The 72,089-nt window shown below is 38.9% G+C and overlaps 1 protein-coding gene and 3 pseudogenes across 1 annotated transcript; all 4 read left to right on the top strand.

Annotated features, from left to right (window-relative positions):
• The first annotated feature begins 3,812 nt into the window (after nt 1-3,812).
• LOC146405456 (olfactory receptor 7A10-like) lies at nt 3,813-4,783 on the top strand (annotated as a pseudogene).
• Nucleotides 4,784-15,024: 10,241 nt separating this feature from the next.
• On the top strand, nt 15,025-15,993 carry LOC110258797 (olfactory receptor 7A10-like). The gene has a single exon (XM_085011694.1). It carries the CDS (start codon nt 15,025-15,027, stop codon nt 15,991-15,993), a length of 969 nt encoding a protein of 322 aa, XP_084867820.1.
• Nucleotides 15,994-34,870: 18,877 nt separating this feature from the next.
• On the top strand, nt 34,871-35,702 carry LOC146405455 (olfactory receptor-like protein OLF4; annotated as a pseudogene).
• Nucleotides 35,703-52,566: 16,864 nt separating this feature from the next.
• LOC100514756 (olfactory receptor 7C2-like) lies at nt 52,567-53,522 on the top strand (annotated as a pseudogene).
• The last annotated feature ends 18,567 nt before the right edge of the window (nt 53,523-72,089 follow it).

Genomic DNA, 72,089 nt, shown 5'->3' with positions numbered 1-72,089 from the left:
GCACCCCTATAATAGGGATGTTAGTGCGTTTCATATTGTCCCAGAGTTCTCTGAGACTCTCTTCATTTGTTTTCAATCTTTTTTCTCCTTTCTGTTCTGCATCCGTAATTTCCACTAATCTGTCCTCCACCTCACTTATTTGTTTTTCTGCCTCCTGTATTCTGCTGTTAGCTGCTTCTAGTGAATTTTTTATTTATTTCAGATATTGTATTTTGCATCTCTTCTTGTTGAAGTTTTATATCTGGTATCTCTTTGGTCAGTGTTTCCTGTAAGTTATTCATATTTGCCTCCAGTTTATTTCCAATGTCTTGCATCACCTTCAGCATCAACAGTCTAAAGTCTTTTTCCTGGATGCTGAGAATCTCCTCATGGCCTAGCTGTTTTTCTGGGGTTTTTTCTTTCTCCCTCATCTGAGTTAAAGTTCTCTGTCTTTTCATTTTTATAGGTTTTTGGTGCAGTGACCTTCTTACAGATAATAGAGTTGTAGCCTCTCTTACTTCTGATGTCTGCCCCCCTGTGGCTGAAGTCAGTACAGGGGCTTGGTGTAGGCTTCCTGATGGGAGGGGCTGATGCCTGCCCCCTGGTAGGAGGAGCCGATTCCTATCCCTCTGGTGGGAGGGGCTTTGTCTCTGGATGGGATTACAGGTGGCTGTGTGCCTGAGGGGTCTTTAGGCAGCCTGTTTATTGATGGGTGGGGCTGTGATCCCACCTGCATTGTTGTTTGCCCTGGGGCTTCTCAGTGGCTGACTGAAGGGTGGGGCCAGATTTTCCCAAAATGGCCACCTCCAGAGAAAGTCACTGCTGCTGAATATTCCCAAGAGTTTTGCTTTCAATGTCCTTCCCTCACAACAAGCCACATTCACCCCTGTTTTCCCAGGATGTCCTCCAAGAACTGCGGTCTGGTTTGACCCAGATTCCCTTGGAGACTTTGCTTTGCCCTGGGATCCAGTGCACGTGATGGTCTGTGTGTGCCTTTTAAGAATGGGGTCTCCGTTTCCCCCAGTCCTGTGGAGCTCTTGCACACAAGCCCCACTGACCTTCAATGCCAGATTCTCTGGGGCTCTTTCTCCCCATGCCAGATCCCCACACGTGAGAGTTTGATGTGTGGCTCAGAACTCTCACTCCTGTAGGTGAGTCTCTGTGAACCAGTTAGTTTCCAGTCTGTGGAGCTTCCCACCCAGGAGGTACGGGGTTGTTTATATCATGAAATTGCCCCTCCTACCTCTTGATGTGGCCTCCTCTTTTTCTTCTGGAGTAGGGTATCTTTTTTAAGGTTTCCGGTCCATTTTGGTGAAGTGTGCTCAATCTTTAGTGGTGAATTTTGTTGTTTTTAGGAGAGAAGTTGAGCTCCAATACTTCTATTCTGCCATCTTAATCCTGTCCCTCTGTATGTCTATTTTTCTACAGTTATCAGTCTTTCAAATAATTCTTATAATTGACTATTTTTCAATTAACTTGTGAGGTACAATTTTGGGCATTAAAGTTTTTAACTTTATTTAGTTATACAGGTCTATTGCTTCTGTGTTGCTTGTAATATTTAAGGTGGTTTTGCCCACCCATTGATTTCATATATTTAGATGTTTCTGTTCATATAAAACATGTTGGTTATTCTTACACCAAAGCCATGACCTCTCTAATTTTTTGTAAGCTGTGAGAGAAAGTGAGAAACCTCATTTTTTGCAAGATAGATGGACATGTATGCCCACTTTTATCAACATTAAACCTTTCCAAATAAATTGAAGTAAAACTGCCATATATTAAAAGTTCATATACAGTAAAACGAAAGTATGAATTCTTTCAATAATAATAACTGAGTATGTCCTAGATTCCAGAGCATTCTAGGAATATTATATTGCAAATGATTTACATTTAGGTCATTGCCAACTTAATTAATCCATACTGACATCACAAATGTTTGCATTCATATTTCTTGACAATTAGTTTTCAGTGCTCCATTTAATTCTGTTTACCACATTTGTTATGAAACCATAGTATTTAACCTGGTTTCATTCTTCTTGTGAGTCTTTTTATTTCCTAACTTTTAATTTTTCTAAATTTATTTTTCTACAAGTTCACCTATGCTCACATTCTCAGTTAAAATACAATGATGAACAAAATGGTTGAAATCCTTGCATGTTTGGAGCTATCATTATAACTGAAGACACACAGCACAATGAAAAAATGTGTGTATGATACAATGTGAAGAAAGTTACCCAGTGAAAAGGTTGGAATTTTCATGGTGTTTATAGGTTTGATATGTGTGAACTTCGGAGGCCATTGTTGGTTGGACAAAGATCAGAACAAGGACTAGAGTGTGCCCAGAAGACATCAGAAAAATGATCAAAACCCAAAAATAACAGAGAAGATGCCACCTACAAAAGGGAGAAAGAGGCTTGCTTCCTCTGCTTTCAGACCTTGTGAAAACAATTAGTCAAATAAATGTGAAACAGGCACAGGAAAAAACAGGTTTTGCTGCCTGATCATAAAAATGGCCACCTTTAAATTCATATTCATCATAATTTATATACCCTTTTACAGAGTATTGGTTTATGCCCTTGGCTCATTTTTATTGAGCCATGCCATCCATAAATATTTCACACCATAAGATATTGCTAATTGATCTTTGGATAAATTTATTTATTCCTTTTTATTATTTCTCCTGGGTGTCAAGGAAATATAACAGCACCTGAAATGTCACAAGAACCAAAGAAGCTTTCTTTTGCTAATATCTCTCAGGGATCATTTGAGTTTATTAGATCTGTATTCCCTTTCATATCCATTCTCTCTGTCTCTGTCTCATTCTTCCTCTGTAGATAAATAGGTAGATAGATGATAGATAGATAGATAGATAGATAGATAGATAGATAGATAGATAGATATTGAGATACAATTTTGGAGAAATATAGATATTTGGATATACACACAGACATATTTGATTACTGAAAAAAAATTAGGTATCTAAAAAAAGGCATTAAAATGCCATACTGAAAGCTAGAATCCAGTTCATCAGTAACTAAAGATTAAAAAGTGGAATTTGGGTGCTATTTGTACATAATCTGATCTGTACAACTTGAGTTGTGTCAACCTCTAACTCATTCAGTGTCATTAAGGGTAAAAATACATGGAAGTAGCACAGACTGGGAAGCCAAGGTCTATAATATGTTTGATCTATACCTCTTGCTTGAGGTCTCTGTTTATTTTATTCTATTTTATTGACTTTTTGCCTTTTCTAGGGCTGCACCCATGGCATATGGAAGTTCCCAGGCTAGGGGTCTAACCAGAACTGTAGATGTCAGCATATGCCAGAGGCACAGGAATGTGGGATTCAAGCCATATCTGTGACCTACACCACAGCTCATGGCAATGCTGGATCCTTAACCCACTGAGCAAGGGCAGGGATCAAACCCGCAACCTCATGGTTCCAAGTCAGATCCATTACCACTACGCTATGGCAGGAACTCCCCTTGAGGTCTCTGTTTAAATGTCTCTTTATCTGCATGTCTTGTCTGAACACATATAATAATATACCAGTTCCACTTTACTCTTTCCATTACACTTGCTTGTATTTTCTTCATTGAACCCATCACCATATGACAACCTATATGTATGTTATCTGATAAATTTATACTCCATGATTGGATTTTAGATTTTGATTTCCAAAACAATATACTCATTGTCAAATCCAAGAATACAATATTGACATTGGTGTCCTAACAGCAAAAATAAAAGGTAGTATTTCATTAATGTGATTAATGTTGATTTGCATGAAAATTGGTCATGCTTTTTTTCCTTTCCTTCTACTCATGTACCTCATGACACTGAGAAATATAACAGGTGTTTCAGAGTTTCTTCTTCTGGGATTTTCAGAAAAACCAGAACAACAGCCCTTCATATTTGGGATTTTCCTCTCCATGTACCTGAACACTATGTTTGGAAACCTGCTCATCATCCTGGCTGTTAACTCAGACTCCCACCTCCACACCCCCATGTACTGTTTTCTCTCCAACCTGTCCTTTGTGGACATCTGTTTCACCTCCACCACCATCCCAAAGATGCTGGCGAATACACAGACAGAGAACAATGTCATAACCTATGCAGGCTGCATCACACAGTTGTATTTTTTCCTACTGCTTGTAGGGCTGGATGACTTCCTCCTGACTGTGATGGCCTATGACTGCTTTGTGGCCATCTGCCACCCCCTGCAATACAGGGTCATCATGAACCCCCAACTCTGTGGACTGCTAGTTCTGGCTAGCTGGATAATCAATAACCTACATTCCTTGTTACAAACCTTAATGGCATTGAGGCTTTCCTTCTATAACAAAGTGAAAATCCATCACTATTACTGTGAACTCAATCAGATGGTCAAACTTGCCTGTTCTGACGCTTTTTTTAATGACGTGGTGATGGGTTTTGCAGCTGCATTGCTGGGTGGTGGTCCCCTCGCTGGTAGCCTTTACTCCTACTCTAAGATAGTTTCCTCTATACGTAGAATCACATCTGCTCAGGGGAAGTATAAGGCATTTCTACCTGTGTTTCTCATCTCTCAGTTGTCTCCTTGTTTTATTGCACAAGCATAGGAGTGTACCTTAGCTCTGAAGACACCCGCAGTTCACACTCACGTGTATTTGCCTCGGTGATGTACACTGTGGTCACACCCATGACGAACCCCTTCATTTACAGTCTGAGGAACAAAAACATACACAGGGCTCTGAAAGCATTCTTTAGAACCATAGCTATAAAAGGTCCACTTGTCTTTGGCTGGAGAAGGACACATGGTTGAAGGGTTCAAAGCCGCAAAGCAAGAAATCCACAATTTTTGATCAGATTCTTGATCAGACTGTGGAAGTAGAACTCGCTCCTTCTACTTATTTCCTGGAATTTTCATTTCCTCAACTTCAGCTCCTCTGTACAATTTACATCACCCACATGATTAGCCTTGTGATCTCTCTCATACACAAGCATTTTTCCATTTCATGGTTTTCCCACACTCTCAAATTTATTCTCAACCTTCAATCTAAACATTATGAGAAATGCTATGTTTTCATAGGACTTGATGGATTTCGTAAGAACACTTTAATCTCAGATAAAATATATAGTATCAATTACTTCTAATTTTGTTTTACTACAGGATGGTCATGAGTTGTTGTGCCTCTCTGGAAAAAACCTACTCTAGGCACCCATGGCAATTTAAATATTCAGAACAAGGAAAATCTTAGGCCACAGATTTCATGTTGGTTACATCCTTCCTTTGTACATCACTGTCTTAACTGCTCTGTGTGATATTCAGGAATTTAATGTATGGTGTGATTAGCAATGTGTCACTGAATATGATTGTCCTCATTAGAATTCTATTCTCTTGTTCAGATCTGTGTCCACAATGCCTCTCATAATCACTGGCAAAGCTAGATTAAGAAACACATGTCACCATGTGCAGTCTGCAAAGTAACACAAATGCGAATAAACAGTTTGACATAATGTCTTTAGATTCACAGATGGACTAAATATAGTGTAGCAAATTTTTAAAATACACTTTGTATTACTGAGCAAAACATTTCTTTTTCATGCTGTCTCTCTATTTCTTAAATTATGTGACATCAGTGTTCATATGAGAGGGAGTTTATACTTTGAAGTGAAGGATTTAATGGCTTATTTTAGTTGTTTTTATTGGATTTCATCCTATTTCTGCTTGAAAATGCCCAGTGTTCCCTATTCATGACTACTTCCATTGCTCTTAATAAAAATATCTCCCTCTTTTCTACTGACACACAGGATAATGACAGGAACAGTAAATGTATGTTGTAAATACCATCCATGTCAAGTCCTCTTTCTGATCTGGAATCACCTCCATCATTATGTCCAAGGGTGAATCACTAGACTGGTTGAAATCCCGCCAAGTCACGGGCTTCAAAGTCACCAATTTTCCTCCACAAACATTCATTTTCTTCCAAGATCCACTGGTTACCTTGAAGGGAAACTCAATTGAAACTATATTTCAGTATAGTTTTCTGAAATAAACATGAAATTAGAAATGCTCATATAATTGTCTCAAATATTGAAGCAAATTCCAAAAATATAAAACAGTGGCTTTTTATAACTGTCTTCTCAGCTGTTCATTTTGTTCATTGTATTGGTAAGCTATTGCTGCATGACAATCCATCATGCAAGCAAAGGTTTTGGCATTGTGCCCTTATTAAAAAATGGAATTATGTGGTGGTAAATTGTTTAGCTATCTGCTGGGATCTTTGTGTGTCTTTACCTGCCTGCAATTCACCTGGGGAGTTGCTGTTGATCCTGGATGAGAATTCTAATATACTAGGGGGCTCAGCTACCTGCAGGCTGATGTATCATGCCCTTGGCTGGGATGGGCAGGCTCCGATCCATATGCCCTCTCGTCCTCTGGATTGCCCACATGGATTTGATCACATTTCTGGGGTAGTGTTCCAGGAGAGTTCAGCTGAATTGCACCAATTCCTCTGAAGGCACATCATTTTCACTTCATTCTATGTGCAAAGCAAATAAAAAAAAAATCCCATGACCAGCCCAGATATAAAAGTGGAAAAACTGACTCCATTTCCTCACAGAAGGTGTTTCACTGTCACGTTGCAAAAGACATGGATACAGAGAAAGGTGCAGAGTTGGAGACGTCTCTACAAACAGTCCAACAGGAGTATAATTCAATTTGGTAGAGTTTTGCTTTCACTTCCACTTTCCACAGATGAATAATTTTGAAAAAGGAATGAGACCAAAAGTATATGAGTTTGAGGGTTTTTTCACTTATTTTTTATTGCAATATCAGAGGTTTACAATATTATACAAGTTTTATGGCCCCTACCTTATGTGTATATTTCTGTATACAGTAAATTTCATCTCTATCAGTCACCATGTAGTTAATCCCCTTTACCAATTTCATCCTCCCCTCCTTTCCTTCCCTTTGGTAGCTAACTCAGTTCTCTATATCTACATGATTGATTTTCTTTGGCTTCCTTTGTTCATTTATTGTGTTTGTTTTTTATTCTATTCTATATATGATATGAGTAAATCACATGGTATTTGCATTTTCTAATTGATTCATTTCACTTAGCATAATACACCCACATCCATTTGGCTGCAAATGCAAGATTGCATCCTTTTAAACTAATTATTAAACTATAATTGATTTATGAGGTTATATTTATATTAGCTTCAAGGATACAGCATAGTGATTGGCATTTTTTGCATATAGTTGTTCCTTAATAGTTTTTATACTTTAATGGTTATAATTCCATGTCCTAGTCAATATATATTTGTTGCTTATTATTACTTATAGTGTTTTGATCTATTAATCATATATTGAATTAGACCCTCCACCCTACCCTCTCATCTTGGGTAACCAGGAGTTTTATTTCTTTTTTTTTTCTTTTTCTTTTTTTTTTTTTTGGCAGGGCCCAGGGCATATAGCTGTTACAAGGCCATGGATTGAGCCCACACATCAGCAGTGATCAGAGCCACAGTTGTGGTAACACCAGGTCCTTAACTGCTAGGCAAGCAAGGATACAAATACCCCTGTGTTAATTGCAGCACTACTCATAATAACCAGGACACAGAAACAATCCAAATGTCCATCAATAGATGAGTGAATTAAGAAGATGTGGTGCATTTATAGAATGGAATACTACTCAGCCATAAAAAAGAATGAAATAATGCTACTTGCTATAACATGGATTCAACTAGAAATTCTCATACTAAGTGAAGTAAGTCAGAAAAGGGAACAAAAGATGCCATATGATATCACTTACATCTGGAATCGAAAATACACCACAAATGAACATATCTACAAAACAGAAACAGACTCATAGACATGGACAGCATATTTATGGTTGCCCAGATGGAGGAGGGGAAAAGTGGGATGGATGGGAAGTATGGGGTTTGTAAATGCAAACTGTTACATTTAGACTGGAAAAGTAATGAAGTCATACTCTATATCACAGGGAACATTGTCCAGACTCTTGGGATGGACCATAGTGGAAGATAATATAAGAAGAATGTATATATATATACATATATGTGTGTGTGCGTGTGTGTGTGTGTGTGTGTGTGTGTGTGTGTGTGACTGGGTCACTGTTCCGTAAGCAGAAATTGACTCAACACTGTAAATTAACTATTACTTTAAAAAATTTAAAAAGAAAGAGAGGGACTGATACCATATGATGTCACTTACATGTGGAATCTAAAATATGGCATGGATATTTTTTAAAAATCCAAAGAGCAAATTGAATCAGAGAAGTGTGAACATCCAGAAACAAAGCAACGACAAGAAAAAATAAAATAATTTATCCATAAAACAAAGTCAGGGACTTTTAGTTCCTCCTCAAGTGCCATAGATAATTCCTGAACCATATCCTTGAGTCATTTTGCAGAGACTAAAACCTCTACTGCGTGGAAAATATTAACTGCATAGAGCACAACAAATACTGGTTGAGAACCACAGATCAGAAACTGAGAACTAAAATCATCCTCACAGAATTCCAATCAAGACTCCATTCCAAAATCAGTTTGTAATTTCAGCACAACATTGAAGTCTTCTGATCTTCATTCCTGAAAAGGATAATGGAGTTATAATTGCAGGACCTCAGAGATTGAACTTCTTTAAAAATTAAATCAGATAATCTCTGGAATGTGCTAAGGTAGGTTATGGTACTCAAAAATATCTAAATCTGTCTCATAACTTATAAACATTTTATAGTGAGAGGCAAAATGACAGCACTCAACTTCAGATATATGTATGAAGTACCTAATGTTTTCAACAAAAGTGGCAGGGAGCCAAAGAGTGCACTGCTCAATGTTTTATTACAAAGGAATAAAGTTGTCCTTCATGTAAGAGGAGAATAATAATTTTCTAAGGGTATCGAGGTCTGTGTACCCACCACAAGTTAATACTTTAGATCCAAGGGACCTGGGCAATACAGTTGCCCCAGACTCATATGTTGGAGAAAATTTAAATTCAGGGTTGGGATAAGATGCTTGTAATTTAGTCCTCTGGAGGCAAGAGAGTTAAAGAAGAAGGATTAGTAAAAGCTGAATTCATCTGGCTTATGATCGGTATCCTAGGAACAGAGATAAAGAAAAAAAAAATCCTTTCTGTCCAGACCAAGTCCATAGGGAAATCATGTGTTTATAGGACACTGTAACATGAGGGAAATGTACCTAATGAGGAGACACAGAAACCTAAAACTATTTCCTCTGCTGTAGTCCCTGAGCTTATACAACCTGATCATGGACAAGACAAGTTGTTGCCTTTGGAGTTCTAATTGTGAGTAAAAGACCAGTGCTTGACCTTCCTGCTGTCTTGTCTGGGGACAGAACTTCAGGCTCCATTATCAACAATCTAGGAAGAGATTCAGACTTCCACACTGAGACCTTCCTCTCAGAGTTCTGAAGCAGGTGAGTCCAAGAGCCCAAAAGACACTGCAGAAATAAATCAGGTAACATAAAATCCAACCATGTTTACATGAGGTCACCTGAGGACCAATTCAGCCTAACTCAGAGCCCAGAGACCACTCTGGTTGTTTGCTTCCGTGATTAAATAACAATATATTTTTGCAAGACTAAATAGAGAAGCAAGCATTGAACTCATTAAGGCAGTGTCCAGTGATGCGAATTAAATGGTAGGAATAGAAATCCAACTGGAAGAGGGATGAGAAGCATCCAGTGCTTCCAAAAAACTAGAACATGTGCCCAAGATCGTATTTAGCTTGAGTAGAGAAATAGCATATTAGCGAGGGAGGAATATAAAATACACTGAGGTCATTTCTTTCTAAGTTTTATGACTGAGCATATTTGACCATGTTTCAATATTGATGAAAAAGATGCACACCAAGGAATGCTTGCAGATAGAGCCTTGCAACAGCAGTTGCCAGAGATATAGACTTCACAGTATCTTTGGGGGGGGGGGAGAAAAAAAAGTAAGATGTAAAGAGGAGTGGTAATGAGCTTCCTTAGCAATTATTGCCTCACTTTTGAGGCCAAATATGTATGTGGATTTGTTGGCCATTTATTTTATCTCAAATTCCCTGCGTGAGTTTTCTGCTTTTGTACAAGAGGATTGGAGAACTTCTCTTCCTATTTTTGAGTAAATCTTTCCAACAAAGAATTGGAGTTCTTTTTCCTTAACTAGCCGTTTGATCATAGTTATTTTATGTAAGTATAGATGTTTTTGAGAGAAATTCTTGAGTATATGTAAGTTTTTGTAGTCACATCTACCAGTCATAGTATGTGCTGTCCATTGTTTTTCTATTTTTTCTTAATGAATTGAGATGACATTTTAATATTCTTCACTTGTAAATTCTTGTTTTAAACAAAAAGGATCTTGAAAATTCTTCAAATTTACTGATAACACATCACCTTTTGTAAGTTTCCAACAAGTTTTCAGTATCTCAGTTCTTCCTTCATGTTTTCTTTTTTTTTTTTTTTCTTGCTTCACCTTTTCTTCTTAGCTCTATATCCAAAAGTTACATCATATTGGGCCAGCACTTAGAAAGCACCTTTTTTGCCATTTGACACACCATCACCTGTGTCTTCCTTAAGCACACTGAAATCCACAAATCTTCATATAAGATGAAATTATAACTGAGAGCCTGCTTTCTCCCTATGTTTTAAAAGCCATTCTGGTATATTCTTGTATTTCCAAGTCATTGGCAATTTAATTTTATATTATTTATGTTTGTGGTGTCAATTTTGTATTTATGTCTCTATGTACCTTTCTTATAGATTTTCATTCCATTTTATTAGGTACAGTTTTTTCAATACCACTCTACTTAACCTAATTTCAATCTCACTGGGGTTTTTTAGTTTCTTAGATCTTAGTTAATTTTTTAATCTGCTTCTTTTTTAATTTTTTATTAAAGTATAGTTGATTTACAATGTCCCTTCAACTTCTGCTATAACGTGACCCAACCATACTTACACATAACAATATTTTTCTTCATACTATCTTCCATCATGTTATAACCCAAGAGACTCAACACTGTTCCCTGTGCTGTACAGTAGGACCCCATTACTAATCCATTCTAAATGTAATAGTTTGTGTCTACTAACCCCAAACTCCTTGTCCATTTTAGTTTCTTTTTAAACTTCTTGTTCTATATTATGTGTGCATACATACTCATACACTTTTGTACTAATGTATAAATAGGCTCTGGTGCACGTTGTAAATGCTCTTTAGGTTTTAGAGAAGGCATTGTTACTTTTTGTCCCATCTTCCTTCTTACTCAGTAATTCCCCATAGAATTGCCTCTGATCATTAATGTAATGAAGACTCATTATTGTTATGGTTGTATAAGGGTGTATGATGTACCTATGCCACTCTCACTTTAATGGTCTCCCATATCCTTTATCATTAAGTTGCTATTATTTTTTTTAAGTTGCTATTATTTTGATGCCACAAAAATGTACTAAGATGGTGAAGTTCAAACTGTGGTTCTAAACGTGAATGATTTTGTCCCCTGGGTTCATTGTTCAATGTACCCAGGGGGTTTGGGGCTGTCACACATGGAGGGCTCAGTGGCAGTCAGAGTGCTCTAAACTCCCTAAAATATACAGAACAGATTCCACCACAGCCAATAATCTGGCCCAGGATGTCCATCATCCCAACACTGAAGAACCCTGAGTTAAAGAATCTGTATTTTGAATCCTATAGCTGTCATCAGATTGTTCCCTAAAATGGTGTAACATCTCACATCTTTGCCAGAAAAAATCAGCATCTCCTTTGCTACTAGTTCCAAAGTTCTCGGCCCACATTTGACAGACCATTACGTTTTTCTTCCAAGGCCATAGTATGAGAGAGATTGCCTGTTGATTTTTAAAGTACATACTGAGTTAGAGCAAATATTTATATATTTGATCACCATTTAGATGTGCCTATAATGATTATATGCTCATATCATATATGCCCATTTTTCTACAGTTTTAAGCCTTTCAAATAATTCTTTAAAATTACTATTTTTAAATTAACCCGTGAGGCATATTTTTGGCCTATAAATTTTTTAATTTTACTTAGTTATTCACATCTATTGCTTCTGAGTTTCTTACTTTATTAAAGGTGGTTCTGTGCACCCAGTGATTTTATATATTTAGAGGTCAGTGTTTATCTAAAATGTGTTGGTTACTTTTACACTGAAGTAATATTCTTTCATTTTTATAAGATGTATAAGGGAGGTGATAGATAGACATTTATGACAGTTTATCACAACTCAACCTTTCCAAATAAATTGAAATATGACTTTCCCATATAGCAAATGTTTATATATAATAAGTCCCAAGTTCTAATTCTTTCAGTAACAATAACTAAGCAAGTCCTGCATGCCAGAGCATTCTAGGAACCTTATATAGCAAATGATTTACATTTCGGTCATTGCCAATTTAATTAATCTATATTGATGTCACAAATTTTTGCTATTACATTTCTTGACAGTTAGTCTTCAATGCTCCATTCAAGTCTGTCCACATTTGTTTTGAAACCATACTGCTTAATATGGTTTCATTCTTTTTGTGAGTGTTTTTATTCCTAACTTCATTTTTCTAAATTTATTTTTGTGCAAGTTCATATATATGCACATACTCAGTTAAAATACAAAGATGAACCAAACGATTGAAGTTCTTGAATGCTTGGAGCTAGCATTAAAACTGAAGGTTGGAGTTTCTGTCATTGTGCAGTGGAAACGAATCCGACCAGGCACCATGAGGTTGTGGGTTCGATCCCTGGCCTTGCTCAGTGGGTTAAGGATCCAGTGTTGCCGTGAGCTGTGGTATAGGTCGCAGACGTGGCTCGGAGCTGGCGTTGCCTTGAGCTGTGCTGGGAACCTCCATATGCTGCGGATACAGATTAGAAAAGACAGAAAGACAAAATCAATCAATCAATCAATCAATCAAGGGAGCCAATGTGCAAGGGAAATGGGCAGGCGGGAGAGTGAGGAGAGAGGCTGTCAGAGAGTGTTGCTGGACAAGGTTGCCTCCCTCCTGCTGCTAAACTTCAAATCACAAGGAGTCCTTCATCCAAGTTACAAATTTTCCAACACTTTATGAAATTTTCACAAGGGTGTCCTATAGGTTGAAATGAAACTCTTCTCTAGTACATTCTGTGGAATGAGTTCTGGCCTCTCTATATAAGACTCTGACTTCTCGCACTTCACAATGCAGAACACACACATAGTACACCCTGGCTTCCTATGCTGTGTTATTTCCATGTATTTTCACCCTCAACTACCCTAAATGAGTTAGAGGTTGATATAATTCAAGTTGTTCAGATCAGATTATATGTAAATGGCATCCAGAAATTCCAGTGTTTAATCTTCCCAGGTACCAATAAACTTGGTGCTTGATTTTAGTATGGTCATTTCAATCCTTGTATTAAAGATACATAAAAAATTTTTTTAGTGAACCGATATACCTGTATATATTCTCTCTCTCTCTCTCTCTCTCTATATATATATATATATATATATATATATATATACATACATGCATTGAGAGATAGAAAGAGAGAGACAGAGACAGTGACAGAGAAAGAGAGAGATAGAGATACAGAGAAAGCCAGAGAAGAGAGAGAGAGATAAGGGAGAGAGACAGAGAGAGAGACACACAGTGAGAGACAGAGACAGAGAAAATGGACATGGAAAGGAATAAAAATCTAATAAACTCAAGTGGCTTTGAGAGATAATAGCAAAGGAAAGCTTCTTTGGTTCTTGTGACATTTCAGGTGCTGTTATACCCCCTTGATGCCCAGGAGAAATAATTAAAAAATAAATATAACCAAAGTTAAATTAGCAATATCTTATGGTCTGAAATATTTACGGATTGTATGGCTCAAGAAAAATGAGCCAAGGACATAAACCCACACTTCACAAAAGGATGTGTATAAATCATGATGAATATGAATTGAACATTGGCCATTTTTATGATTAGGCAGCAAAACCTGTTTTTCTTGAGCTTATTTCACGTTCATATGACTAATTGGTTTTACAGGGTCTGAAAACAAAGGAGGCAAACTCCTTTTTCCCTTTTTATAGGTGGTATTTTTCTTATTTGTTATTTTTGGGTTTTGATCATTTTTCTGTTGTCTTCTGTGCACACTCCAGTCCTTGTTCTGAGCTTTGTCCAATCAATGGCCTCCGAAGTCTATACATATCAAACTTACACACACTGTGACAGTTTCAACTTTTCCACTGAGTAACTTTCTATTAGTTATCTGAGGACATTGTATCATACACATATTTCTTTCATTGTGCTGTGCCTTCAGTTTTTTTGTTTGTTTGTTTGTTTTCATCTTTTCTAGGGCCGCCCTCGTGGCATATGGAGGTTCCCAGGCTAGGGGTCTAATCGGAACTGTACTCTCAGACCCATGCCAGAGCCACAGCAATGCAGGATCCGAGCCTCATCTGTGACCTACACCACAGATCACTCAATGCCAGATCCTTAACCCACTGAGCAAGGCCAGGGATCAAAACTGCAGCCTCATGGTTTCTAGTCAGATTCATTAACCACTGAGCCATGACAGGAACTCCTTGGCTCCCTTGATTTAAATTTGAACATCTTAAACAAATACCTCTCTAGGGTTTTACCACTGGCCGTTTTTCCTGCCTGGCATACATATCTCCTAATATTCATGGCCCTGCTCTCTCTTCCTTGAGGTCTCTGTTCAAATGTTGTTTATCTGCACATCTGCCTGAACACCCATAAAAAAAAAAAAATACCAGTGCCCCTTTACTCTTTCTTATACATTGCTTTATATTTTCTTCATAACACCTGTCACCATATGACAAGATAGATAGATAAATAGTTATTTCCTATATTAATACTCCTCAATTGGATTTTAGAAGATTTTGATTTCCAAAACAATATACTCATTATCAAATCCAAGAATACAGTATTGACATTAAGGTCCTAACAGCAAAAATAAAAGGTAGTATTTCATTAATGTGATTAATGTTGATTTGCATGAAAATTACTCATGCTTTTTTCTCCTTTCCTAGTAGTCACCTGCACCTCATGACACTAAGAAACATAACAGGTGTTTCAGAGTTTCTTCTTCTGGGATTTTCAGAAAAACCAGAACTGCAGCCCTTCATCTTTGGGATTTTCCTCTCCATGTACCTGATCACTGTGTTTGGAAACCTGCTCATCATCCTGGCCGTCAGCTCAGACTCCCACCTCCACACACCCATGTACTTCTTCCTCTCCAACCTGTCCTTTGTGGACATCTGTTTCACCTCCACCACCATCCCAAAGATGCTGGCGAATACACAGACAGAAAACAATGTCATAACCTATGCAGGCTGCATCACACAGTTGTATTTTTTCATACTGTTTGTAGGGCTGGATGACTTCCTCCTGACTGTGATGGCCTATGACCGCTTTGTGGCCATCTGCCACCCCCTGCACTACAGGGTCATCATGAACCCCCAACTCTGTGGACTACTGGTGCTGGCTAGCTGGGTCATCAGTGTCCTGACTTCTTTGTTACAAACCTTAATGGTGTTGAAGCTCTCCTATAACAAAGTGAAAATCCCTCACTATTTCTGTGAACTCAATCAGGTGGTCCACCTTGCCTGTTCTGACACTTTTCTTAATGACATGGTGATGTATTTTGCAATTGTGCTGCTAGTTGGTGGTCCCCTCGCTGGTATCCTTTACTCCTACTCTAAGATAGTTTCCTCTATACGTAGAATCACATCTGCTCAGGGGAAGTATAAGGCATTTTCTACCTGTGTGTCTCATCTCTCAGTTGTCTCCTTGTTTTATTGCACAAGCATAGGAGTGTACCTTAGCTCTGAAGACACCCGCAGTTCACACTCACGTGTATTTGCCTCGGTGATGTACACTGTGGTCACACCCATGATGAACCCCTTCATTTACAGTCTGAGGAACAAAAACATACACAGGGCTCTGAAAGCATTCTTTAGAACCATAGCTATAAAAGGTCCACTTGTCTTTGGCTGGAGAAGGACACATGGCTGAAGGGTTCAAAGCCACAAAGCCAGAAAGCTACAATTTTTTTATCACATTGTGGAAATAGAACTTGCTCCTTCTATTTATTGCCTGGAATTTTCATTTCCTTGACTCCCAACTCTCTGTACAATTATGTCACTCACTTGATTCTCCTGTGATCTCACTCATAATCAAGTGTTTTTTTTCCATTTCATGGTTTTCCCACACTCTCAAATTTATTCTCATTCTTCAATCTGAAAATTTGAGAAATGCTATTTTTTTCATAGGACTTGATGGATTTCTTGAGAATCTTATTCTTAAATAAAATATATAATACCATTATTTTTTTGTTCTGTTTTATTACAAGAATAGTCATGAGTCGTTGTGCTTCTCTGGAACAAACTACTCTAGGCACCCATGGCTGTTTATATGCTAATTATAAGGAAAATCTCAGACCACAGAATTTCAAGTTGTTTTATAATTCCTTTGTTTATCACTACATTAACTGCTCTTGATGACATCTGGACTTTAACATAGGGTATATTTTGTAATGTGTCACTGAAAGTTATTCTTCCTATTGTGCAGATCTGTATCCACAATTCATGCCATGGTCACTGGCAAAAATAGATTATGTAATACATGTCACCATGTGGAGTCTGCAAAGTAACACAAATGTAAATACACAGTTTGACATAATATGTCTTAAATATAATGTAACAAATTTCTAAAGCACATATAGAATTAATGTGCAAAACATTTCTTTTTCATGCTGTATATCTCCTTTAATTATGGATATCAATGTTCATGTAAAAAGGGGTTTATACTTTGGAGTGAAGGAGTTGATGACTTATTTTAGTGGTTTTTACTGGATTATCTTCCTGTTTCTGCTTGAAAACTTCCAGTGCTGCTGACTTTGTGAATGCTTCCATTGCTCTAAATGAAAGATCTCCCTCTTTCCTAACATTTGTTACAATGATAAAAGGAGCCTTTAATTGGTTGTCAGGGGGTGGTGGGAGGAGGCAGTGGGATGGTCAGGGACTTTGAAGTTGGTAGATGAAAAAATATTGCATTGAAAATGAATAAGCAGGGAGTTCCTACCATGGCTCAGTGGTTAATGAGTCCGACTAGGAACCATGAGGTTGCGGGTTTGATCCCTGGCCTTGCTCAGTGGGTTAAGGATCAGGCATTGCCTTGAGCTGTGGTGTAGGTCACAGACATGACTCGGATCCTGTGTTGCTGTGGCTCTGGTTTAGGCCAGCGGCTACAGCTCTGATTAGACCCCTAGCCTGGGAACCTCCATACGCCATGGGAGCAGCCCTAGAAAAGATGATAAAAAATAATAACAAAAAAATAAAATAAAATGGATAAGCAATGAGGTCATACTATACAGAACAGGGAGCTATGCCCAATCTCTTGAGTTAGAACATGATGGAAGATAGTATGAAAAAAAATGTATATAGCTGTAAAGCAGAAATTGAAGGAACACTGTAAATCAATCATACCTTAATAAAAAAATTTAAAAATAAAATATCATCCATAATATCTGTTCTTTATGACCAGGATTCTCTTATTGGTTATGATCAAAGGGTGACACACAAGGGCATTTAATTTTTCCCCAGTATGTGATTCATGTTCACCAATTTTTCTCAACTAACATCCAGCTTCTTACAAACTATCCTGGTTATCTGGTAGGGAATGTCAATGGGCTTACATTTTAAAATAAATTTTTGAAATAAACTTGAAAAAACAAATGATTGCAAATGTTGTCTCAAGTATCAAAAGAGATGCCAAAAATAAGAAAGAGGATATTATCATAATTGCCTTTGAATTTCTTTATTCTTATTGCTGAATCAGTAAGCTATAGCTGCATTACAGGCCATCCCCAAAATAAATGATGTAACATTATGCCTTTATTATAAATGGAATTATATAATGTTGAATTGTTCTGATCTCTGCTGAGATCCTCATGTGCCTTTATTCACCTGTAAGTAAGCAGGAGAGATCTTGATCTTGGGTGAGAATTCTAACATACTGAGGGCTCAGCTATCTGTAGGCTGATATGTCATAGCCTTTGCTGGGACATTCAGGCTCTGCTCCATGTGTCCTCTCATCCTCCAGGTGTCCCACTTGGATTGGTTCACATTTCTCCAGCAGAGTTCCAGAAGAGATCAGAAGAAATGCATCAAGTCCTCTTAAGATACCTCATCATTTTTATCATATTCCATGGGCCAAAGCAAATTTCAAAATCCCACATCCAGCCCAGATGGAACAGGAAACTGACTCTACTTCCTCATAGATGTGCTTCACTGAAACATTGCAAAACACATGTATACAATTCCAACATGCCAATCCAACCCTCTCCCTAACGTTTCATCTTTGGTAACTTTAAGTTTGGGTTTGAAATCTTTGTGTCTTTCTGTTTTGTAAATAAGATCTTTTTGTATCATTTTTATTAGATGCCAAGTATTAATGATCTAACATATTTGTCTTTCTCTGAGTTACTTCAACAAGTATGATAATGTCTAGGTCCATCCATGTTGTTGCAAAGGACATTATTCCATTCATTTTTATGTTCTAGAACTATTCTATTGTATACATGTACCACATTTTCTTTGTCCATTCCTCTGCTGATGGCCATTTAGGTTGTTTCCATGTCTTGGCTAATGTAAATAGTGGCTGAAAAGACCATTGGGTTTCATGTATTTTTTCAAATTATGGTTTTCCCTGGATATATGCCTGGGAGTGGGATTGCTGGATCATACAGTAGTTCTATATTTAGTTTTTTGATGTATCTCCATACTCTTTTCCATACTGCTTGCACCAGCTTACATTCCAATCAACAGTATAGGAGGATTTCCTTTTCTCTACACCCTCTCCAGCCTTTATTGCTTTTAAACTTTTTTATAATGGTAATTCTCACTGGTGTGGGGTGATATTTCATTGTAGTTTTGATTTACATTTCTGTAATAATTATTGATGTTAAGCATATTTTCATGTGCTTTTTGGTCATCTGTCTGTCTTCTTTGGAGAAATGTATAGATATTCTGCCTATTTTTTGATTGGGTGGTTTTCTTTCTGATATTGAGCTGCATGAGATGGTTGTATATTTTGGATATGACTCCAGTTTTGGTGGCTTCATTTGCAAGTATTTTCTCCCATTCTGTGGGTTGTCTTTTCATTTTGTTTGTGATTTGCTTTGCTGTGCTTTCCTTTTGTTATTGTGATGTATCACACTGATTAATTTGTGAATGTTGAACCATCCTGTGATGGCAGAATAAATTCTACTTGTTTATAGTGTATGATCCTTTTTATATATTGTTGGATTTGGCTTACTAATATTTTGTTGAGGACTTGAGCATATATATTTATCAAAGTTACTGATTTGTAGCTTTTTCATAATTTCATTGGTTCTGGTATCAGAGTAATGGCCTCACAGAAATTAATTTGGGAGTGTTCCTCCTCTTCAAATTTTTGGAATTGTTTGAGAAAGATAGAAAGATTCTTTATGTGTTTTGCAGAACTCCCTGTCGAGGAATCTGATTCTGAATTTTCGTTTGCTGTGATTTTTTTGTCCTTTTTTAAAATTTTTTTATTAAAATATAGTTGATTTACAATGTTGTGCCAATTTCTGCTGTACAGCAAAGTGTCCCACTCATATATATACATGTATATACATACTTTTTCTCATGTTATCTTCTATCATGTTCTATCCCAAGAGATTAGATATAGTTCCCTCTACTGTACAGTATGACCTCATTGCTTATCTTTCTAAATGTAATAATTTGCATCTACCAACCTCAAACTCCCAGTCCATCCCTCTCTCTACCCCTCCCCCTTGGCAACCACAAGTCTGTTTTCTATGTTGGTAAGTCGATTTCTGTTTTATAGGTAGGTTCATTTGTGCCATATTTTAGATTCCACCTATAAGTGATATCATATGGTATTTATCTTTCTCTTTCTGACTTATTTCTCTTAGTATGAGAATCTCTACTTACACCCATGTTGCTGTGAATGGCATTATTTGGTTCTTTTTATGGCTGAGTAATATTCCATTGTGTATATGTATCACATCTTCTTCATCCATTCATCTGTCAGTAGACATTTATGTTGTTTCCACATCTTGGTTACTGTAAATAGTGCTGCTATAAACAGAGCTGCTCTGATTTTTTTACTACAAATTCAATTCCACTACAAGCAATCAATATGTTCAAGCTGTCTATTTCTTCTTTATTCAGTCTTGGAAAGTTGCATGTGTCTAGAATTTGTCCATTTTTCCTAGTTTTTCCAATTTTTTGACATATGTTCCCTGTATTGTCTAATGATTTTTTTATATCCACGATGATGTTATTTCTCCTCTTTTGTTTTTTGTTTGGTTTATTTGGATCCTCTTTCTATTTTTCTTGGTAAGTCTGGTTGAAGATTTATGTACTTTGTTTATCTTTTATAAAAAAAAAACAGCACTTGGTTTCCTTCATCTTTTCTATTGTTTTTTAAATCATTATTGTATTTATCTCCTCTCTGGTCTTTATTATTTTCTTCCTTTAGCTGACAGTGGGCTTTGTTTCTCCTTCATCTATTTCTTATATTTGATAGGTTAGATTGTTTATTTGAGTTTTACTTATTTCTTGAGACAATCATATCACTATAATCTTTCCTCTCAGAAAAGTTTTTGCGTATACTGTGGATTTTGGAGTGCTGTGTTTCCACTTTAATTTTTCTCAAGGTATTTTCTGATCTTCTTTAGGATTTCTTCATTGACAAATTAGTTTTTTAGGAGCATGATATTTAGTTCCCACATGTTTGTTCTTTTCACATTGCTCTTTCTGTGGCTGTTTTCTAGTTACATAATGTTGTGGTGATAGAAAAAAATGCTTGATATAATTTCTGTCATCTCAAATTCATTGAGACTTGTTTTGTGGACTAGCATGTAATCTATCCTGGAAAAGATTCCATTTGCTCTTGAAAAGAATGTATATTATGCAGATTTTGGAAGTAATGCCTTGTTTATATACACTAAGTTCAGCAGGTCTGTTGTGTCATTTAAGACAACAGTTGCCTTATTGATTTTCTGTTTCAGTAATCTGCCCATGGATGTAAGTTAAATGTTAAAGTCCCCTGCTATCATTGTATTATTGTAAATTTCTCTTTTTAATGTCTATGAGTATTTACTTTATATATTTACACACTCCTCTATTGAATGCATATATATATATAATAGTGTGTGTGTAACACCTTCTTCTTGTTTTTAGTTTGTTGTTTTGTTTTGCTGTGTTTTTTGTCTTTTTATGACCACACCCATGGCATGTGGAGGTTCCCAGGCTAGGGGTCAAATCAGAGCTATAGCTGCCAGCCTAAGCCACAGCTCACGGCAATGCCAGATCCTTAAGCCACTGAGTGAGGCCAGGATCCAACCCACATCCTCATGGATACTAGTTGGGTTCATTAACCACTGAGCCATGACAGGAACTCATTCTTCTTTTTTTGGTAAGATTATCTATCTATCTACTATCTCTCTATGTATAAGCTTTCTTTTCCTTTTGTTATAGCCTTCATTTTAAAGTCTATTTTGTCTGATATGAGTTTTGCTACCCTCACTGTCTCATCAGTTCCTTCTCCATAAAATATCATTTTTCCATCCCCACACTTTCAGGCTCTTTGGAATTTTAGCCCTAAAGTGTGTGCTTTGTAGGCAGCACATTGAAAGGCCTTGTTTTTTCATCAAGTCAGCTATATATCTGTTCCTGATGCTATTATATTACTTGTTTTCTGGTTGTTTTGTAGTTTTTAATGTGTTCCTTACTTCTTTTTTTCTTTTTTCTTATTCCATCATGGGTGGATGATTTTCATTGATAGGTTGCTTTTGTTACACTCTTTTTGGGTTTTGTGTATCTATTGGAGGTTTTTTACTTGTAGTTACTATGGTGTTCCTATATGTTGAGTCATTAATTACATCTACTTCTTTCAAACATATTCTAATAGATCTATATTTCTTACTTCCCTTCACATTTTGTGGTTTTGATGTCTCTTACCAAGTAGTATATTTGTAGTTGCTTTCACATTTTTTTGTGAATTTTAAGGCCACACCTGTGGCATATGGAAGTTCCTGGACTAGAAGTCAAATCAGAGTTGCAGCTGCTGACCTATGCCACAGCCACAGCAATGCCATATCCAAGCCAAATCTGTGATTTACACCACAGCTTACAGCAATGCCGGATCCTTAGCCCACTGAGCAAGACCAAGGATTGAACTTGCATCCTCACAGAAATTATATCAGGTTCTTGACCTGCTGAGCCAAAACAGGAACTCCAACAATTTTTATATTTTATTATATGTAGAGATTCATTTAATTGATCTTCAATCCAGACTGTATATTTGCATTCCCTAATGAGATTTTCCTTTTTGTTTATATTCTTATAATGAACTACCAGAAAGAGAAATTAAGGAAACAATCCCATTTACTATCTCATCATAAAGAATAAAATACCTAGACTAATCCCACTAGATAAAAGTAGATAAAAGACTTTTACTCAGAAAATTACAGGGCATTGATGAAAGAAATTGATGGTGACACAGGTAGAAAGACATGCCATGTTCATGGATTAATACTATTGAAATGACAATACTTTGAAAGACAATCTACTAGTTTAATGCAATTCCTATCAAAATACTACTGATATTTTTCATAGAACTAAAACAAATAGTTTTAAAATTTATATGGAAATAAAAAGGACACCAAATAGAAAGCCAATCTTGGAGTTCACAATGTGGCTCAGCAGAAATGAATCTGACTAGTACCCATGAAGATACAGGTTCAATCCCTGGCCTCACTCAGTGGGTTAAGGATCTGGCATTGCCATGAGCTGTGGTGTAGGCCACAGACAAGGCTCAGATTCTGCATTACTGTGGCTGCTTCATATGCTGGCAGCTACAGCTCTGATTAAACCTCTAGCCTGGCAACCTCCTTATGCCATGGTGTGACCATAAAAATCACCCTAAAAATGACACACACACAAAAAAAAGGAAAGTCAATCTTGAGAAAGAAGAACAAATCTGGAGGAATCACACTCCCTGACTTCACACTATACTACAAAGCCACAATAAACATGAGAGAGTTTTACTGGCACAAGGGCAGACATAAAGATCAATGGAAAAGAGTAGATAGCGCAGAAATAAACCCATGTGCTTAAGGTCAATTAATTTATGACAAAGAAACAAAAATATGTAATGTGGATGAAACAATCTCTTCAGTAAGTGGTGCTGTGGAAATTGGACTACTATGTGTAAAAGAATTAAATTAGAACATTCTCTAAAACTATATACAAAAATAAACCCAAAAGTGATTAAAAACCTTAATGTAATACCAAAAATCATAAAACTCATAGAAGAAAACATAAGCAGAACACTTTTGTGAAAATCATAGCAATAATTTTGGGGGATTGTCCTCCTAAACCAAAGGAAAGAAAAGCAAAAAATAGACAAATAGGACATAATTAAACTTAAAAGATTTTCCACAGAAAAGACATAGAGACAAAAACAAAAAACAAAAAGAGAACCTACTGAATGAGGTAGAAAATATTTGCAAAGGATATGACCAATAGGTGTTAATTAAAAAATGAGAAGATCTAAATAGACATCTTTCTAAAGAAGACATACAGATGGCCAATAGCACATGAAGAGAAGCTCAACAGTAATCATCAGAGAAATACAAATTTAAAGCTCAATGAGACATAACTTCACACCTGTCAGAATGGCTATCATCAAAAAGAACACAAATAACAAATGTTGGTGAGAATGTGGAGAAAAACAACCCTTGGACATTGTGGGAATGTAAACTGATGCAGCCACTATGGAAATAGTAGGGAGGTTCCTAAAATACTAAAAATAGAATTACCATATTGGCCAGCAATTCCACTTCTGGGGATATATTTGGGAAAAAATGAAAACACTAATTGGATACATACACTTCAATGTTCATAGCAACACTATTTACATTGCCAAAATATGGAAGCATCTTAAGCATCTATCAACAGATGAATAGATAAAAAAACAGTTAGTGTATAAATAGATAGAGATATAATGGAATACTACTCATCCATAATAAAAGAAGGAAATTTTGCCATTTGCAACAACATGGATGGAGCTTGAGGGCATTATGCTAAGTTAAAAAGGTCAATCAGAGAAAAACAAACACTGTATTATGTCACATACATGGGGAATCTGTTTTTAAAAAGCCAAAATTATAGAGATAGAGAGTAGAATCTTGAATGCCAGAAGCTGCGGGATTGGAGAGATGTTAGTTAAAAGGTCCAAACTTCCAGTTATAAGATGGTTATGTTTTGAGGATCTAAGAGAGCATGATGACAATAGTTAATGATTCTGTATTATATTCTTAAAAGTTGCCTAGAGAGTAAATTCTTAAATGTTCTACCACAAGAAAAATGGTAATTTTTAAGGTGATGTTAACTAACACTTTTGTGGTAATTATTTTGTATGTGTAAGTATATCAGACCATTTCATTGTACATCTTAGGTTGACACAATGTTAGAGGTCAATTTTATCACAAAAGAAATGGAAAAATACAAAAAAAAAACGTAAAATTTGTTGAAATGAAGAAGCCATATAAAAATTGAGTATATACTGTCTGTTTATGCATAATTCAAGAAAGTGCAAACTTATCTTTGTTTTGTGTATAATTGTGAAAATTTTAATCTCTCTGAGCCTCAGTTTCCTCATTGCTGAATGTAATATAGGATATTAAACAGAACTTCAGATGCATGTGTGGAGGAATAATTGAAATGTGAGCAAAATACTTTGTTACATCCTAGGAAAAATGTTCAAGTATAGGCTATGTACGTGTACAAATGGGTGTGTGTGTTTCCATACATTCTCTTTCAAATGACTGACACACATACTGATGCATTTACTATCCCATCTTTTATGTTTACTGGAAACCTGAAAGGAAGTTGGAGGGTAAAGAAATGAAAAGAATGAGAATTTGAGAATTTTTGATTAAAGTATAGTTGATTTATACTATAGTATCAATTTCTGCTGTACAGCATAGTGACCCAGTCATATGTATATATACATTCTTTTTCTCACACTATCTTCCATCAAGTTCTATCCCAAGAGATTAGGTGTAGTTCCCTGTGCTGCATTTGCATTAACATGAAATTCAAGGAAAGTTGAAAGGAAGAAACAATGATTTAAAGTAGAATGGGTGGCCTTAATGCTAATAGTGAATTAATTTTCCTATCAATGCATCAAAGACCACAAAGTCAGAACCACGTTTACATTTCTATAGTGGGAACTTCTCTGTATTAGCCAGTGGCCCCACACATTTAAAAATTGACTTCAATTTCTACTTGTACTTCAGGTAGGGTAACAACACAAAATAACTATACCCCCCAAAAAAGCCAAATAAATGAATTGAGAGGTTAAAATTGTTTCATCAAACAAATTTTATTGGATAAATATCATATTGAATTCCTATTGCTGCTATAACAAATAACCACAGTAGTAGTTTAAAGCAAATTCATATATATACATTGGTTATATTTCAGGATGTCAGAAACCTGAAATTAGTTTTATTGAGCTAAAATAATGAGATCTGTATGACTCAGTTCCTTCTGGAGGCTCCACAGAAGAATCTGTTTCCTGTCCCACTCCAGTTTCTAGTAGCCACCTGCATTCCTTGGCCATATCTTTAAACTAAGCAGCTTAATGTTTTCAAATCTTTCTCTGACTCCAACTCTCCACATTTAGAGGACCATTGATTAACTTAGTCCCATGTAAATAATCATGACTAATCTTCTTTTTTGTTTGTTTGTTTGTTTGGCTTTTTAGGGCCGCACCTGCAGCATATGGAGGTTCCCAAACTAGGGATTGAATCTGAGCTACAGATGCTGGCCTGCACCACAGCCACAGCAATGCAGGATCTGAGACATATCTGCGACCTACACGAATGCCGCCAGATCCTTAACCCACTGAGCGAGGCCAGGGATCAAACCCACCACCTCATGGTTCCTAGTCGAATTTATTTCCACTGTGCCACAATGGAAACTCCATGACTAACTAATCTTTTTTAACATGAGTGCTCGTGAGTTCACTCTCTCTCTATCTCTCTCTCTGAAAACGCACTTTCGCTCTAATAAATTTGTAAAACGTCTGCCTTTCCAATGCTTTGGTATGGCAAGATGGGAATCAAGGAAACTAACTCTATCATATTAATGGTGCCATGACTCAGATCAAGTAATCCCCTGTCACTAGAGGGATCTGCTCTACATTTTCCACTATGGCATTTTACGCACAGGGGCAGGGGACTAAGGGGAGGCACAGAAAATTTTTCTTGCTACCTCATCTGCTTCAATCGCTGAGCCATGGCCAGCTGAGGTGAGCTTGGCTGAGCCATGGCCAGCTGAGGTGAGCTTGGCGGGACAAGCGGCTGGGGCCTGAGCCTTGGCGGGCACACTAGGGAACATTCCTGGGAACCACCCACCCTGCACTGATATGCCTAGGTGTGGGCCCACCCACTGGGCTCCCCAGCCCACCGTGGCTGGGACAGCAGGAGCATCCACTCCAGCTCACTTACTTGGGGCAGGTTGGCTGGGGCCACAGATGGTGGCTGCCCCTGGGGTTGGACTAACAGAAGTGTGAACCTGTGGTGCATTTCAGCACAGGAGAGGCTGCACCACACAGAGTGCAAAGTCTCTCATGCTACGGAAAGCCCTGGCATTTTTTAGGGGTGACCAGCAATGTCCAGAAATGAAAATAAGTCCAATGCCTTTTTCTCCCTCCAGCTCATGGATTATTCCTCTCTCTCTGAGCACATGCTCATCTCCATTTGATGCCAGAAAGATGTTACCAGAATCCCAGTTCTTGTTCAAAGAGCCAAAGGATGAAATTCAAGAACACACAAGCAGCAAGCAAGCAAAGCCTTTATTATAGGAAAACAAACAGCTCCCAGGACAGACTGGAATGGGGAAGAAGAGTCCCCGTCTCTATTGTCCTATAGGGGTTTTTATCCCTTAAAGATGGAGGTTACCAACATGGGGTCCAGAAAGATGTGGTTTTTCTCCTATTGACCTTGCCCAGCTACCTGTTTCAGTCCTTGTCCTATAGGGGCCTTGGTGGTGGGAATGTCCGGTAAGACATTCTTTGCCCTTCTCTTCTCTTAGACTGAGTCACCATTCCTCTCATTCCTTTTCTATCAGTTGAGGAGTGGGTTAGAGATTAATATCCACCTGGGCATAGATACACTCTCTGTAGTATAGTAGGGAAGATATTCCCTGGAGCTCTTAAACCACAAATGTAAATCAATAGCCACATTAAATAATGCATCGAAGCCCATGCTCCTACACTAACTACCTGAGTTACTATGCTGCCTCACAATCCCCTCCCCCACAGGCCATCTCCTGGCTGACCATTTCCTTCCCCCTCCTACTCCTCCCAGCAGAAGGAAGCTCAGCAGGAGCTCCGCTGTTCTCCTGGCAACTTAAAACCCATCTAGCCTATCTATAACTGCCATCTATGCCTGCCTGCCTGCCTGCCTTTCTTTCTTCCTTCTCTTCCTTCCTCCCTTCCTTTCTTTCTTCTCTTCCTCCCTCCCTACTCCTCTGTCTGGAACCATCTGTGAACAGGTGACTGGTGATGGAGCAACTGATGAAATCTGGTCAGGGCTACACCCTGACATATTCCAAAGGTGATAGTTCACTGCCTTAGTAACTGTTGCCTCTTCCCACCCCCAGCCTTCTCTTTCTGTTATTGACACTTTGCCTTAGATGACAACTCACCACTCCTGGACCATTTTACTTTATTATTATTATTTTTTCTCTGCAAAGTTGTATATCTTTATCTTTTTCTTTATTTTTTTCATTGTTCAATGTACTTTTTTTTTTTTTTGTCTTTTTGTCTTTTGAGGGCTGCTCCTGTGGCATATGGAGCTTCCCATGTTAGGGGTCGAATCAGAGCTATAGCCACTGGCCTACACCACAGCCACAACCACGCAGGATCTGAGCCACATCTGTGACCTACACCACAGCTCATGGCAATGCCGGATCCTTAACCCACTGAGCAAGGCCAGGGATTGAACTCTCAACCTCATGGTTCCTAGTCGGATTCATTAACCACTGAGCCACAACAGGAACTCCTCAATGTACTTTGTATTAAATTGTGGTTGATTTGCAGTGTTTCTTCAGTTTATGCTATGCAGCAAAGTGACCCAGTCACTCAGAATTCCCCATACTGTACAGTGGGGTTCCATTGCCCATCCATTCCAAGAATAACAGTTTGCATCCAAAACCCAAAATGCCCATCCACCCCACTCCTGGGAACCACAAGTCTGCTCTCCTTGGCTGTGATCTGTTTCTGTTTTGTAGACGGGATCATCCGTGCCATGTTTTGGATTCCACAGATAAGTGATACATGGTATTTGTCTTTCTTTCTGGATTCCTTCACTCAGCATGAAAATCTCCGGTTACATCTATGTTGCTGCAAATGACATTAGTTTATCTTTTTATGCCTGAGTAATATTCCATTGTGTATATGTACCACATCTTCTTAATCCATTTATCTGTTGATGGACAATTAGGTTGTTTCCATGTCTGGTCTACTGGAATGAACATAGGGGTGCATGTATCTTTTCAATAAAAGTTTTGTCCCAATATATGCCCAAGAGTGGGATTGCTGGATCATATGTAGTTCTAGATTTAGTTTTCTGAGAAACATCCACATAGTGGTTTCCATAGTGGTTATACCAATTTACCAACAGTGAAGGAGGGTACCCTTTTCTCCACACCATCTCCAGCATTTGTTATTTGTTGACTTGTTAATGATGGCCATTCTGACTGGTGTGAGGTGGTACCTCATTGTAGTTTTGATTTGCATTTCTCTAATAATTAGTGATGTTGAGCACTTTTTTCATGTCTGTTGGCCATCTGTATGTCTTCTTTGGAAATTTGTCTATTTAGGTCTTCTGCCCATTTTCTAATTGGGTTGTTCATTTTTGTTGTTGAGTTGTATGTGTTGTTTGTATCCTGGCCTGTCTTAAAGGAACCTTACTGCTCTTCTTCTCTGTCTACAGAAACCATATCTGAACAAAACCTCAGTCCCCTTACCCAAACCTTGTAATATCCCAGGATAATTTCTCCTCCTCCTCTCAAGGCACAAGCCATGCTCCCTCTGTCAAGGGAAAGATATTAGGCCAGGGCTAGGTCCATCGCCATTAAGGCCCCTTCCCAGAGGGATGACACCATCTAGGCTAACCAACCTAGCTTAAGATAAAGTATACCTACTCATCTTCTTAAGTGTGGCACAGAGAACTCAGACCAGGGTGAAACCTTCCAGTAGGGGGCCCACCTCATTAGCTGGTTAGGGGACACCCTCCACTAGCCTTGGAGTTTGAGTGGCATCCAGAGCACCCTCAAAATAACTAACCTGAGGATGCTCATCTCTCAAGCCTGCCAGAACAGTCCCCAAACCCCTTTGTCATCCTGCAAAAGTCTCACCTGTGGGGCTAGGGGAGCCAGTCCTCACAGTTTCTAGGGGTGCACTTGAGTGCCCCAGAACCAGGACTTTCTCTGATCTAGGAACACCAGCTCTCTGAGACTATCTGCCAGAGACTATTTGTTAGCTTCCTTAATCCATCACCCTCTGCTGCCTTGACTGTCATTTTAAATGGGAACAACCATTCAGCCCCACTGAGGATGCCTCTAAAATAACTGGGATCTCTCCTCTCCCTGGGTTAGAGAAACCAACATGACCATGTGCTCATGGTCAACTCTCCCTGATCAAGAATTCCCACTGCACTTGAAGCATCTCTTATCTCAATAAACTCTACTTTCTCTCCATCCCAGGTTTCATTATGTGTATCTCTAATACTACTTTGAAATGGACACTATGTTTTGTGTCTTTGTGCATATCTATATGTGCACTGTACATTTACAGCCGCCAAAATTCATAAAAGAGCTCTACTTAATTGGCTTAAAGGAAATTAAGCACTTACACAAATTCTGAAATACATAAAGTAACTGGCCAGAATTAAACCTAGGTTCACATGAACTGGAAATATTTCAATACTAAATTAATATCTGGTTTTAAAGTTAAAGTTAGCTTTTTGATATAATTAATATAAACAGGTCATTAGAGTCATCAACATTAAGTATAACACCTTCATTGTGCCTAAGGTTTAGTAACAATTAAATAAATGTGTTGTGTCTGTTACAAAACTGCCAACAAGAAAAATAACTTGGTATAATAAAGTTTTCATAAATAAACTAAATGTAAATAAGAGCTTTTGGGTAAACTTTTTAGGCGTAATGGTTCTAGGAATATCTATTGAAGAATGATTTCTCCAGATATATGGTATTGTAAAAATTTAGAATTGTGCTGAATTAAATTAAATGATGGAAACTTATTTAATAGCTGGGTCATCTCCAAATAAAATAAGATACTGAAACATTAATTACTGAACATTGGTTTCATTTTACAGAGAAACTTGTGGTATGTTTGGTGCCACACTGAGACATTTTCTATAAAAAGTGCATAATTTTAAAAATTATTGGTATTTATGCTTACCAATCTACAGAGTCCAGATATGCAAGATAGTTCATGGTTACTTAAAAAAAGGTAGATTGTGTGTTTTCAGTAAAAAGGTATGAGAATAACAAGCCAGCTGGTACAGAATTTGGATTTAGTGTCTTTTTTTTTTTTTTTTTTTTTGCTTTTTAAGGCTGCACCTGTGGCATGTGGAAGTTCCCAGGCTATGGGTCAAATTGGAGCTGTAGCTGAGCTGTAGCTGCCAACCTACATCACAGCCACAGCAACATAGGATCTGACCCACATCTGAGTCCACACAGCTCACAGCAACACTGAATCCTTAAGCCACTGAAAAAGGCCAGGGATCAGACCCACATCCTCATGGTTCCTAGTCAGATTTGTTAACTACTGAGCCATGAAGGGAACTCCTGGATTTGATCTATATTAAAAAGCTGAGCATTACAAGTATGTAGAAGAATCCTTTAAAAAATAGCCAAATATGACCCAGGGCAAAGGCATCTCTGGTTGAGAACCACACTGGTCCAGAGTTTGAAAACTAGAAACAACCTGACAGAATTTGAAAAATGATCCCATGCCTTACTCAGATTATAACAGGCATATCATTAATCTCATGAACCCTGTTTCTACAATGGAAAATGGTGTTCATGATAGTCCTATCTCATCAAATGGAGTTTTCTAAAAATTAAATTATGCAATCCCTATACAGTGCTAAGATCTCAACATATCTCTTATAATTAACAAACATCTTATAATGAGGGACTAGCTGACAACTCTTAACTTGTGCTGTGTGACATTTCTAATTGTTTTTTGCAAAACCACCTTAAATCCAAGCAGTGTACTGCCCATGGTTCTATATTAAAGGAATGAATTTATCCAAATTGAAGAAGGGAATAGTAATTATCTAGAGATATCACAGTGGTTTAAGGACCTAATCAAGACAGAATCTTCAATCTCAGTCTTTGGAGAAAACTTGAACTCATGGTTGGGATGAGGTGCTTCTGCAACCTTAAGGTTTATTCCTCTGCAAGGCACAAGAGTTCATGGAGGGAGTAATAAACACTGAATTCACCTGGCTTGTAACGCTGACTCCTTGACACAGAGAATGAGCAAGAAAAAAATTCCTGTCTGTCCAGACCAATGTCCCTCAGGAAATCTATAGAAGTAGTGGTAACAGGAGGGAAGAGTGCTAATGAGAATACATGAGGAGCTGCAAATATTATCTCTGCTGCAGTCCCTCAGCCTGTGCAACCTTGGGATGGACAGGACATGGTTGTTGCTTTTAGAGTAATAACTTTGGCTGAGGGACAAATGCTTGCCTCCATCCCACTGTCTTGTTTGGATATAGAGTTTCTATCTGCATCATCAACCATCCAAGAGGAATTTGGACATCTACATTGATACTTTCCTCTTAGAGAATCCACCCAGGTGCGTCCAAGAGCCTAGCAAATACTGCAGGAGATGGTCTTAGGTAATGGCAGCCAAGAACATTTACCTGAGTTCACCTGAGAGCCAATCCAGACTAGCCCAGAGCCATAATCACTGTAGTTGTTTATTTGATTAATTAACTAATGTTTTAGTTTCTAATGCAAAAATAAACCTGAATATTGACCTCAACAATGCAAGGATCAGTGTGGACCATTAAACGGTGGACACGTAAGCTCAGATAGGAGAGGGATTAGGAGGTGTAAAGTGCTTCCAGTGAAAGTAGAACAAAGTTTAAGGGCCTTTGCAATTAGCTAGAGTACAGAAATAGGGAATTAGCTGTGAGAGTTGTACAGTTATGTAAGGACTTTTTTTTTTTTTAAGATAATGCCTATGTGACTATGGTGAGTAAAGTCTAGACCAAGGAATGCTGGGAAAAATTTTCTTGCAAGAATAGTTCATGGGACATGCATTTCACAGTATATCCTCCTCTTTATACTCAAATGAAAAAATTATTTATTGTGTAAAATGGGTTGGCTAATGAGCTTACTTTGCAATTATTTCATTGCTTGTGAGGCTAGATATATGTGTATATTAGTTAGCCAGTTACTTTCTGTGTTGAAAATTGTTAAATTTCTTTGTTTTTGCACTGTAAGTTTGGCATGCTTTTATTCCTCTTTTTTGTTCTTATTGTTGCTTTTTAGGGCCACGGCTGCGGCATGTAGAAGTTCCTTGGCTAGAGGTCAAATCAGAGCTATGGCTTCCAGCCTACACCATAGCCACAGCAATGCCAGATCTGAGCTGCCTCTGTGACCTACACCACAGGTCATAGCAAAGCTGGATCCTTAACGCACTGAGCAAGGCCAGAGCTTGAACCTGCATCCTCAAGGGTACTAGTTAGGCTCTTTACTGCTGAGCCACAGTGGGAACTTCCTTATTCCCCTTTTCAATTGTATTATTTTAAACAAAGAATTGTAATTTTCTCAAATTTTCTATCTGCCATTCAGTCATTTTATATATGTATACAAGTATTTTGGCAGAATGTCTAAGATTTTATAAATTTGTGTGGTAAAATTTGAGGCAGTCATATTTTTTTTCTTCTCATTGCTTTTTAATTTTCTTTAACTGAAGAAATAGTGCTGTCACTATTAAACATTCTTTACTGAGAACCCTTGCTTTAACCAAAACCAAAATGAATGTTTTTTTAGCATACTAACCCTAATAAGTCATGTTTTATACATATTTCCAACTACTTTCCATATCTGTTATTAAGTGTTATTTCTTCAGTTCTTTGTGATTGGATGTAGCATTTCTATTTCTAAAAGCTGCATCACATTCAGCCGCCATTTGGAAAGTGCTCTTCTTTACATTTGACTAGATGTAACTTCCATATAAGTATTTGAATCTACATGTCTCTAAGTAAGAGGAAATTACAATTTAGATATTGCTTCCTCCCCACATTTTAAAAGATTTTCTGTCATATACTTTTACTTCCGAGTCTTTGGTAATCTAGAACTGAATTGGTGACCCATGTTGATGTAATGAAAGTGTAATTTTTTTTTCTTTTAGAACTTGGTTTTCCTTCAATTTTGTTTCATATGACTGTGGGGGTTTTTTAATACTGAATTTCTTTTTTTAAAAAAATCTTTTGTCTTTTTAGGGCTGCACCCACAGCATATGGAGGTTCCCAGGCTAGGGGTTGAATCAGAGCTGTAGCTGCTGGCCCTACCCCACAGCCGCAGCAATGCAGGGTCTGAGCCATGTCTGTGACCCACACCACAGCTCATGGCAACACCGGATCCTTAACCCACTGAGTGAGGCCAGGGATTGAACCACAACCTCTTGGTTACTAGTCGGGTTCGTTAACCACTGAGCCATAGTGGGAACCCCTATACTGAATTTCATCAAATGCTGGAGGTACATATGCAGATGAGGGACTCCTTGTGACTTGAGGTTTCAGCAGAAGTAGGAAGGCCACAACATTCTTCAATATTGTTCAACACCATCTCTCCCTCCTGCTCACTTCCCTCACCAGACTGGCTTCCTTTTTTTTTGAACTTGAACATCTTAAACAAGCACCTTCCTCAAATGTTTGCCCTGGCAGTTCCCTTGCCAGGCACATTCTCCCCCAGGTATACTCATCCACTGGCTCTCTCTTCCTTGAGGTCTCTGTTCAAATATCACCTTGTTGGCAGTCTTGCCAGAACATGAAAAAAAAATTAGCCCCCCTCTTTTCTCTCTTCCTTCTACCTCCCTCCTTTTTCATTATAATATTAGTCATCATCTAACATGCTATACATTTTTAAAAGTTACTTATGTTCTTTCTCCATAACTGGATTTTAGGAGCTTCTGTTTTTCTGCAAGCTACACTTCCTGCATAGACAGTACCTGATGTATTGTCACAATTCAATTTACATTTTTAAGTTCATGGATTTCTCATTAAAACTGTGATTATGGGTGTTTCTATTGTGGCTCAGTGGGTTAAGAATCCAACATAGTGTCTGTGAGGATGTGGATTCAATCCCTGGCCTCACTCAGCGGGTTAGGATCCAGCATTGCAACAAGTTGCAGTGTAGGTCACAAATGAGGCTTGGATCTGTCGTTGTTGTGGCTGTGGCATGGGCTGACACCTGCAGCTATGATTCAACCCCCTAGCCAGGGAGTTTCCATATGCCACAGGTGTGGCCATAAAGAGAAAAAAAATTCTGTGAATAAATATTTTAATCATTGTGGGGGAAAAAGCTAAGAGTGGGACAAGTTTGCCAATTACAGAAAGCATGAGACATTCCCTAAAGGGGACCAGATTCATACATAAAATATTAATTTCTTGATGATCAAATATAAATTGTAGCATTTCAACACTTTGAGTAATACCCATTTGTGTGAAAATTAGTCATATGATTTTCTCCTTCTTCCCAGTCACCTCCACCACATGAACCAAGGGAATGATACAGGAATTTCAGAATTTCTTCTTATGGGATTTTCAGATGAACAAGAATTGCAGCCCCTGATTTTTGTATTTTTCCTCTCCATGTACCTCATCACTGTGTTTGGCAACCTGCTCATCATCCTAGGTGTCAGCTCAGACTCCCACCTCCACACACCCATGTACTTCTTCCTCTCCAACCTGTCCTTTGTAGACATCTGTTTCACTTCCACCACCATCCCAAAGATGCTGTGGAACATCCAGACACAGAGCAAAGTCATAACCTGTGAAGAGTGCATCATCCAGATGTATTTTTTTGTAATCTTTGCAGTATTGGACATCATTCTTTTGATGGTGATGGCCTATGATGGCTTTGTGGCCATCTGTCACCCCCTGCTCTACACAGTCATCATGAACCCCTGACTCTGTGTGTTGCTGATTCTGACATCCTGGATTATGAGTGTCCTGCATTCCTTTTTACAAAGCTTAATGGGGTTGCGACTGTCCTTCTGTACTGACTTGCAAATTCCCCACTTTTTCTGTGAACTCAATCAGATGGTGCAACTTGCCTGTTCTGACCCATTCCTCAATAACAACATGATGATGTGTTTCACCGCTGTCCTACTGGGTGTTGGTTCTCTCACTGGTATAATTTACTCATACTCTAAGATAGTATCCTCCATATATGGACTTTCATCAGCTTATGGGAGGTATAAAGCATTTTCAACCTGTGCATCTCACCTCACAATTGTCTCCTTATTTTACTGTACAAGCCTAGAAGTGTACCTTAACTCTGCTGCTACCCGCAGCTCCCATCCAAATGCAAAAGCCTCAGTGATGTATACCTTGGTCACACCCATGATGAGCCCCTTCATCTCTAGTCTGAGGAACAAAGATATAAAGAGGGCTCTGAAGATGTTCTTTGGGATGATGTCTATAAAAAGATGTCTGTCTTTTTTTATAAAGACTGATAGTCCTAGGGCTTAAGAAGTGCCTGTGATAAAAGCCTCAGAGCCAGAAATTATGGTTTGTATCAGATTATGGACATAGAACATACTTCATCCATATTTTTCTGGCATTTCCATTCTTTTTATTTCAACTTCTCTGTATAATTTATGTAACTCATTTTTTATTAAGCTTTGTGATCTGTCTGATATTCAAGAGTTTTCTCTTTGTAACTATCTTATTATCCCATTATCCCAATGTTATTTGCAAGCTTGGCTCTAAAACATTTGGAAATTTTCATTTATCTCAAGGGACTATATGAATTTTTTAGGAATAATGTCTTTTCTTTTTCTTTTTTGTCTTTTTGTCTTTGTGCCTTTTCTAGGGCTGCTTCCATGGCATATGGAGGTTCCCAGGCTAGGGGTCTAATTGGAGTTGTAGCCGCCAGCCTACACCAGAGCCACAGCAATGCTGGATCCAAGCCACATCTGCGACCTACACCACAGCTCATGGCAACACCAGATCCTTAACCCACCGAGCCAGGCCAGGGTTCAAACCCACAACCTCATGGTTCCTAGTCGGATTCGTTGACCACTATGCCACAACAGGAACTCTGAATAATGTCTTTTCAAGTGAAAATATAATGTTGAGTATTTTTTCCTTTGTTTGACTAATAAAAAGTCTTAAATTTGTACCATCCCTATGGAAAAAGCACTCTTGGTAGTCACAGATATTTATGTCAGCTTGTAACAGAAAAATAAAAAACTGAGACCACTGTTTTTATTTCATGAATGCCATTCCTTTATAGATCACCACCTTAACTGCTCTTCCTGATATTCCAGAACTTAGTATACTGGCTGTTATTGATGTTTATGAGTGTTTTTCTGTTCTTCAGGTTTCTATTCCATTATTCAGATTGGTGTCTACCATGCCTATAACTGACACTGGCAAAAAAAAAAAAAAAAAAAAAAAAAAAAAGATAAAATAGAAGTCTCCAAGTGGAAACTACACAGAAAGAAAATATGAATAAAAAGATTTACACAATATGGCCTTAGAATAAGACTTGACCTTAAATATAATGCAGAAGATATTAATCATACATTTGTTACTACACAAAAGGTGACTGTGTATATGTGTATGTGTATTTTCATACTTTTCTCTTTTAAATAACCATGCTCACACACATATATGTACATGTACACAGAAGCATTATGAACCTCCGGCTTTGTGTACTAGAACATCAGTGTCCTGCATCCCTTGATGCAAAGTTTACTGGTATTGCAGCTGTCTTTCTGCAATGACTTGGAAATCTCCCACTATTTCTGTGAACTCAAGCAGATGATCCAACTTGCCTGTTTTGACAATTTTTTTAATGAGTTGGGTATATATTTTTCAGCAACACTGCTGGGCAATAGTGCCCTCGCTGGTATTATTCACTCTTACTCTAAGATAGTTTCCTCCATGTGCGGAATGTCATAAGCTCGGAAGAAGTATATAGCTTTTCTCACCTATGCATCTCACCTCTCGGTTGTCTCCTTATTTTATTATAGCCTAGGCATGTACCTCAGCTCTGCTACTACCCACAGCTCCTGCTCAAGTGCAACAGCCTCCGTGATGTACACCATGATCGCATCCATGTCAAATGCCTTCATCTACAGTCTAAGACATAAAAGACATAAATAGGGAGAGGAGACAAGATGGTGGAAGAGTAGGGGGACACGATCATCCTCTCCCACAAACACAACAACAAAAAAAACACATCTACAGGATAAATGACTCACACAGAACAGCAACCAATCACTGGCAGAAGAACCTAAACTCCAATAATGACAAGAAGTTCGTGACATTACTAGGTAAAACGAGAAAAGAGGAGAGTGAGAGAAGGTGAATCCAAGTTGGAAGGGCGCTCCCGAAAGGGAACTGTGGAGGAGAAAAGGATCCTGCACCCTGGAAAGTCACCTACTCGGGGGAAAGATCAAACAATCTGGAGGAAACTCCAGATGCAGAGAAGAGTGTAGCAGTAAGTTGGAGTTCTGAAAAGCAGATCGAGAACTGAATGGACTGTCTAAACTATGTGCACAGTCACCAAAAATTGAGATGCCTGGGTAGGGGCTGGGCACCGAGACCTCAGCTCTGGAGGTTAGTCCCTGAGAAAGGGCTGGGGGGGGGGGTGGAGCAGAGACTGCTTGGGAGGTCTAGAAACCAGTCAGTCAAGTTTGACGGGGCAGAGACTGCCTGGGAGACTAGAAAGCAAAGCTGTCTCCGGGGAAGAGAGCAATACTCTAGGGGCAGGGAAGTGGAAAGCCACATCAGAGGGAACCTGGGAGAAGAGCCTGGTCTGCGCCCATGCTGGGGAGGGGAGAGAAGAAGGGGTGGGTCCCCATAGAATACTCCCCATGCCACAGCAAGCTTACTGGCCCACTAGCTAGCAGAAAGCTGTGCTTCCCAGTGCATCCCTTCCCCCCACCCTTGCCACCCCCTACGCTCTTGCTGGACCTGGGGCTGCCTGCCATCAGGGAGGGATGGCCTCAAGAATTTCCTGAAGTCTACCACTGCAGGGGCTGTCCCTGCACAGGTCTGCTTGCCCTTTGGAGGGGCTACACGGAGCAGCACCAAACACCACCAGCCCCCTAGAAAAGGCCTGCAGCCCAGAAAAGCTAGAACAAGCCTAGCCAGGCTGTGAAAATATCTGCCTAATTCTTGGACAGTCTTTTCGAGTTGGCCTGCCCTGGGGAAAAGACTCTTGGGTTCACAGCAGCACAGCTAGCTGCCCAAGCCCTCAGGGGGAGCCAAGCTGTTGTGAATGAGCTGCATAGGACTGCCAGCTCCAGGCAGGACGCCCTGCAGCCCAGAAAAGCTGCAACAAGCCTGACTGAGCCATGAAAAGATCTGCCTAATTCTTGGACGGTCTTTCTGAGTCAGGCTGCCCTGGGGAGGAGCCTCCTGGGTTCGCAGCAGCCAAGCTAGCTGCTCCAGGTATCGAGAGGAGCCGCACTTCCACACAAAAATGGCACAGGACTGCTAGCTCCAGGCAGGACACCCCACAGGCCAGAAAAGCTACAACAAGCATGGCCAGGCCATGAAAACATCTGTCTAATTCTCGAACAGTCTTTCTGAGTTGGGCTGCTCTGGGGAAGAGCCTCTTGGGTTTTCAGTGGCCCTGCTAGCTTATCCAGCCCTCTGGGGGAGCCGCACTCTTGCAGAACAGCTGCAAAGGACTGCCAGCTCTCTGCAGGACCCCCTGCAGCCCATAAAAGCTACAAAAAGCTTGGAAAGACTGTGAAAAGATCTGCCTACATTCTCAGGCTGTCCTTCTGAGTTGGGCTACCCTAGGGAAGAGCCTCTTAGGTTCTCAGTGACCCAGATAGCTGCTCCAGCCCCAAGGGGGTGCTGCACTCCTGAGGAACAGCTGCCCAACACTGCCAACCCCCTGCAAGAACCCCACAGCCTAAAAACACCAGAGCAAGCTCTGCATGACCAAGTGAAATCTGCTACCATCATGGTGTGGACCTCCCAGTCCTGTCTGCCCTCAGGAAGTCTTCCTTTCCTTCAAAAGACCCTGTTAGACCCATCAACACTCCAGAAAAGCCACACTGCCTCAAAAAACTGACCAACAATGCCAGCCCTCAAGAAACATTCCATGGCAGTGACAAGGCAAACACTGCCTGGTCATGGAGAGTACAACTCCCTCAGGAGAAAGAAAACAACAAGCAAGATGAAGAAGCTGAGAAACCACCCCCAGTCAAACCAACAGGAGAACTCACCTAAAACAGTCAACAATGAAACAGATCTCTGCAGTCAGACAGACCTGGAGTTCAAAAGAGAAATAGTGAAAATACTGAAGGAATTAAGAGAAGATATGAACAGTGATGCAGATACCCTCAGAAAGGAACTAGAAAATATAAGGAGGAGCCAAGAAAAACTAGAACATTCATTTACAGAGACACAACTGAACTAAGGGCAGTAAAACCAGAATGAATAATGCAGAAGAACGAATCAGTGATACGGAAAATAGAATAATGGAAATCACCCAATCATGTCAGCAGACAGAAAACCAAACCAAAAAACAGGAAAGCAATATAAGAGACCTATGGGATAATATAAAGTGGTCAATCTACACATAATAGGAATTCCAGAAGGAGTAGAAAAAGATAAGGAGATGGAAAATATATTTGACAAAATTATCACTGGAAACTTCCCAAATCTAAAGGATACTGGGTTCAAGGTACAGGAAGCACAGAGGGCCCCAAACAAACTGAACCCAAATAGACCCACACCAAGACACATCATAATAAAAATGGCAAAAGTTAGTGATAAAGAGAGGATCCTAAAGGCAGCAAGAGAAAAGCAGAATGTTACCTACAAGGGAACCCCCATAAGATAATCCGCTGATTTCTCTACAGAAACACTACAGGCCAGGAGGGAATGGCAAGAGATATTTAAAGTGCTAAAAGGAAAAAAATATGCAACCTAGAATACTCTATCCAGCAAGAATATCATTTAAAATAGAAGGGGAAATAAAAGTTTTTTCCAACAAACAAAACCTTAAAAAATACAGCAACACAAATCCCAGGCTAAAAGAAATATTAAAAAGGCTTCTCTAAACCAAAAAGAAAGGAAGGAAAGGGAAGAAAAAAAGAAAATAAAATAAAGAAAAAGAAGAAGAGGAGAAACTAGGACTGAGGACACCACAATCAGCAGTCACTCAAATAAGCCAGCATACAGAGTTAATCATGAACATGTTTCAAACAAAATAAAATTAAAAAGAAAAAAATAAAAAAGAGTCATCAAAACCATAAAATGTGGGCAAGGGATGTTAGGAAATAAATAACCCTTTTTGTTTGTTTGTATGTTTCTCTTCTTTATTTTTATTTTATTTATTTATTTTTTGTCTTTTTGCCATTTCTTTGGGGCTGCTCCCACAGCATATGGAGGTTCCCAGGCTAGGGGTCGAATCGGAGCTGTAGCCACTAGCCTACACCAGAGCCACAGCAATGCGGGATCCGAGCCGTGTCTGCAATCTACACCACAGCTCACGGCAATGCCGGATCTTTAACCCACTGAGCAAGGGCAGGGACCGAACCCGCAACCTCATGGTTCCTAGTCAGATTCATTAACCACTGCCCCACAACGGGAACTTCTGTTTCTCTTCTTAATTTTAATATAATAATGAAGTGTTTGAACCTACAGGACCATCAGGCTAAAACACACAATTATGGGAAGGGGTTAGCATACTTAAAAAACAGGGCAACCACAAGCCAAAACCAAATATTGCATTCGCAAAAAATGAAAAAAAAAATACACTCAAGGAGATAATAACAGGTGACCATCCAACCAAAAAAAAAAAAAAAAAAAAAGAAAGGAAGAATGGAGAACCATAGAATCAACTGGAACACGAGGTTCAAATGGCAATAAATAATCATCTATCAATTATCACCTTAAATGACAATGGACTGAATACCCCAATCAAAAGACACAGAGTGGCTGAGTGGATAAAAAGGCAAAAACCTTCTATATGCTGCCTACAAGAAACTCACCTTAGGACAAAGGATACATATAGATTGAAAGTGAAAGGGTGGGGAAAAATATTTCACACCAATAGACATGACAGAAAAGCAGGAGTCGCAACACTCATATCAGACAAAATAGACTTTAAAACAAAAGACATAAAGGAAGACAAAGAAGGACACTACTTAATGATCAAGGGATCCATCCAAGGAGAGGATGTTACTATCGTCAACATATATGCCCCAAATATAGGAGCACCCAGATACATACAACAAATATTAACAGACATAAAGGGAGATATTGATGAGAATACAATCATAGTGGGAGAGCTCAATATGCCCCTCACATCAATGGACAGATCCTCTAGACAGAAAACCAATAAGGCAACAGAGATCCTGAAGGAAACAATAGAAAAGTTAGACTTAATTGATATCTTCAGGACACTACATCCAAAAAAAGCAGAATACACATTCTTCTCAAATGCTCATGGAACATTCTCAAGAAGCCACCACATATTGGGACACAAAGCAAATCTCAATAAATTTAGGAGCATAGAAATTATCTCAAGTATCTTCTCTGACCACAATGCCATGAAATTAGAAACCAACCATGGGAAAAGGAAAGAGAAAAAACATCCTACATGGAGACTAAACAACATGCTACTCAAAAACCAATGGGTCAATGAGGAAATCAAGAAGGAAATTAAAAACTACCTTGAAACAAAAGATAATGAAGACACAACCTCTCAAAATCTATGGGATGCTGCGAAAGCAGTGCTCAGAGGGACATTTATAGCAATACAGGCCTTTCTCAAAAAAGAAGAAAGATCCCAAGTTGACAACTTAACCCTCCACCTAAACGAACTAGAAAAAGAACACAAAAGGCCTAAAGTCAGCAGAAGGAAGGAAATTATAAAGATCAAAGAAGAAATCAATAAAATAGAGATGCAAAAAACAATAGAGAAAATTAATAAAACCAAGAGCTGGTTTTTTGAAAAGGTAAACAAAATTGGCAAACCCCTAGCCAGACTCACTAAAAAGAGGAGAGAAAGAACCCAAATAACCAAAATTAGAAATGAAAAAGGAGAAATCACAATGGATACGGCAGAAGTACAAAAAACCATAAGGGAATACTATGAACAACTATACGGCAACAAATCTGACAATATGGAAGAAATGGACAATTTTCTAGACTCTTACAGCCTGCCAAAACTGAATCGAGAAGAAACAGACCAAGTGAATAGACCCATCACTAGAAATGAAATTGAAGATGTCATAAAATCACTCCCTACAAATAAAAGTTGAGGACCAGATGGCCTCACAGGTGAATCCTATCAAACATATAAAGGGGAATTTCTGCCCATCCTCCTTAAACTCTTTCAAAAGGTTGAAGAAGAAGGAATACTCCCAAAGACATTCTATGATGCCACCATCACCCTAACTCCAAAACCAGACAGAGATACCACCAAAAAAGAAAACTATCGGCCAATAGCATTGATGAATATAGATGCAAAAATTCTCAACAAAATCTTAGCCAACTGAATCCAACAACATATCAAAAAAATTATACACCATGACCCGGTAGGGTTCATCCCAGGTTCACAAGGATGGTTCAACATATGCAAATCAATCAACATCATACACCACATTCACAAAAGAAAAGTCAAAAATCATATGATCATCTTAATTGACACAGAAAAAGCATTTGACAAAGTCCAACATCCATTCATGATCAAGACCCTCGCCAAAGTGGGTATAGAGGGAATATTCCTGAACATAATCAAAGCCATTTATGATAAACCCACAGCAAATATAATCCTCAATGGGGAAAAACTGAAAGCCTTCTCACTCAAATCTGGAACAAGACAGGGATGCCCTGCTTCTTCAACTGCTCTTCAACATAGTTTTGGAAGTCCTAGTCACAGCAACTGGACAAACAAAAGAAATAAAAGGCATCCATATAGGAAGAGAAGAGATCAAACTGTCACTGTATGCAGATGACATGATACTATACCTAGAAAACCCTAAGGACTCAACCCCAAAACTCCTTGAACTGATTAATAAATTCAGCAAAGTAAAAGGATAGAAGATTAACATTCAGAAGTCAGTTGCATTTCTGTATACCAGCAATGAAATATTAGAAAAGGAATACAAAAATACGATACCTTTTAAAATTGCACCTCACAAAATCAAATACCTCGGAATACACCTGACCAAGGAGGTAAAGGACCTCTATGTCGAGAACTATAAAACTTTAATCAAAGAAATCAAAGAAGATGGAAAGATATTCCATGTTCCTGGATTGGGAAAATCAATATTGTAAAGATGGCCATACTACCCAAAGCAATCTACAGATTCAATGCAATCCCTGTCAAATTACCCATGACATTTTTCACAGAACTAGAACAAACAATCCAAACATTTATATGGAACCACAAAAGACCCAGAATTCCAAAGCAATTCTGAGGAACAAAAACCAAGCAGGAGGCATAACTTTCCCAGACTTCGAGAAATATTACAAAGGCCAGTCATCAAGACAGTGTGGTACTGGTACCAAAACAGACAGATAGACAGACCAATGGAACAGAATAGAGAACCCAGAAAGAAACCCTGACACCTATGCTCAGTTAATCTTTGACAAGGGAGGCAAGAACATAAAATGGGAAAGAGAAAGTCTACTCAGCAGGCATTGCTGGGAAACCTGGACAGCTGCATGCAAAGCAATGAAACTAGAACACACCCTCACACCATGCACAAAAATAAACTCCAAATGGATGAAAGACTTAAATATACAACAGGACACCATCAAACTCCTAGAAGAAAACATAGGCAAAACACTCTCTGACATCAACATCATGAATATTTTCTCAGGTCAGTCTCCCAAAGCAATAGAATTTAGAGCAAAAATAAACCCATGGGACCTCATCAAACTGAAAAGCTTTTGCACAGCAAAGGAAACCCAAAAGAAAACAAAAAGACAACTTACAGAATGGAAGAAAATAGTGTCAAATGATGCAATGGACAAGGTTATAATCTCTAGAATGTATAAGCAACTTATACAACTCAACAGCAAAAAAGCCAATCAATCAATGGGAAAATGGGCAAAAGACCTGAACAGACATCTCTCCAAAGAAGATATACAGATGGCTAGCAAACACATGAAAAAAATGCTCAACATCGCTGATTATAGGAGAAATGCAAATCAAAACTACCATGAGATACCACCTCACACCAGTCAGAATGGCCATCATTAATAAATCCACAAGTAACAAGTGCTGGTGGGGCTGTGGAGAAAAGGGAAGCCTCCTGCACTGTTGGTGGGAATGTAAACTGGTACAGCCACTATGGAGAACATTTTGGAGATACCTTAGAAATCTATACATAGAACTTCCACATGACCCCGCAATCCCACTCTTGGGCTTCTATCTGGACAGAACTCTACTTAAAAGAGACACATGCACCCACATGTTCATTGCAGCACTCACTATTCACAATAGCTAAGACATGGAAACAACCTAAATGTCCATCAACAGATGATTGGATTCGGAAGAGGTGGTATATATACACAATGGAATATGACTCAGCCATAAGAAAGAATGACATAATGCCATTTGCAGCAACATGGATGGAACTAGAGACTCTCATACTGAGTGAAATGAGCCAGAAAGACAAAGACAAATACCATATGATATCACTTATAACTGGAATCTAATATCCAGCACAAATGAACATCTCCTCAGAAAAGAAAATCATGGACTTGGAGAAGAGACTTGTGGCTGCCTGATGGGAGGGGGAGGGAGTGGGAGGGATCGGGAGCTTGGGCTTATCAGACACAACTTAGAATAGATTTACAAGGAGATCCTGCTGAGTAGCATTGAGAACTATGTCTAGATTCTCATGTTGCAACAGAAGAAAAGGTGGGGGAAAAATATAATTGTAATGTATACATGTAAGGATAACTTGACCCCCTTGCTGTACAGTGGGAAAATAAAAAAAAAATTATTAAAAAAATAAAATAAAATAAAACAAAAAAAAATTTTATGAAAAGCTAAATCAAACAAAATTGATCTGTTTCTTAATAATCGCGGAAGTAATTTTTCTTTTTGTCTTTTTTCTATTTCTTTGGGCCGCTCCCACGGCATATGGAGGTTCCCAGGCTAGGGGTCTAATCGGAGCTGTAGCTACTGACCTACGCCAGAGCCACAGCAACGTGGGATCCAAGCCACGTCTGCAACCTACACCACAGCTCATGGCAACGCTGGATCATTAACCCACTGAGCAAGGGCAGGGACCGAGCCCGCAACCTCATGGTTCCTAGTCGGATTCGTTAACCACTGCGCCACAACAGGAACTCCGAAGAAGTAATTTTTCTTAATGTCCAGGAATTCGTCTTTTATTAATTTTATATCTCCTTTCCCTAGGAATAAAAATCTGACATAGAAGGAAAGTGCAATCAATTCTTCTCTCATGAATACATCTAAACTAGTTTATGCAAGTAATGAATAAATAAATAGAATTGATAAATCTCTGAAGCTAGTAAAACGCTTAGCTACTGTGTAGTAAAACTTGAAAGACAGTGAAAGACAAAATCTCCATATGGGCCCACGACAAATTCCCCTCATCTACTCAAGGATAGAGTTTCGGAAAATCTCTTCTCTTCTGCAGCATCAGTTAATTGCCACTGGTATATTACACCTGGAATTATATAAACATGTTCCCATTTTTTCTTTTTTTCTTTTTTTTTGTCTTTTTAGGGCCATACCCACGGCATATGGATGTTCCCAGGCTATGGGTCTAATAGGAGCTACAGCTGCTGGCCTACACCACAGCCACAGCAATGCCCGGTCCAAGCCAAGTCTGTGACCTATACCACAGCTCAGGGCAACGCCAGATCCTTAACCCACTGAGCAAGGCCAGGGATCAAACCCGCAACCTCATGGATCCTAGTCATTTGTTTCCACTGCACCACAATAGGAACACCCCATTTTTTCCATTTAAAATATTTCCTGGGTGATGTTTTCCCATCATGGCTCAGTGATTAATGAATCTGACTAGGTACCATGAGTTTCCAGGTTTGATCCCTGGCCTTGCTCAATGGGTTAAGGATCAGGCGTTGCCCTGAGCTGTGGTATAGGTCACAGACAAGGCTCAGATCTGCATTGCTGGTGCTCTGGTGTAGGTGGGTGGCTACAGCTCCAATTAGATCCCAGCCTGGGAACCTCCATATGCCATGGGTGCGGCCCTAGAAAAGACAGAAAGACAAAAAAAAAAAAAAAAAAAAAAAAAAAAAAAAAAGCAAGCTTTTAGAAATAAATATATAAATAAATAGAATATTTCCTGGGTGAATTTTATAAAATACTATTTACATGTTAATAAATTCTATCTCCCCTTTCTATCTTCTATTATATTTCAAACCCTTTCTAATAAGAATTTCACACACAAAACATCGCCTAAACAATTCTTTTTTTTTTTTTTTTTTGATGTTTTGCCTTTTTCTGAGCCGCTGCTGCAGCATATGGAGGTTCCCAGGCTAGGGCAACCTACTGAATGGATGGAGATATTTGCAAATGATATATTTGCTAAGGCATTAATATTCAATATATAGAAAATGCTCATTATATTCAAATCAAAAAGACAAGCAATCTGTTTTATAAATGGGCAGAAAACCTGAATATACATTTTCCAAAAAAGAAAAAAATACAGTTTTCCAACAAAAATATGAAAAGATGCTCAACACTGCTAATCATCCAGGAAATGGATACCAAAACCACATTGAGATACCTCCTGACACCTGTCAGAATGGTTATCATCACAATGACAACAGATAAAAAATGCTAAAGAGAATGTAGAGAAAAGAGAATATTTGTACATTTTTGAGTGAATTTAACTAGGTGCCTCTGCTATGGAAAATAGTATAGAAGCCTCTCAAAAGCTGAAAATAGAACCACCATATGATATAGCAATTTCATTTCTGAGTATATACTTGAAAATAAAATGTTACTTTGAAAGGATATATGCACTTCAGTGTCCACTGAACATTATTTACATAGCTAAGCTATGGAAGCAACCTAAATGTTCATGGCTAGAGAAATGGATAAAGATGTGGTATATATTTTTAATGGAATATAACTCAGCCATATAAAATATGAACTATTTCCACTTGCAAAAGTTGGATGACTCTAGGGGTATCATTCCAAGACAGAGAAAGACAAATACCATATGTTGTCCTCATATGTGGAATCTAACAATCAAAACACATAAGGAAGCAAAAGAAAATGAAAACAGAATCATAGATAGAGAAAACAAATGGGAGGTTCCTAGATGGGTGGGATGGGGAGCAAAATAGGAGAAGGGGATTAAAAGGTAAAAATCTCTAGTTATATAAAAGCCACAGGGATATAATATGTAATAACTTCTTGGGGACCGGTATTACTAGATTTATCATGATCATCATTTTTCAGTGTATTCAAATAAATCACTATGCTGTACATGTGAAAGTAACATAATATGTGTCAACCATATTTCAGTTAAAACAATATAAGTCATATATGCTGGATTCAGTATCATCCTCAATAATTTTCCTTTTTATTTTGGACTCAATGTGAATTTCACGGGCTGTTTCTTTGGAGCATGCTTTGGTAGAAACTGATACAGGAATGGCAGTATGGAGGGGAGTGTGATACAGGAATGCTGTTATGAGGGGAGAATTAAGGTAATCCAGGAATAAAATGTTGATTAAATGGTAGTGCAACACTTGAGGTAATAATATGAACCTTGTGGATGCCACAATAGATGCTCTTTCAGTGGAAAATGTCTCATCCTATAGATTTGACTGTTCAGGCTGAAAGTGGTCACTCAAAATAGTCACTGTGGAGTTCCTGCTGTGGTGCAGTGGGTTAAGACTCCTACTGCAGTTTAAGAAGTTGCTTTGGAGGTGTGGGTTAGAACTCTGGCTCAGTATCAGGGCTCAGATTCAATTCCTGGCCTGGGAATTTCCATAAGCCATGGGTGCAGCCATAAACAATACAGTCACCCTAAGGGCTTGCCTGTTCTTATTTTATGACAATGCTTTAATAATGTGGGATATTACTTTAAAATCAGTCTCTTATGAATTAATAAGGATGGATTTTTCCTCTAAACTAGAATACTGAGGACTACCCTATGGACATGTTTTGACACTGTAATGCTGTAGGTACCTGCAGAGCCCTGATTGTACAGCCAGCCATCCACCTCTCACCATATTTCTCTCACTGCATGCCTGGAAATTTATGGAGATTGCACTTTCATGAGTATGAATAGACATCACTGGAAATAGGTTTTTTGGGGGGAGTTGGGTGTGTCCCGGATCCCTGATGACAACTCCAAGTCCAGTTGGACTTTCACAAGGTCCTGAAAAATGTGTTACCACATTTTGATAGTTAACCTCATGACTAAGGGGCCTGGGGAGGGGATGCACATATTTCATATCCAAGATGCTCCCATGGGTACAAAAGCAGCAGAAAAGAATCTCCTTTCTATTTTGCTCCCTCCCTCATGGGAACCAAATTTCTTGGAGAATAGAACAACACTGGAACAATTAATTTCATGAGCATCTAATAAACTTCAACCTCTGAAGCCACAGAAACAGTAACTATGTCCCTTACACCTCCAGTCTACAGCTCCAATATTCCGGGAAGAAAGGAGTTCAACTCTGCCATTTCAGAGAATCGATGCCTGGTGCCACCTTCCCTTACTTTCCTTGAGCTGAGTTGAACATCCATCACCCAGGGAAGAAAGCCCCAGAAAACTAGAGGCCCAGTGATAACATTAGAGTACTGTTGTGGGAAACAGGTATGGTGGCAGGCAGAGCTCTCAGAGCATTAATTCTAATGGCAGAGATGGGGATAATGTGATGAGGAGATTCTATTTATTAAAGCATTCTACGCAATTCAATTCCTGAGTCTCTGTCAATCACTCTTCTCTCAGCTTCCTTCCTCTCTCTTCTGAAACCCACTCTGAGGAGCTGTCATCTTCCTAATGGAAACTGACCTCTCAGATCCCAACATCTCTCAAGGTTCTTATCCAGTATCCAGACAGCGTGGTCATTCTTCAGGAGCCATGCAGTTGCCTCTATTCTCCTCTAAAAAAAGATGCTTCTGATTCCTTTACCTATCAAATCTTATTCATCCAAACAAGAAATGTTCCCTGGGATTCCAAATAGTTATCACTTACAAGTTCATTCATCCATCTTCTGATATGTTACTTAATGATTCTGTATCTCCGTTTCAACTTTTTAAAAAAGGGGATAATGGTAGTGTCCATTTCATAGCATTAATATTAGGATTAAATTAAAGTAGATCATGTATTTTAAAATATTTAATTTATTTTAATAGCTAATAAGCATCTATACCTATTAATCATTATCACTGCATTACTGTAAACACATATTCATTCTTTAAATCAAAAAAAAAAAAAAAAGAAGGAATGATGTTCGGTCACTGCCAGTATTGATGGTGGAAGTGAGTTAAGGGGGTCAAAAGATACAAATTTCCACGGATAAAATGAATAAGTTATGGTGATATAATGTCAATCATGGTGACTATATTTAATCATTCTGGAGAGCATATATGGAAGCTGCTGAAAGGCTAGATTTAAAAGTCCTCATTAGGGAGTTCCTGTTGTGGCGCAGTGGTTAACGAATCCGACTAGGAACCATGAGGTTGCGGGTTCGATCCCTGCCCTTGCTCAGTGGGTTAATGATCCGGCGTTGCCGTGAGCTGTGGTGTAGGTTGCAGACGCGGCTTGGATCCCGCATCGCTGTGGCTCTGGCGTAGGCCGGTGGCTACAGCTCCGATTCGACCCCTAGCCTGGGAACCTCCATATGCTGCGGGAGCGGCCCAAGAAATAGCAACAACAACAAAGACAAAAAAACCAAAAAAAAAAAAAAATAAGTCCTCATTAGAAGAATTAATGTGGTAATTATGCATATAAACAGTTGTTAACTACATTAATGGTTGTGATAACTTTGTAATATATGCAAAGATCAAATCATTATGACACACACCTGGAACTAATATAATGGTATATGTCAATTGTACCTAATTTTTAAAAAAATAGTGATAACTACAACATGTTAAACATAGCTCAAGTGCTTGAACATGCATGTCTCAATTATTTAAGCTTATTTAGCAAATTTATTGGTCATTTACTGTGTATTGGCAGGTTTCCAGTCCCTGTCCCAGGAAATTTCTGTTTTTGTTAATATTTGAAGTGATCGTGATCTGTTTTCTAAGAGATTTAACTGTGCTTTTGAACATTACTGTTCTTTTCTCTTGCACACACTTTTTTGGGTAATTTTCATTTTTGAATAATTTGAGATTTACAATAAAGTTAAAAAGATAGTACAGGGAATTCCCACAGTGAGAAAAACATCTTGGAACTATATAGAAACATAATGAATATACTATATGCCACTGAATGTCACTTTTAGATGACTAATGTTTTTTATACATTTGTTTTATATTAATTGTCTTACTAAAATCACATTCAGTGACGAGATTTTCAGCTGACAATTCATTATCTGCAACCAATCTATCATTTTCAAACAATGGAATTTAGAACTCATATTTCTTTTCCTCCTACTATTGCATGGGTTAGAATTTCCGGGATGTTAATAAATAAATATTAGTGATGGCAGACTTTTCTTTCTTCTGTAATACTTAAAAAGGTCTTCTAATGTTCCTGCCACTTCTAATGTTTCCACTATGGCACTTTTGGAAGTAAGTTTTCATACTTATTTAATTCCTTCCTTAATTATTGATCTGTAGTCCTCTATGCTAAATCAACCAATACTTTAATAAATTCACTTCTTAGAGATTTTCAGGTTTTTAACATGGTGTTGGAAAAATTATCTTGCAAAGTATTTTCATGTATATATATTTTTCATTTTTATCTTTCCTAATTTTAGCCATCTGTTCTTTTTTTTTAGTTCTTCCATTAAACATGATTTTGTCTATTTGACTTTGCCATAGAATTAGCTCTTAAATTTATTTCTGTTATAAATATTTTATTTTTTATCATTTATTTTTGTTACAATATAGTTGATTTACAGTGTTGTGTCAAATTCTGCTGTACAGCATAGTGCCCAGTCATACATGTATACACAATCTTTTTCTCATTCTATTTTCCAGCATGGTCTATCCCAACAGATTGGATATAGTTCCTTGTGCTGTACAGTAGGACTTCCTTGCTTATCCATTCTCAATATAATAGTTTGCATCTACCAACCCCAAACTCCCCATCCTTATTTTTCATTCTTTAACTCTGAATAGCTCAATTTTCTGTTTTAACTAGTTATGTCTTGTAGAACTTTAATTAATCATATCTTCAAATTTTAAAGGTTTGTTTCTTGATGATAGACTACATGTGTGCCCATTTAGACTTTTTGAAATATATAGTGGGAAAAAATGAATCAAAATTCAAAATTCATGTTAACACTCAAAGATGATGCCTGTCCACATTTTGGTGTATGTTGTTATAAGCCATTTTCCTTTGGATTTCTGTAAATATCTATCTAATGATAAAGGATAGGTATGCTGATTTGATTTTTCCAGTCCAAAAGAACAGGTAAACTACCTTCTCATATAGGTATTTGAGGTTTTATTTTTCTTTGCACATGATGGAAATTTGCATACTTAATATTTTAAAAAAGTGTTTAATTGTAGCATTAAAAGGAGCACCCATCATAGATAAGTAGTAGAAAGAATATTTTCTCAGTTATTACCCATTTTATATTTTCTTTTATGAACCTTTTATATCTTGAGGCTTTTTCTAAGCTAATGTATTAATCTTTATAATTAAGATAAATTCTTAACAATTAACTATATGTAGATTAAAATTGTCTTTACAGATTAAATCATAATTTTTATCAGAGAAATAGATCATTTTTATAGTCACATTATCTACATAGAACATTTTCTCACTTATAATTTTCCAAATTATGGTCCAATCAATAATCTTTGCTTTCCTTACTTATACCAAATATTTTTTTTTATTCAGAGAGAATCACTGAACTTAGAAAAAGATTTTCTAGGTACCAATGGTAACCACAATTTGTCATCAAAGAGATAAAATCATTAGCTCACATGAATGACTTAATGAATTCCCTGGATTTGGATTAAGGATGTTTCTGTCATTCTGGTGAAGTCTTATTTGGAGTGAAAGCTGGAGTTTTATTTTTTTTACCTCATTCTAGACAAATGCAGCAGCTACATGGAAATGAGAAACCAAACAAGATACTTTATCCTCCTGGGATTCACAGAAGAGCCAGATATGCAGCCTTTCCTCTTTGGGTTGCTTCTGTCCATGTACCTGAACACATTCACTGGAAACATGCTCATTATCTTGGCCATTATCTCAGACTCTCACCTCCACATGCCAATGTACTTCTTCCTCTCCAACCTGTCCTTTGCTGACCTCTGTTTCACCTCCACTACCATCCCAAAATGCTGACAAATATACAGACACAGAGCCAAGTTATCACCTATGCAGGCTGCCTCAGCCAGATATTTTTTTTCTTGGTGTTTGGCTGCCTGGACAATTTAATCCTGATCATGATGGCCTATGACCACTTTGTAGCCATCTGTCACTCCCTGTACTATACAGTCATCATGAATCCCAAGGTATGTGGGATGCTGGCTCTGGGATCCTGGTTTCTCAGTGTCATGGGCTCCCTTCTTGAGACCTTGACTGTTTTGAGGCTGTCCTTCTGCATGAACATGGATATCCCACACTTTTTTTTAGATCTTCCTCAAGTCCTGAAGCTTGCCTGTTCCAGTACTCTCATCATTACCAGAGTGGTATATTTTGTAGTTGTTGTCCTAGGTGTTTTTCCTCTCTCTGGGATCCTCTTTTCTTATTCTCATATTTTCTCCTCCATCCCGAGAATTTCATCATCCAGGGGCAAGCACAAAGCCTTTTCCACCTGTGGGTCTCACCTCTCAGTTGTTTCCTTGTTCTATGACACAGGCCTTGGGGTCTACCTCAGTTCGACAGCGACTTCATCCTCTAGGACAAGTCTGGTGGCCTCGGTGATGTACACCATGATCACCCCCATGCTGAACCCTTTCATCTACAGTCTGAGGAACAGGGGCATGAAGGGGACCCTGATTAGACTCCTCGGCAGAGTAGCATCTCTCAGTGATGGGGATGTTGCAGGGTTCTCATAAGTAGCCAGCCTCAGACCATTTAGTAGGCATTTTCCATGGATCTTTGATGTCTCCAAATATCAGTTTATTCTCTCCTACTCCAGGAATTACTATATCTAACTTTGTCTTGATTTTGCTCATATTTTGTCTTGATTATTTTTATAGGGCAGATATGACAAAGTACCACAAAACACATGGCTTAAATAGCAGACATTTTTTGTCTCACACCTCTAGATTATAGAATTTGGAAATCAAGGCATCAGCAGGATTGGTTCCTTCTATGGGTTGTGAGGGAAAATCTGTTCCGTATCTAGCTTCTTTTAGTTTGCTGATCATCTCTGGCCATCCTTAACAAGTAGAAGCATCACCCTGATCTCTGAATTTATCTACATAAGTTGTCATCCCTGTGTGTTTGTGTCTGTGTGTAACAACATCCAAATTTCCTCCTTTTATAAGGATGCCTGTCATATTAATTAAAGGAATAATCTTCTCCACTAGAGACCTTGTCCTAACTTGACTAATTATATCCATAGCAAACCTATTTCCAAGTAAGGACAAATTCTAAAGATCTGAAGGTTAAGACTTCATCATATGAATTTCTGGGAAGCCAAAGTCAATCCATTAAAAACAGCTATATAAAGGCTAACTTCAAATGGAACCTATGGTAAACAAACATTTTGATACTTTTTTATGTTTTTTTAATTGTTTTATTGGAATAGACCCATTCCCATTTGCGTGTATATTTTCTACAGTTACTTTCATGCTACAACAGATTTAGGTAGTTGTATAAAAAGCTTAAAATACTTATTACTTGGCCCTTCACTGTAAAAGTTTTCTTGTCCCTGAATTAAACTATTACTTTCACTTCAGTTCAGTAGCTAGATATGTAGGCATCTCAGAACACAGTCAAAAATCCCTTAATGATAACATGAAATTCTCCACAAAACTTCCTTATTGCTGTGCATGTAGTTCAGAAGTTGGATTTCTTAAATGAGATATACATGGACCCTCAGGTTGCAGCATTATTTACAACAGTCAAGACTTGGAAACAATCCATGTCTAATCACTGGTGATTGGATAAAGTAATTGTGCAATACAGACTATTATTCAGCTTTAAGAAAGAAGTAAATTTTTCAATAACATGGATGAAATTTGTGGGCATTATACTAAGAGAAATAAGACAGAGAAAGACAACTACTGTATGATCTCTCATATATGGAATCAAAAAAACAAACAAAACACAAGCTTATAGGTGTAGAGAACAGATGATTGCCCGAGGCAGGGGTGTAGGTGGAGAAATGGAGGAGGGAGTATAAATTTATTAATACTTAAAAATAATAATAATTAAAAAATAAATGAAATGTTAATCAAAGATAACTGACCCCTTTCCTAGTATTCTAAATAGTAATTTTCTTTTTTCTTTTTTCCTTTTGTCTTTTTGCCTTTTCTATGGCCGCTCCTGAGGCATATGGACGTTCCCAGGCTATGGGTCGAATTGGAGCTGTAGCCATCGGCCTATGCCACAGCCACAGAAATTTGGGATCTGAGCTGTGTCTGCAACCTACACCACAGCTCATGGCAACACTGAATCCTTAACCCACTGAGCAAGGCCAGGAATCGAACCCACAACCTGATGGTTCCTAGTCAGATTTGTTAACCACTGAGGCATGACGGGAACTCCCAGTAATTTTCTTAATCTACGTATCTTCTCTGCCTAGATAAGAGTTCTTACATAGAAGGCAAGTGCAATAAATCCTTGAATAAATAGTTCTAAACTAGTCTATGCAAATACTGAATAAATAAATAGAAAACTCTAGGTATCACATACATACTTTAGTGACTAGTAGTAATGCTCTTATGTGAAAGTTTTGTTGCAAGATTATGAACATGCCATCCTGCACATTTTAAGGCAAAGACTATTTTATCAGCTTCAAGTGGACTTGTGTGTGATGAGAAAGACTGTCCAAATGGTCAATTTTTATGTAAATTATTCAATTAGTGGAAATGATTGTATTATCTCTACCAGAAAGAGTGATTTTGGAATCCATTGCATTTCTGGGCAATTGTCAATATAAAGGACATTTCTTTATTCAAAGTCTGAAATGTCCATGATTTGTTTAGTTCTTTTGAAGGCATGAATAGTGGCCAGTAATGTTCTTTTGGGGTCTGATTTTGCTATCAAGGTGACGGCAGCCTCATGGAATTAATTTGGGAGTGTTCAATTCTTTACAGTTTCTTGCAATAATGGAGAAGGATAGGTATTAGTTCTCCATTATGTAATTAATAGAATAGTCATGTGAAGCTGTCTAGTCCTGGAACTCGGTTTGCTGGGAGTATTTTATATTGCAAATTCAGTTTCACTTAGAGTGATTCATTCGTTAGTTATCTCTTTCTTCTTTGCTCAGGCTTGACAGGTTGTATGTTTCTAGAAATTTGCCCATTTCTTATAGGTTTTCAATTTTGATGACATGTCCCTTATATATGACTCTGCTCACATTTATTTTATTTTATTTTATTTTATTTTATTTATTTTATTTTCCCACTGTACAGCAAGGGGATCAAGTTATCCTTACATGTATACATTACAATTACATTTTTTCTCCACCCTTTCTTCTGTTGCAACATGAGTATCTAGACATAGTTCTCAATGCTACTCAGCAGGATCTCCTTGTAAATCTATTCTAAGTTGTGTCTGATAAGCCCAAGCTCCCGATCCCTCCCACTCCCTCCCCCTCCCATCAGGCAGCCACAAGTCTTTTCTCCAAGACCATGATTTTCTTTTCTGAGGAGATGTTCATTTGTGCTGGATATTAGATTCCAGTTATAAGTGAGATTATATGGTATTTGTCTTTGTCTTTCTGGCTCATTTCCCTCAGTAGGAGAGTCTCTAGTTCCATCCATGTTGCTGCAAATGGCATTATGTCATTCTTTCTTATGGCTGAGTCATATTCCATTGAGTGTATATACCACCTCTTCCTGATCCAATCATCTGTCAATGACATTTGGATTGTTTCCATGTCTTAGCTATTGTGAATAGTGAGTGCTGCAATGAACATGCGGGTGCATGTGTCTCTTTTAAGTAGAGTTCTGTCCAGATAGAAGCCCAAGAGTGGGATTGCGGGGTCATGTGGAAGTTCTATGTATAGATTTCTAAGGTATCTCCAAAATGTTCTCCATAGTGGCTGTACCAGTTTACATTCCCACCAACAGTGCAGGAGGCTTCCCTTTTCTCCACAGCCCCACCAGCACTTGTTACTTGTGGATTTATTAATGATGGCCATTCTGACTGGTGTGAGGTGGTATCTCATGGTAGTTTTGATTTGCATTTCTCCTATAATCAGCGATGTTGAGCATTTTTTTCATGTGTTTGCTAGCCATCTGTATATCTTCTTTGGAGAGATGTCTGTTCAGGTCTTTTGCCCATTTTCCCATTGATTGATTGGCTTTTTTGCTGTTGAGTTGTATAAGTTGCTTATACATTCTAGAGATTATAACCTTGTCCATTGCATCATTTGACACTATTTTCTTCCATTCTGTAAGTTGTCTTTTTGTTTTCTTTTGGGTTTCCTTTGCTGTGCAAAAGCTTTTCAGTTTGATGAGGTCCCATGGGTTTATTTTTGCTCTAAATTCTATTGCTTTGGGAGACTGACCTGAGAAAATATTCATGATGTTGATGTCAGAGAGTGTTTTGCCTATGTTTTCTTCTAGGAGTTTGATGGTGTCCTGTTGTATATTTAAGTCTTTCATCCATTTGGAGTTTATTTTTGTGCATGGTGTGAGGGTGTGTTCTAGTTTCATTGCTTTGCATGCAGCTGTCCAGGTTTCCCAGCAATGCCTGCTGAGTAGACTTTCTCTTTCCCATTTTATGTTCTTGCCTCCCTTGTCAAAGATTAACTGAGCATAGGTGTCAGGGTTTCTTTCTGGGTTCTCTATTCTGTTCCATTGGTCTGTCTATCTGTCTGTTTTGGTACCAGTACCACACTGTCTTGATGACTGGCCTTTGTAATATTTCTCGAAGTCTGGGAAAGTTATGCCTCCTGCTTGGTTTTTGTTCCTCAGAATTGCTTTGGAATTCTGGGTCTTTTGTGGTTCCATATAAATGTTTGGATTGTTTGTTCTAGTTCTGTGAAAAATGTCATGGGTAATTTGACAGGGATTGCATTGAATCTGTAGATTGCTTTGGGTAGTATGGCCATCTTTACAATATTGATTTTCCCAATCCAGGAACATGGAATATCTTTCCATCTTCTTTGATTTCTTTGATTAAAGTTTTATAGTTCTCGACATAGAGGTCCTTTACCTCCTTGGTCAGGTGTATTCCGAGGTATTTGATTTTGTGAGGTGCAATTTTAAAAGGTATCGTATTTTTGTATTCCTTTTCTAATATTTCATTGCTGGTATACAGAAATGCAACTGACTTCTGAATGTTAATCTTCTATCCTTTTACTTTGCTGAATTTATTAATCAGTTCAAGGAGTTTTGGGGTTGAGTCCTTAGGGTTTTCTAGGTATAGTATCATGTCATCTGCATACAGTGACAGTTTGATCTCTTCTCTTCCTATATGGATGCCTTTTATTTCTTTTGTTTGTCCAGTTGCTGTGACTAGGACTTCCAAAACTATGTTGAAGAGCAGTTGAAGAAGCAGGGCATCCCTGTCTTGTTCCAGATTTGAGTGAGAAGGCTTTCAGTTTTTCCCCATTGAGGATTATATTTGCTGTGGGTTTATCATAAATGGCTTTGATTATGTTCAGGAATATTCCCTCTATACCCACTTTGGCGAGGGTCTTGATCATGAATGGATGTTGGACTTTGTCAAATGCTTTTTCTGTGTCAATTAAGATGATCATATGATTTTTGACTTTTCTTTTGTGAATGTGGTGTATGATGTTGATTGATTTGCATATGTTGAACCATCCTTGTGAACCTGGGATGAACCCTACCGGGTCATGGTGTATAATTTTTTTGATATGTTGTTGGATTCAGTTGGCTAAGATTTTGTTGAGAATTTTTGCATCTATATTCATCAATGCTATTGGCCGATAGTTTTCTTTTTTGGTGGTATCTCTGTCTGGTTTTGGAGTTAGGGTGATGGTGGCATCATAGAATGTCTTTGGGAGTATTCCTTCTTCTTCAACCTTTTGAAAGAGTTTAAGGAGGATGGGCAGAAATTCCCCTTTATATGTTTGATAGGATTCACCTGTGAGGCCATCTGGTCCTCAACTTTTATTTGTAGGGAGTGATTTTATGACATCTTCAATTTCATTTCTAGTGATGGGTCTATTCACTTGGTCTGTTTCTTCTCGATTCAGTTTTGGCAGGCTGTAAGAGTCTAGAAAATTGTCCATTTCTTCCATATTGTCAGATTTGTTGCCGTATAGTTGTTCATAGTATTCCCTTATGGTTTTTTGTACTTCTGCCGTATCCATTGTGATTTCTCCTTTTTCATTTCTAATTTTGGTTATTTGGGTTCTTTCTCTCCTCTTTTTAGTGAGTCTGGCTAGGGGTTTGCCAATTTTGTTTACCTTTTCAAAAAACCAGCTCTTGGTTTTATTAATTTTCTCTATTGTTTTTTGCATCTCTATTTTATTGATTTCTTCTTTGATCTTTATAATTTCCTTCCTTCTGCTGACTTTAGGCCTTTTGTGTTCTTTTTCTAGTTCGTTTAGGTGGAGGGTTAAGTTGTCAACTTGGGATCTTTCTTCTTTTTTGAGAAAGGCCTGTATTGCTATAAATGTCCCTCTGAGCACTGCTTTCGCAGCATCCCATAGATTTTGAGAGGTTGTGTCTTCATTATCTTTTGTTTCAAGGTAGTTTTTAATTTCCTTCTTGATTTCCTCATTGACCCATTGGTTTTTGAGTAGCATGTTGTTTAGTCTCCATGTAGGATGTTTTTTCTCTTTCCTTTTCCCATGGTTGGTTTCTAATTTCATGGCATTGTGGTCAGAGAAGATACTTGAGATAATTTCTATGCTCCTAAATTTATTGAGATTTGCTTTGTGTCCCAATATGTGGTGGCTTCTTGAGAATGTTCCATGAGCATTTGAGAAGAATGTGTATTCTGCTTTTTTTGGATGTAGTGTCCTGAAGATATCAATTAAGTCTACCTTTTCTATGGTTTCCTTTAGGATCTCTGTTGCTTTATTGGTTTTCTGTCTAGAGGATCTGTCCATTGATGTTAGGGAGTATTAAGCTCTCCCACTATGATTGTATTCTCAATATCTCCCTTTATGTCTGTTAATATTTGTTGTATGTATCTGGGTGCTCCTATATTTGGGGCATATATGTTGACGATAGTAACATCCTCTCCTTGGATGGATCCCTTGATCATTAAGTAGTGTCCTTCTTTGTCTTCCTTTATGTCTTTTGTTTTAAAGTCTATTTTGTCTGATATGAGTGTTGCGACTCCTGCTTTTCTGTCATGTCTATTGGTGTGAAATATTTTTCCCCACCCTTTCACTTTCAATCTATATGTATCCTTTGTCCTAAGGTGAGTTTCTTGTAGGCAGCATATAGAAGGTTTTTGCCTTTTTATCCACTCAGCCACTCTGTGTCTTTTGATTGGGGTATTCAGTCCATTGTCATTTAAGGTGATAATTGATAGATGATTATTTATTGCCATTTGAACCTCGTGTTCCAGTTGATTCTATGGTTCTCCATTCTTCCTTTCTTTTTTTTTTTTTTTTTTTTTTGGTTGGATGGTCACCTGTTATTATCTCCTTGAGTGTATTTTTTTTTTCATTTTTTGCGAATGCAATATTTGGTTTTGGCTTGTGGTTGCCCTGTTTTTTAAGTATGCTAACCCCTTCCCATAATTGTGTGTTTTAGCCTGATGGTCCTGTAGGTTCAAACACTTCATTATTATATTAAAATTAAGAAGAGAAACAGAAGTTCCCGTTGTGGGGCAGTGGTTAATGAATCTGACTAGGAACCATGAGGTTGCGGGTTCGGTCCCTGCCCTTGCTCAGTGGGTTAAAGATCCGGCATTGCCGTGAGCTGTGGTGTAGATTGCAGACACGGCTCGGATCCCGCATTGCTGTGGCTCTGGTGTAGGCTAGTGGCTACAGCTCCGATTCGACCCCTAGCCTGGGAACCTCCATATGCTGTGGGAGCAGCCCCAAAGAAATGGCAAAAAGACAAAAAATAAATAAATAAAATAAAAATAAAGAAGAGAAACATACAAACAAACAAAAAGGGTTATTTATTTCCTAACATCCCTTGCCCACATTTTATGGTTTTGATGACTCTTTTTTATTTTTTTCTTTTTAATTTTATTTTGTTTGAAACATGTTCATGATTAACTCTGTATGCTGGCTTATTTGAGTGACTGCTGATTGTGGTGTCCTCAGTCCTAGTTTCTCCTCTTCTTCTTTTTCTTTATTTTATTTTCTTTTTTTCTTCCCTTTCCTTCCTTTCTTTTTGGTTTAGAGAAGCCTTTTTAATATTTCTTTTAGCCTGGGATTTGTGTTGCTGTATTTTTTAAGGTTTTGTTTGTTGGAAAAAACTTTTATTTCCCCTTCTATTTTAAATGATATTCTTGCTGGATAGAGTATTCTAGGTTGCATATTTTTTTCCTTTTAGCACTTTAAATATCTCTTGCCATTCCCTCCTGGCCTGTAGTGTTTCTGTAGAGAAATCAGCGGATTATCTTATGGGGGTTCCCTTGTAGGTAACATTCTGCTTTTCTCTTGCTGCCTTTAGGATCCTCTCTTTATCACTAACTTTTGCCATTTTTATTATGATGTGTCTTGGTGTGGGTCTATTTGGGTTCAGTTTGTTTGGGGCCCTCTGTGCTTCCTGTACCTTGAACCCAGTATCCTTTAGATTTGGGAAATTTCCAGTGATAATTTCGTCAAATATATTTTCCATCTCCTTACCTTTTTCTACTCCTTCTGGAATTCCTATTATGTGTAGATTGACCACTTTATATTATCCCATAGGTCTCTTATATTGCTTTCCTGTTTTTTGGTTTGGTTTTCTGTCTGCTGACATGATTGGGTGATTTCCATTATTCTATTTTCCGTATCACTGATTCGTTCTTCTGCATTATTCATTCTGGTTTTACTGCCCTTAGTTCAGTTGTGTCTCTGTAAATGAATGTTCTAGTTTTTCTTGGCTCCTCCTTATATTTTCTAGTTCCTTTCTGAGGGTATCTGCATTACTGTTCATATCTTTTCTGAATTCCTTCAGTATTTTCACTATTTCTCTTTTGAACTCCAGGTCTGTCTGACTGCAGAGATCTGTTTCATTGTTGACTGTTTTAGGTGAGTTCTCCTGTTGGTTTGACTGGGGGTGGTTTCTCAGCTTCTTCATCTTGCTTGTTGTTTTCTTTCTCCTGAGGGAGTTGTACTCTCCATGACCAGGCAGTGTTTGCCTTGTCACTGCCATGGAATGTTTCTTGAGGGCTGGCATTGTTGGTCAGTTTTTTGAGGCAGTGTGGCTTTTCTGGAGTGTTGATGGGTCTAACAGGGTCTTTTGAAGGAAAGGAAGACTTCCTGAGGGCAGACAGGACTGGGAGGTCCACACCACGATGGTAGCAGATTTCACTTGGTCATGCAGAGCTTGCTCTGGTGTTTTTAGGCTGTGGGGTTCTTGCAGGGGGTTGGCGGTGTTGGGCAGCTGTTCCTCAGGAGTGCAGCACCCCCTTGGGGCTGGAGCAGCTATCTGGGTCACTGAGAACCTAAGAGGCTCTTCCCTAGGGCAGCCCAACTCAGAAGAACGGCCTGCAAATGTAGGCGGAAGTTTTCACAGTCTGGCCAAGCTTGTTGCAGCTTTTCTGGGCTGCAGGGGCTCTTCCAGGGGGCTGGTGGTGCTGAGCAGCTATTCCGTGGGAGTGGGGCACCCCCTGGGGGCTTGGGCGTGTAGCAGGGCCACTGGAAACCCAAGAGGCTCCTCCGCAGGGCAGCCCGACTCAGCAAGACCGTCTGAGATCTTTTCCAGGCTCGGCCAGGCTTGTTGCAGCTTTTCTAGGCTGCAGGGGGCCCTGCCTGGAGCTGGCAGTCCTATGCAGCTGGTCCACTAGGGCACCCCCTGGGGGCTTGGGCAGGTAGCAGGGCCGCTGGAAATCCAAGAGTGTCCTCCCTAGGGCAGCCTGACTCAGAAAAACCGTCCGAGAATTAGGCAGATCTATTCATGGCCTGGCTAGGCTTGTTCTAGCTTTTCTGGGCTGCAGGCCTTTTCTCGGGGGCTGGTGGTGTTTGGTGCTGCCCTGCGGAAGTGTAGCCCCTCTGAAGGGCAAGCAGGCCTGTGCAGGGACAGCCCCTGTGGTGGTAGGCTTCAGGCAATTGTTGAGGCCATCCCTCCTGGATGGCAGGCAGCCCCAGGTTCGGGAGAGCGTAGGGGGTGGTGGGGGTCGGGGGAGGGAATGCACTGGGAAGCACAGCTTTCTGCTAGCTAGCAGGCCTGTAAGCTTCCTGTGGCATGGGTGGTATTCTATGGGGACCCACCCCTTCTTCTCTCCCCTCCCCAGCAGGGGCGCAGACCAGGCTCTTCTCCCAGGTTCCCGCTGATGCGGCTTTCCACTTCCCTGCCCCTAAAGTATTGTTCCCTTCCTCTGCGGCAGCTTTGTTTTCTAGTCTCCCAGGCAGTCTCTGCCCCGTCAAATGTTTTCTAGACCTCCCAAGCAGTTTCCGCTCCACCCTGCCCCCCCAGCCTGGGGACTAACCTCTGGAGCTGAGGATTCGGTGCCCAGCCCCCACCCAGGCATCTCAATTTTTGGTGACTGTGCCCGTAGTTCAGATGGTCCGTTTGGTTCTTGATTGGCTTTTCCGTACTCCAACTTACTGCTACACTCTTCTCTGCATCTGGAGATTCCTCCGGTTCGTTTGATCTTTCCCCCGAGTAGGTGACTTTCCAGGGTGCAGGATCCCTTTCTCCTCCGCAGTTCCCTTTCGGGAGAAACTGTCCCTCTCGGATTCACCTTCTCTCACTCTCCTCTTTTCTCCCGTTCTGCCCAGTAATGTCACGAACCTCTTGCCATTATTGGAGTTTAGGTTCCTCTGCCAGCGATTGGTTGCTGTTCTGTGCAAGTCATTTATTCTGTAGATGTGCTTTTTTTGTTGTGTTTGTGGGAGAGGGCGAGCGTGTCCCCCTACTCCTCCACCATCTTGTCCTCTCTCTATTTTATTTTTTATTACTCAAATGAATTTATCACATCTGTAGTTGTATAATGATCATAATATAAAAAAACTTTCTAACCACATATATTAATAACAATGATGATGTTTTGTGGAGAATTTCATGTTATCATTAGGGGATTCTGATGGTGACCTGAGATGCTTAAATGTCTAGGTACCAAACTGAAGTGAAAACAGTAGTTTAATTCAGGGACAAGCACTTTCATCCTTTTCTTTACTGTCACTACTATCTGGAAATGCAATCTTAGTTTCAAAACAGTCATATGCATGAACCAGTAGGTTACATTACTAAAGAGCTCCTTTGAATTCAGAATCCAAGCCCCTCCCCCTCAGACCTGCTGAATCAAAAATCTACATTTTAACAAGATCACCTGGATTTTCACATGTACATTAAGGTTTTGGGATTTATTCATTTGTGTTTTTTTATTTTATATTTTATTGTTATTTCCCAGATACACTTGTTTTTCCCCCACTGTTCAGCATGGGGACCCAGTTACACACACATGTATACATAATTTTTTCTCCCATTATCATGCTGCATTGTAAGTATCTAGACATAGTTCTCATTTCTAATCCATTCCATCAGAAATAGTTTGCATTCTTTGACCACAAGTTCCCAACCCTCCCACTCCCTCCCCCTCCCCTGGGCAACCACAAGTCTATTCTCCAAGTCCATGATTTTCTTTTCTGTGGAAAGTTTCATTTATGCTGTATGTTAGATACTAGATATGAGTGATATCATATGGTATTTATCTTTCTCTTTCTGACTTACTTCACTCAGTATGACAGTCTCTACTTCCATCCATGCTGCTTCAAATGGCATTATTTCATTCTTTTTATGGCTGAGAAGTATTCCCTTGTGTATATATACCACTTCTTCCTAATCTAATCATCTGTTAGTGGACATTTGGGTTGTTTCCATGTTTTGGGTTGTTTCCATGTATTGTGAATAGGGCTGCAAAGAACATTCAGGTGCATGTGTCTTTTTTTAAGAAAAGTATTTTCTGGATATATGCCCAAGAGTGGGATTGCTGGGTCATAAGGTAGTTCTATGTATAGAATTCTATAGTATCTCTATACTGTTCTCCAGAGTCGTTGTACCAGTTTACATTGCCACCAACAGTGCAGGAGGGTTCCCTTTCCTCCACACCCCCTCCAACATTTGTTATTTGGAGACTTATTAATGATGGGCATTCTGACTGGTGTGAGGTGGTATCTCATGGTAGTTTTGATTTGCATTTCTCTAATCATCAGGGATGTCGAGCATTGTTTCAAGTGCTTGTTGGCCATCTGTATATCTTCCTTGGAGATCTGTCTATTCTGGGCTGTGGAGCTCTTCCCAAGGGCTGATTGTTCTGGGTGGCTTGCTCCTCAGGAGTGCAATGCTTCCCGAGGGCCAGCAGGTCTAACCAGCTGGCTCTGAGGCAAAGGAGTGCTTCCCAATGGCAGTTGGGACTGGCAGGTGTGTATCACTGTGTAGGGGCACTTCCTGTGGCCAGGCAGGGCTTGTCCTGGTGCTCCTGGGCCATGGAGCTCTTCTTGAGGGTGGACAGTGCTGGGAAGCTTGCTCTGAAGGAATGTAGCACTTCCCGAGGGCAGGAGGGACTAACTGGCTCTCTCTGAGGCAAAGGAGCATTTCCCAAGGGCAGGCAGGACTGGCAGGTGCACACCGAGGTGGAAGTGCACTTCCCGTGGCTGGTCAGGGGTTGCCCTGGTGCTCCTGGGCCAAGGAGCTCTTTGCGAGAGTGATGGTGCTGGATGGCCTGCTCTGCAGGAGTGGGGCGCTTCCTGTGTGTGGGCAGGCTGGTGGGGGAAAGCCACAGTGGTGGATAGTTTCCTGAGGGTGGTGAGGCCAGTCCACAGGGATGGCAGGTGGCTTCTGGCCAGGTGCACGAGGGGTGGGGGAGTGGGTATGTGCTAGAAAGCTCTGCTCTCTGCTAGATGGTGGGCAAGCATGCACACTAGGGTGCAAGGAGTATTGTATGGTGGCCCACTTCTCCTCCTCTCCCCTCTGGAACAATGGTGCCTTGTTTCTCCTGTGGGTCCGGACCTTCTCCCAGGTACCCTCTGTTGTGGTTTTCCACTCCCCAGCCCTTAGCGTGTGCCTCACTCCACCCACAACACACTGCTGCCTAAGACCTTAGGCTGTCTCCACATGGCCAACACCAGTCTGCTCCCAGGGACTAACCTCCAGGGCCTAGGTCTCGAGCATCTTGGTCTTTGGTGTCTGTGCCAGTGCTTCAGATAATCTGTGTAGCTCTCACTCTGCCTTTTAGATCTCAGGCCTGCTGCTGGGCTTTTCTCAGAGTCTGGAGATCCCTCCAACTCAGTTGATATTTCCTTCAGTTAGGTGACCTTCTGGGGTGAGGGTTCCACATTTCTCCTTCACAGTTCCCTCTCAGGAATACCAGTCCGGTCCTGATTCCCCTTCTCTCTCTCTCCTCTTTTCTCTTGTTTTACCCAGTTATGTCAAGAGATTCTTGCCATTTTTTGGATGTTTAACTTCTTATTCCAGCATTCTATTGTTGTTCTGTGAGAGTCATTTTACATGTAGATGTATTTTTTTGTTGTATTTGTGGGAGAGGGTGAGCCCGTTCCCCTACTCTTCCACCGTCTTGCTCATCTCTCTACATTAAGCTTTGAGTAGTGTTCCTCTAGAGCATCTACAGCTTCTAGTCCTTCAGCTTTTATGTCCTAACTTTTACTTTCATCGACACCTTCCAACTTCACTATTTACCATGTGGGAAAAAATAGAAGTTCCATAATTATGTTTTTTATACCATTTGTGTGGAGTTAAGTGCATATTTTGGTATGATCTATTCCAAGCACGGTTTATGAAACCATTGTTTATTGTTCAATGCCAATGTAAATAATAGTCATGATTTATATTTCTTACATAACCCTATATTACACCATTTTATGGTTTTCTTTTGTGACACTCTATTCTGTGTCCTTGGAAAGCCATTATGTCACCCATTATGCCTTTTTTCTTAACTTTCAGTGGAATTTCTTAAGGTAGAGTTTTCAAAATTAATATAAGCATTACCTATTAGGAAAATACTATATTAGGGCATCATTTAAGATTAGAGTCAGTGTTTTTGTAGATGAGAATACCTGGACACACGTACTTTAAAAAGTATGGATTAGGAGTTCCTGTCATAATCCAGCAGAAATGAATCTGACTAATATCCGTGAGGACACAGGTTGGATCCCTAGCCTCACTCAGTGGGTTAAGGATCCAGCACTGCAGTGAGTGGTGGTGTAGGTCCCAAATGCAGCTCAGATCTGGCATTGGAGTGCATATGGTATAGGCCAGCGAATACAGCTCCAATGTGACCCCTAGCCTGGGAAACCCCAAAGGCTGTGGGTCTGGCCCCCCAAAAAAGACAATAAAATGAAATTTTAAGATATAAAAAAATAAAAAGTATGGATGAAAATGCAACATCTTATGCTCAGTGAAGGAAAAGGAACACAGAATATATATCATATAATAATACCATAGAGACATACATAGAACTGTGTTGCAGTAGGCTTTGAACAGTGTAGCTGATGGGGAGCAAGTAGATCTAAAGAAATAGAAGTTTGGCTAGTTATTGAAGTCTTCTATTATAATTGCAAATCCACAAGCATTGTGGTTCTTTGTCTTATAGGTATCATTTCTTTGGTTTTGACCTCCGCTCTGAAGAATGCTCAAAGAAACAATATCAGAGTCTCTTATCTGGAGTTTCTCCACACTCAAAGGGATAGATACACACATTGGCTCAAAGATGATTGAGATTCATTAAAATATATGGTTATACCTCCTGAGCACACCTAAATCCTAAGAGCAGCCCCATGTCTTTCATGTTGATCCACTGAGGGAGGACCCCAAAAATGGGGAAATCACTTCAAAATGGGAGAGACAGAAACATCAAGGCCAATGGACTGATTCAATGGAAGTCTTTTGGAGCCTCCCATATGAGGTGTCTCACCCATCGGAAGTCTAGCAACAATGTGCTTATGTCACTAAATTTACAAAATGGATGAGACATAGATTTTTCTTATCAAATTCATGAAAATATTGATATATCTAAATATACCAAAACTCTAGGAAATGTACAAAGGCAAGTTTTTCCTCACACTCAATTTGAATATGAAAGCAGGATCATATGGAGATGTGTTAACTGGAACCACTAAGTTAATGTTAACACAGGAAAATGTCCTCTACCTAAGGTGGTGCAATAAGTCTTTACTACTCAAGAGTCTGAGATCTCTTGTTACTCAGTTTGGATTCACACTTTTAACTCTGGGAAAGGTTTACTGCTGATTTTTACTGTGGAGTGCCTTAATACCTGAGCCATGATATATGATCCCTGCCTGTCTTCTCCCATAGTTTTGGATGTCTCTAGCCTCCTTAAGCAGTAATTCAAGAACTTAAAATGTCTTTAGATTCTCTGAAGGGTATTGGCAGGGGACATCGCTCTTTCCACCACAGAGTGTGACCATTTTGTGAGAGTCAGAGAGATCAATATCTCTTTTACCTTAGTGTCAAGAAGGGCCATACTCCTATCAAGCAATTTTTCTTTTCATGTTATAAATACTGTCTATCTTGTGATTAATCATTGCAGATTTGCTATCCAAATTTTCCATTCCCCTCTTCCCTATTAAAATAACCTGATTATATTTGGGCTTGGTCATATGACCAGCTAATGTGCCATATTTTCCACCTTGTCTTCAATCATTGACCGTCATGTGTACTAAGTTAAATTGTTGGGTGGAGATATTAAAATGCTCTGTAGAAGTCTTTCCATTTTCCATCTCCTTTTTGTCTTGATTTTGCACTTGACAATGAGACTCCTTCAGCTGACATATCTTAGAAAATCACACACTATAAATGGGGGAGCAGGAGTTCCTGTCTTGAAGCAGCAGAAATGAAATGGACTAGGAACCATGAGGTTTCAGGTTTGATCCCTGGCCTCACTCAGAGGGTTAAGGAACCAGTGTTGCTGTGAGCTGTGGAGTAGGTTGTGGATGCAGCTCAGATCTGGAGTAGGCCAGCAGCAACAGCTCCAATTAGGCCCCTGGCCTGGGAACCTCCATATGCCATGGGTATGGCTCTAAAAAGACAAAAGACAAATAAATAAATCAATTAATTAATAAATAAATTAATTAATAATAAATGCAGGAGCAGAGGGAGAGAAGGAACTGTGAACCTCTTGCTAGCCTGGGTACATCCTTTGGCCTTTGTTTTTAAATAAGTGAAATAAATAACCCTTAATTAGATATACACACATTTTCTTTTGCTTTGTCCATTTATGTAGCCATATGTAATCCTAACACTACACACTCCTATGTCTTCACTGGAATTCTGAGTTATATCAGGTACCTGATTGTGGCATCTCTGCAACATTTCATATTAGAGATTATGTTTGTGCATGCAGTTATTAGCTTAGTTTTATTTCTCCTCTCTTCTGCCACAACATTTCTCTTGTTATAAACATTCAAGCTATTTTGCTTTGTTGCATGACTGTATAGTTTCCCTAAAATTATTTTGGAGCTTGTTACATGAAGGAATAAAGGAATAAATAAATTGTGTTTTTCTAATGACACTTGGCCCAACATATCCATAGTTCCACAAGAATTCAAATCTCTTGTGCTGATGAGAGATCTGAGGACTGTAAGACATATTTCTAGACCCCAGCATATACCAGATATAAAACCCTGAATTGGAACTCACATCTCCTTGAATTCAAGTCAGGTCCTTTCTCATTCTGAAGGGCTTCCTCACTCAGTCAATTCTTCACAGATAAGAGGAAATGTTGAATTTGAAATAGCAGAATCTTGAGAGCTAAGCAGACATAAGGAAGTCTCAGTTCTTGTTTGGCAAGGAGACAGGACTTGAAATTGTGCTCCAATATGGGAAGTGAGAAGAAAGATTTTTGCAGTGATGTGCTGTGAGAATGTCCTTCAGAGCCAGGGATATGAACTGTGAAGGATTTTGAATCTGTTTCATAATCTCATCAACCTAACTGTTCTCCCAGAAGATGTATCTGATAAAAGCTTTCCTTCCATCCATCCCGCCTTCCCACAGGACTTACTGGCATCCCTTGATGGAATCCCTTGATGGATTTGGCCCTACTGGCCTTTCCCTACTTTGATAATGGGTGTAGCAAGGGCTTGTTCTAGGGTGTGGTTGCACATCTCAGAGAAGCACAGAGAGAATTCTCTTAGCTGGCAAGGATGAGGTGCAGGTGAACTCTGCAGAGGAGAATCCAGACGCTGAATTCTCAGAGTGCCTCATTAAATAAATTGTTTTATTATTACTCAATCCTCTGAACAATTCACTTCCCTTTGATGACAAGAAACCATTAAAGAAGGAGATTTTCCTGCCTGTCCAGTCTCCATAGGTTCACCTTGGTCAGATACTTATTCCCTTTCTAGCTACTGGTCCATCTCCCCTGGAATGAAATCTCCCCAGTGCATATAACCTGTTATGCAGGCTGCATTGAAAAGACCATCCATGAGTTTCATCAATGCCTTTGAGTCTCCTCAATATAGCTATTGCCTGATAGTATTCATCCTAAATAAGATCCTCTCTGGAGCTTCATCCTTATATCTATTTTGAAAACTGGAGTTAGATTTTGGGGAGAAAAAAGTAAGGTTGCTTTACTTGATGGAGGGTTTTTTGTTTGTTTTTGTTGTTGTATGTGTGCTTTTTTAAATTTTTGGTCTGTAAATACATCATTTATTCACACAGTTTCCCTAGATCTACTTATTCAGTTTTTTCATCATGGGTAGAGGCATTCATATCTTTAAACTCACATGGGTAATTTTTTTCTGGCTGTATACTAGGTACCCTATTTATAGCATTCCTTTCCAGTGGGAAAGAATGTATGATATCGCTTACATGTGGAATCTAAAATATTGCACAAATGAACTTATCTACAAAACAGAAACTGACACAGAGGCATAGAAATCAGACTTGTGGTTGCAAAGGGAGAGGAGAGAAGGAAGTTTGAGGTTAGTAGATGGAGGCTGTGAAGGAAGAAGAGAGGGAAGTTTGAGGCTGGTAGTTTGAGGTTAGTAGATGCAAACTATGACAGTTAAAAAGGATAAGCAGTGAGGTCCTACTGTTGATGTCCAAAGCAATGAGGAACTGGGTCAATTCTCTTTTGTGTGTGTGTGTGTGTGTGTGTGTGTGTGTGTGTGTGTGTGTGTGTGTGTGACTGGGTCATGTTGATGTACAGCAGAAATTGGCACAACATTATAAATCAACTATAGTTTAAATAAATAAATGTTTTAAAAGGAAAGCATATGTTGAAATAACATCAGTACCTGTTGGTGACTTAGAAAAGCATTGAAATAACGGGTTAGATATTAACTATTTTAGGCATTGAGGAGCCTCCATTTCAATGGAGTTGTCAGTTGCAGGGAAGATAAGTCTCCTACACTGTACTGTGGAAGCAGCTGCAGGCCATATCTACACAAATGGGTTTGACTTCAGGTATTTAATTTCTGTAGATCCTGTAACAATTAACCACTAACTAGATGTCTTAAAACAAGAGCAATTTATTCTGACACAGTTCTTTAGACCAGAATTCTAAAATCAAGATGCCAGAATCAGGAGTTCCCTTATGGCTCAGTAGGTTATAAACCAACTAGTATCCATGAGAATGCAGGTTTGACCCCTGCCTTGCTTTCTGGGATAAGGATCTGGCATTGCTGTGGCTGTGGTGTAAGCCTGTAGCTCTGATTTGACCCCTTCCTTTGAACTCCCATATACCTCAAGTGCAGTCTTAAAAAACAAAAACAAAAAAAAATAGAGATTCCAGAAGGATTGTAGTCCCTCTAAAGGAGCCCATTCAACTTCTTCTATTAGTGGCTCCAAGCATTTCTGGATGTTGTGACTGTATCACTCCATTCTCTGCATCCACAGGTACATGTCTTCTCATCTCTGTGTGTCTCTCTGCTCTGTGTCCCTTTTAAGGGCACTTGCCATTGGTTTTAGTGTCTGCTTGTAAAATTTAGGCTGGTCTTACTTCAAGATAATTATATCTTAATGACAATTTTTCCAAATAAGCTTACATTCACAGGTACTGTGAATTAGAATGTACACAGATCTTTGAAGAGTCCACCTTTCAATCCAATACATTATGTTCCAATAAAGCCTTTGAAAAAATAGGCTGTGAGTGGACTTTGTTCTGTGGGCAACAGTTTTCTGACCTCTAATTTAGAGTATAGATTTGTACAAAGGAAGTAAGTAAATCAGAGACAATATAGTACATTAGAACATGAAATATGCCTTCTTTTCTGCCAGTGAGTTTCACATACCAGAAGTGAAACTGAGCGGGAAAGTGGTACAATCTCCTCTCTGTTACTTGCTTCTTGTTTGTAGAAAAATCTTTCATCTCCTATGTTTTGCCTAAGTTTTAAAGAGTAGGCTCAAACACTTAATGATTGAGGAAGAGTAAGACAT

The sequence above is a fragment of the Sus scrofa genome, chromosome 2 (genome assembly GCF_054392235.1).
Source record: "Sus scrofa isolate SSC_HxYL_T2T_F1_AM1 chromosome 2, Sscrofa_HxYL_maternal_Yorkshire_Landrace_v2.0, whole genome shotgun sequence".
NCBI classification, from domain to species: domain Eukaryota; kingdom Metazoa; phylum Chordata; class Mammalia; order Artiodactyla; family Suidae; genus Sus; species Sus scrofa.
The sequence above is the reverse complement of the archived record's forward strand: the minus strand, read 5'-3'. Positions and strand labels throughout refer to the sequence as shown.

Coding starts and splice junctions, on each gene's coding strand:
- LOC110258797 (XM_085011694.1), top strand. CDS start 15,025: ATGACACTAAGAAACATAACAGGTGTTTCAGAGTTTCTTCTTCTGGGA.